Raw genomic sequence first — 72,089 nt, 5'->3', positions numbered from 1 at the left:
GATACAGGATACAGGATGCTTGGGGGCTGGTGCATGGAGATGATCCAGAGAGATGATATGGGGTGGGAGGTGGGAGGGGCATTCAGGATTGGGAGCTTGTATACACCCGTGGTGGATTCATGTCAATGTATGGCAAAACCAATACAGTATTGTAAAGTAAAATAAAGTAAAAATTAAAAAAAAAAAAAAACAAAACCTGTCACTGTATTTTTTCATCATTTGCCATTAAGTTATGGGAGCAGATGACATGATTTTAGTTTTTTTGAATTTTGAGTTTTTTGTTTAATTTTTATTTTTTTTAGTTTTTTATTTTTTTAATTTTAAAATCTTTAATTCTTACATGCATTCCCAAACATGAACCCCCCTCCCACCTCCCTCCCCATAACATCTCTGTGGGTCATCCCCATGCACCAGCCCCAAGCATGCTGTATCCTGTGTCAGACATAGACTGGCAATCCAGTTTAAGCCAGCTTTTTCACTCTTCTTTTTCACCTTCTTCAAGAGGCTCTTTAGTTCCACTTCACTTTCTGACATTAGGATGCTGTCATCTGCATATCTGAGGTTATTGATATTTCTCTCAACAATCTTGATTCCAGCTTGTGATTCATCCAGCCTGGCATTTTGCATGATGTACTCTGCATGTCTTTCCAGGTGGTCCTAGTGGTAAAAGTAAAAGTGTAGTCGTGTCTGATTCTTTAAGACCCCATGTACTGTAGCCCTCCAGGCTCCTCTGTCCATGGAATTCTCCAAGCAACAATATTGGAGTGGGTTGCCATTTCCTTATTCAGGGGATTTTTCTGACCCAGGGATTGAATTTGGGTCTCCCACATTGTGAGCAAGATTCTTTACTGTCTGAGCCACAGCTCTAGAACCCAGATACCACGGGAGGTAGATGTTAAGAGATGAAGGTTCCATCTTACATGGAATTCTCTAGGCAAGAATACTGGCTATATGTAAATTTGTGTAATGTGTTTACTGAGTGTTGTATGCCTGTAATTGCTATCTCAAATAAATAACTGACTCTCAATTAAGACAATAAGAAACATAAAAATAACATCTTAAAAACTTTGAAAATATTGACTTAGACTCTTGACTAACATACATAAAAACAGAAACAAAGTAATAAAATAAAAGGAAGATAAATCAGACTGAGCTAACGTAGAAGAAGATAATTTGTAAAATTATTAAAATAAACATTAAAAAAACACTAAATTTTTTAAAAAGTATCTTCAAAGTTGTTCTTTTCTTCTTTTTGGATAATTCCATGTCAGCTATGCAGTGTTGGAGCAGCTGTGAGGAGATATCCCACATCCAAGGGCAGAGAAGACACAGCAGGATGGGAGGAGGGGTAAAATCGTATTTAGAATCCAACCCCATTTCCACCAGAGACACTCAGAGGGCTCAAACTAACCTTGTGCACACCAGGACCCAGAGACCCCACAGAGACTGAGATAAAACTGTGTTGGGTGTCTCCTGAGGTGGTACAGGTCAGCAGTGGCCTGCCGCAGGGGCAGGGGCTCTGGGTACAGCATACCTGGGTATGGCATAAGCCTTCTTGGAGGAGGTCACCATGAACCCCACCATAGAGCTGCCAGAACTTACACAGAACTAGGGAAACAGACCCTTGGAGGGCACAAACAGAAACTTGTGTACACCAGGGCCTAGTAGAAAGGAGCAGTGACCCCACAAGAGACTGACCCAGACTTACCTGTGAGTGTCCAGGAGTATCCAGTGGAGGCATGGGTCTTCAGTGGCCTGCTACAGGGTTGAGGGCATTGAGTGTAGCAGTGCATGCATGGGACATTTTGAAGGAGGTTGCCATAAACTTCTTTACTTCCATGGTTTGGGCCCAGGTAAATAAGAAAGAGGAAACACAGCCCCTTCCATCAACAGAAAATTGGATTAAAGGCTTACTGACCGTAGCCCCAAACACTCTCTTCCAACACAAGAGAAGACTCTACGCATGGACATCACCAGATGATCAATACTGAAATCAGATTGATTATATTCTTTGCAGCCAAAGATGGAGAAGCTCTATACAGTCAGCAAAAAGAAGACCAGGAGCTGACTGTGGCTCAGATCATGAACTCCATATTGCCAAATTCAGACTGAAATTGACAAAAGTGGGGAAAACCACTAGACCATTCAAGTATGACCTAAATCAAATCCCTTATGATTATACAGTGAAAGTGAGAAATAAATTTAAGGGACTAGATCTGATAGACAGTACCTTATGAACTATGGATGGAGGTTCATGACATTGTACAGGAGACAGGGATCAAGATCATCCCCATGGAAAAGAAATGAAAAAAGCAAAATGGCTGTCTGGGGAGGCCTTACAAATAACTGTCCAAAGAAGAGAAGCAAAAAGTAAAGGAGAAAAGAAAAGATATAAGCATCTGAATATAGATTTCCAAAGAATAGCAAGAAGAGATAAGCAAATTTCCTCAGGGATCAATGCAAAGAAATATAAGAAAACAACAGAATGGGAAAGACTAGAGATCTCTTCAAGAAAGTTAGAGGTACGAAGGGAACATTTCATGCAAAAATGGGCTCCGTAAAGGACAGAAATGGTATGGACCTAACAGAAGCAGAAGATATTAAGAAGAGGTGGCAAGAATACACGGAAGAACTGTACAAAAAAGAGCTTCAGGACCCAGATAATCAATATGGTATGATCACTCCCCTAGAGCCAGATATCCTGGAATGTGAAGTCAAGTGGGCCTTAGAAAGTATCACTACAAACAAAGCTAGCGGAGGTGATGGAATTCCAGCTGAGCTATTTTAAATCCTGAAAGATGATGCTATGAAAATGGTGGACTCCTTATGCCACCAAATTTGAAAAACTCAGCAGTGGCCACAGGACTGGAAAAGGTCAGTGTTCATTCCAGTCCCAAAGAAAGGCAATGCCAAAGAATGCTCAAACTATGGCACAATTGCACTCATCTCACTTGCTAGTAAAGAAATGCTCAAAATTCTCCAAGCCAGGCTTCAGCAATACACGAACTGTGAACTTCCAGATGTTCAAGCTGGTTTTAGAAAAGGCAGAGGAACCAGAGATCAAATTGCCAACATCTGCTGGATCATCAAAAAAGCAAGAGAGTTCCAGAAATACATCTATTTCTGCTTTATTGACTATGCCAAACCTTTGACTGTGTGGACCACAATAAACTGTGGAAAATTCTGAAAGAGATGGGAATACCAGACCACCTGACCTGCCTCTTGAGAAACCTATTTGCAGATCAGGATGCAACAGTTAGAACTGGACATGGAACAACAGACTGGTTCCAAATAGGAAAAGGAGTATGTCAAGGCTGTATATTGTCACCCTGCTTATTTAACTTCTATGCAGAGTATATCATGAGAAACGCTGTGCTGGAAGAAGCACAAGCTGGAATCAAGATTGCCAAGGGAAATATCAATAACCTCAGATATGCAGATGACACCACCCTTGTGGCAGAAAGTGAAGAGGAGAGTGAAACAGTTGGCTTAAAGCTCCACATTCAGAAAACTAAGACCGTGGCATCCGGTCCTATCACTTCATGGCAGATAGATGGGGAAACAGTGGAAACAGTGTCAGACTTTATTTTTGGGGGCTCCAAAATCACTGCAGATGGTGATTGCAGACATAAAATTAAAAGACATTTACTCCTTGGAAGGAAAGTTATGACCAACCTAGATAGCATATTGAAAAGCAGAGACATTACTTCGCCGACTAAGGTCCGTCTAGCCAAGGCTATGGTTTTTCCTGTGGTCATGTATGGATGTGAGAGTTGGACTGTGAAGAAAGCTGAGTGCTGAAGAATTGATGCTTTTGAACTGTGGTGTTGGAGAATACTCTTGAGAGTCCCTTGGACTGCAAGGAGATCCAACCAGTCCATCCTAAAGGAGATCAGTCCTGGGTGTTCATTGGAGGGACTGAGGCGAAGCTGAAACTCCAATACTTTGGCCACCTTATGTGAAGTTTTGACTCATTGGAAAAGACCCTGATGCTGGGAGGGATTGGGGGCAGGTGGAGAGGGGGACAACAGAGGATGAGATGGCTGGATGGCATCACCGACTCGATGGAGGTGAGTTTGAGTGAACTCCAGGGTTGGTGATGGACAGGGAGGCCTGGTGTGCTGTGATTCATGGGGTCACAAATTGTCGGGCACAACTGACTGACTGAACTGAACTGAACTGAACAAACCATAGCTCCGATCATGAGAACAAGACCCAGTTTCCCCTCAATCAGTCTCTCCCTTCAGGAAGCTTCCATAGGCCTTTTATCCTTTTCCAACAGATGGCAGACAGACTGAAACCACAATCACAGAAAATGAACCAATCTGATCACAGGGACCACAGCCTTGTCTAACTCAATGAAACTATGAGCCATGCCATGTAGTGCCACCCAAAATGGACAGGTCATGGTGGAGAGTTCTGACAAAATGTCATCTACTGGAGAAGTGAATGGCAAACCATTTCATTATTCTTGCCTTGAGAACCCCATGAACAGTACAAAAAGGCAAAAAGATAGGACACTGAAAGATAAACTCCCCAGGTCGGTAGGTGCCCAATATGCTACTGGAGATCAATGAAGAAATGACTCTAGATACAGTGAAGAGACAAAGGCAAAGCAAAAATAACACTCAGCTGTGAATGTTACTGGTGACGGAAGCAAGGTCTGATGCTGTAAAGAGGAATATTGTATAGGATCCTAGAATGTTAGATCCATGAATCAAGGCAAATTGGAAGTGGTCAAACAGGAGATGGCAAGAGTGAACATTGACAATCTAGGAATCAGCGAACTAAAATGGACTGGAATGGGTGAATTTAACTCCGATGACGATTATATCTACTGCTGTGTGTGAGAATCCTTTAGAAGAAAACGAGTAGCTATCATAGTCAACCAAAGAGTCTGAAATGCAGTACTAGGATACAATCTCAAAAATGACAAAATTACCTCTGTCATTTCCAAGGCAAACCATTCAATATCACGGTAATCCAAGCCTATGTCCCAACCGTAACACTGAAGAGGCTGAAGTTGAATGGTTCTATGAAGACCTAAAAGACCTTCTAGAACTAACACCCCAAAAAGATGTCCTTTTCATTATAGGAGACTGGAATGCAAAAGCAGGAATTCAACCCCATGCACCAGCTCCAAGCATGCTGTATCCTGCATCAGACATGGGGATGACCCAGAGAGATGTTATGGGGAGGGAGGTGGGAGGGGGGTTCATGTTTGGGAATGCATGTAAGAATTAAAGATTTTAAAATTTAAAAAATAAATAAATAAATAAAATTAAAAAAAAAAAAAGTAGGAATTCAAGAAACACCAGGAGTAACAGGCAAATTTGGCCTCGGAGTACAAAATGAAGCAGGGCAAAGGCTAATAGATTTTTACCAAAAGAACACACTGGTCATAGCAAACACCCTCTTCCAACAAGGCAAGAGATGACTCTTCACATGGACATCACCAGATGGTCAATACCGAAATCAAATTGATATATTCTTTGAAGCTAAAGATGAAGAAGCTCTATACAGTCAGCAAAAACAAGATTGGGAGATGATTGTGGCTCAGATCATGAACTCCTTAAGCCAAATTCAGACTAAATTGAAGAAATTAGGGAAAACCACTAGACCATTCAGGTATGACCTAAATCAAATCCCTTATGATTATACATTGGGAGTGAGAAATAGATTCAAGGGATTAGATCTGATAGATACACTCCCTGAATAGCTATGGATGGAGATAAGTGACATTGAACAGGAGGCAGGGATCAAGATCATCCTCAAATAAAAGAAGTGCAAAAAGGCAAAATGGTTGTCTGAGGAGGCCTTACAAAGAGCTGAGAAAAGAAAAGTGAAAAACAAAGGATAAAAAGAAAGATATAAAAGTTGAAAGCAAAGTTCCAAAGAATATCAAGGAAAGAAAAAAAGCATTCCTCAGTGATTAGTGCAAATTAATAGAGGAAAACAATAGAATGGGAAAGACTAGAGATCACTTCCAGAAAATAAGAGATACCAAGGGAATATTTCATGCTAAGATGGGCTCTATAAATGACAGAAATGGTATGGACCTAACAGAAGCAGAAGATATTAAGAAGATGTGGCAAGAATATGCAGAATAACTATATAAAAAAGATCTTCGTGACCCAGATAATCATGATGGTGTGATCACTCACCTAGAGCCAGACATCCTGGAATGCAAAGTCAAGTGGGCCTCAGGAAGCATCACTATGAACAAAGCTAGTGGAGGTGATGGAATTCCAGTTGAGCTATTTCAAATCCTAAAAGATTATGCTGTGATAGTGCTGCATTCAGTATTCCAGCAAATTTGGAAAACTTGACAGAGGCCAAAGGACTGGAAAATGTCAATTTTCATTCAAACTCCAAAGAAAGGCAATGCCAAAGAATGCTCAGACTACCACACAATTGTACTGATCTCACACGCTAGTAAATAATGCTCACAATTCTCCAAGTCAGGCTTCAATGTTATTTGATCTGTGAACTTCCAGATGTTCAAGCTAGATTTAGAAAAGGTAGAGAAACTAGAGATTAAATTGCAAAACATCTGTTGCATCATAGGAAAAGGAAGAGAGTTCCAGAAAAACATCTACTTCTGCTTTATTGACTATGCCAAAGCTGTTGAGTGAGGAGATCACAACAACCTGCGGAAAATTCTTCTAGAGATGGAAATACCAAACCACCTGACATGCCTCTTGAGAAATCTTTATTCAGGTCAACAAGCAACAGTGAGAACTGTATTCAGAACAACAGACTGGTCCAAATGGAAAAGAGTACATCAAGGCTGTATATTGTCACTTTGTTTATTTAACTTATATATCAAGTAAGTAAGAAAAATGCTGGGCTGGATTAAGCACAATCTGAATCAAGACTGTCAGGAGAAATATCAATAACCTCCAATATGCAGATGACTCCACCCTTATGGCAGAAAGTGAGAAGAACTAAAAAACCTCTTGATGAAAGTGAAAGAGGATAGTGAAAAAATTGGCTTAAAGCTCAACATTCAGAAAATGAAGATCATGGCATCTGGTCCCATCACTTCATGGCAAATAGTTGGGGAAACAGTGAAAACTGTGACAGATTTTATTTTGAGGGGCTCCAAAATCACTGCAGATGGTGACTGCAAGCCATGAAGTTAAAAGACACTTACTCCTTTAAAGAAAAGTTATGACAAACCTAGACAGCATCTTAAAAAGCAGAGACCTTACTTTGCCAACAAAGGTCCATCTAGTCAAAGCTATGGTTTTTCCAATAGTCATGTATAGATGTGAGAGTTGGACTATAAAGAAAGCTGAGTGCCAAAGAATTGATGCTTGAATTGATGCTTCTCTGTTGGAGAAGATTCTTGTGAGTCCTTTGGACAGCAAGGAGATCCAATAAATCCATCCTAAAGGAAATAAATCCTGAATATTGTTTGGAAGAACTGATGCTGAAACTGAAACTCCAATACTTTGGCCACATGATGAGAAGAACTGATTCATTGGAAAAGACCCTGATGCTGGAAAAAATTGAAGGTGGGAAGCAAAAGGGATGACAGAAGATGAAATGGTAGGATGGCCTCACTGACTCGATGGATGTTAGCTTGAGTAATCTCCAGGAGTTGCTGATGGACAGGGAGGTCTGGCATGCTGAAGTCCATGGTGTCACAAAGAGTCAGACACGACTGAGTGACTAAACTGAACTCAACAGGTGAATTCACATGATTATCCAAAGAAATTTATAGCAAGATGTTTATTGTAGTATTTATATATAACACAAAAGTTAAAATGTTAAACATTCAGTTGTGTCCAACTCTTGGACCCCATGGACTGTCGCCCACCAGGTTGCTCTGTCCATGGGATTTTCCACACAAGAATACTGGAATGGGTAGCCATTCCATTCTCCAGGGGATCTTCCCAACTCAGGGATGGAACCCAGGTCTCCTGCATTGCAAGCAGATTCTTTACCATCTGAGCCACCAGGTGACACAAAACTAGGTTTATGTAAAGCTCTATTTATGAAAACATTTAAACCAATTACTATATATCCATAGAGTACAATAACATACTGCATATGAAAACAATTATATGTAAATATAATTTTTAGTCTAAATATACATATATACATTGAAATCTATTTTTAGTGGTTGTTACCTATGGGGGTGGACATGGTTAAGTACTGTGAGTATTGCAAATTGATAAATTGAATATTGCTTTTCTTTTATTGCACATCTATACTCTTTCAATTTCTTTTACATATATGCTGCTACTGCTACTGCTGCTAAGTCGCTTCAGTCGTGTCCGACTCTGTGTGACCCCATAGACGGCATTCCACCAGGCTCCGCCGTCCCTGGGATTCTCCAGGCAAGAACACTGGACTGGGTTGCCATTTCCTTCTCCAACGCATGAAAGTGAAAAGTGAAAGTGAAGTCACTCAGTCGTGCCCGACTCTTTGTGACCCCATGGACTATGGCCTACCAGGCTCCTCCATCCATAGGATTTTCCAGGCAAGAGTACTGGTGTGGGGTGCCATTGCCTTCTCCGTTTACATATATACTTCCATTAAATAAATTGATCTATTTTAAACTAATGAAATATGACAATTATATATCAGCCTTTTCTGTGTAATTAGGGTCTTATGTATCTGGGTTTGTATGCATCAGCTCCATAAGGATTTGGTTTCAATTTTTCTGTGTGCATGACAACAACAAAAAAACCCATATTTATAGAGAAGTTTGTTAGACAGAGAGCATTTAAATAGGAATGCTTGACTACATAATGAATGTGATTTTAAATTGACAATGCAAACAGTGAAACAGGTGGAATGCACCATATCATTTTCAATAGATTTTTTAAAAAAACTATATAGTTACTTTTAATCAGAGGACCTAAATAGGATGCCTGTGTGACTGATTGTCTCATTAATCACTAGGATATTACCTGTGATATTTATTAGGGACTTTTTCTACTGCTCTATCATCTTGAATATAGCATGTTTATTTATTTCTGAAGACAATTATTTAAATAAAAAGAGACAACTGTGTTTAAGACAATGAAAATTCCCCCACGTATTTGAAGCACTATATCCAATATGGTTAAGCAGATTTGTATCATTAAATCATTCTTAGTGATCATACCATGATGTGGCAATTTCTTAATTTAATAAGATGAATTGATTACTTATTAATCTTCATTTGCTGTCATCTACTAAAACCGCTTCAATATTCTCAACTGTAAGCCATATTGATATGGGTTATCATTATTTTAGAATAAAATGATGCTTCAAATTATATTATTCCCCTGTTTCATGTCTACTCTTATTTTCTTTATGATAGCATGTTTTTCTATACCTGCTTTGTTCACTTTATTGTTTAATCTTTTCTCTTTCATGGATTCATTTTAAAGACCCTGACTTATGTGTGTATAGTTAATCTCCAAACCATCTTTAGTAATTTTCTATGAGACATCTTTGCAATAAAATATACTTGCCATATGTTATTATATTGTGCTCATATTTTTCTGAAAAATTTTTCTTGCTATTGTACATTTGTTAACATTTGACAGTAAATTACATAGACATTGCTTCTTTATTTTATAACTTTATCATTCTAGTAGAAGATAGTATAATTGAATATTGAGAGTTCCTTAGGGATGGAAACACATGCCCTTTTATTCTGCCTTTCTTCCTAAGAGATTGTATTATTTCAAAATCATAGTATTTTCAGTAATTTTGATGTAGATTCAGAAGTCATTAAACTGTCTTCTTGTTTTGGTACTCAGGCTGAAAGTATAATAAAAATTAAAAACATTGCTTATGTCTATAAAAACTCCATTTATGTACACATTGACAAAAGGCTTTAATCTATATTAAAATATACTCAACTAATCTGTCCATTTGTCCGCTCTTTGCCCATATGGCTAGTCATTTAATTTAGGGACTGGTAAATTATGTTTTGGAAACAATGACAGACTTTATTTTCTTGGACTCAAAAATCAATGCAGATGGTGACTGCATCCATGAAATTAACTGATGTTTACTCCTTGAAAGAAAAGCTATGACCAACATAGACAGCATATTAAAAAGCAGACATTACTTTACCAACAAAGGGCCTTATGGTCAAAGCTATGGTTTTTTTCAGTAGTCAGGTATGGATATGAGAGATGGACCATAAAGAAAGCTGTTCACTGAAGAACTGACACTTTTGAACTGTGGTGTTGACAAAGACTGCTGAGAGTCCCTTGGGCTGCAAGATCAAACCAGTCAATTGAATCAGTCCTGAATATTCATTGGAAGAACTGATGCTGAAGCTGAAGCTCCAAATGTCTGGCTATCTGATGAGAAGAACCGGCTCATTGGAAAAGACCCTGATGCTGGGAAAGACTGAAGGCAAGAGGAGAAGGGAACGACAGAGGATGAGGTGGTTGATGACATCACTGACTCGATGGACATGAGTTTGAGCAAGTTTCAGGAGTTGGTGATGGACAGGGAAGCCTGGTGTGCTGCCATACATGGGGTCCCAAAGAGTCAGACATGACTGACTGACTGAACTGAACTGAAAATCATGACTAAAAGAAGACATCTGTGTTTTACTATACTATTCTGAGAATCCATGGGAGAATTCCTTAAAGAAATGTAAAACTATAAACTATGTTGTATGTGCTTAATTAAAATGATTGTTATAGGTTTTATCTATACAAATCTATGCCAAATTATGTTTATTGTCATTTTCTATTAATAAGTGATATTCTGAATATCTTATGCTCCCATTCACTATAATGTACTATAATGTCATGTACTTGCATGTCACTAGTTAAAACAATTCTGAAAAATTTGAATATTGTTTTATTTATTTATGTAAATATGTTTACTGTAAAAACTTAGAAACAGTAGAAAAATAAAGTAGGACAATTTTATAGCTAAATCCTATTAATCAAAATCAACCACTGTTTTCACTGTTATAATTTTTCATTTTCTGTGTTTTCAAAATACTATTTGTATAGTTTATATTCAGAAAACATCAGATTCAACCCATGACCTTAAGACAAGTATGAACTCTAAACAGTTTAGTTGCTACATTGTGTCCGACTTTTGCAGCCCCATGGAGTGTAGTCTACTCGGCTCCTCTGTGCATGGGATTTCCCAGGCAAGAATACTGGAGTAGATCACCATAATCTCCAGGGCTCTTCATGGCCCAAGGATCAAACCTGCATCTCTTGCTTTGCAGGAGATTTCCTGCATTGCAGGTGAATTCTTTATGACTGAGCCATCAGGGAAGCCCTGGGAATTCTAGTAACTACTTAGTATTCTTTTAAATATTAGCAATCTATTAATTAAGTAAATATGAGATAATTACTTGGATAACACAATTATGCATATTTTTTCACTATTTTCCTGTCACATATAATTACACAATGAAAGTAAATTTGCACATATCTTTGCTGCTGAGTTATTTTATTAGAATTTACAACTTGAAGTAAAATTCTTAGGAAAATATTATATAAATCATTATAAAGTTATTGATATATGTTAACACAATACTGCAAAGAAGACTTTTACAAGGTCCATATAGTGAAATTTATCGATAATTTTCTTTGTGATTTTCTCCAGACATTAATTTAAAAATATTTCCCTGTCATAAACCACTTCACCTCAGATTTGGTTTAATATTTCATGGGTATCTATTTATGAATGGGAACAATTCAAAATAATGTTAATCTCAAGTTTAAAAAATCAGTTACCCAGGCATATAAGTCAGTTTTCCCTTTTGTTCAGGAATTTAATATTTTAAATATTAAAGTTATTTTTTGATTAATAGCTTTAAAGGAAGATAATTCACATCCCTTCCAAACACAAATCAATGAATTTGAGTATATTTACATTGTTGCGCAACTAACACCACAGTGAATAAAACATTTTCACTATCACAAGAAACCTCACACCCGTCAACAGTCACTCATCATTTCCCCAGACTCAGCTAGCTCTTAGCAGCCACTAATCCATTTTCTATCTCAAAAGCCTGACTTATTCTATACGTGTCATAAAAATGGAATCATACACTATGTTGTGACTGTCTTCTTTCACTTAGAATGTCTTGAAGGTTCATCCATGTTGTAACATGTATCAGTATCACATTACTTTTTATTACCAAATAATCTTCTTTTTTAGAGATATGCTATATTTATTTATGCATTCATGACGTGATGAACATTTGGAAGTTCTCTATTTTTGACTAATAGTATAATGCTTCTTATAGATAATCTTGTACAATTTTGGGGGTGGAAATATGCTTTCATTTTCCTTGGGCTATTCCTAAGAGCAGGATTTTATGGTTACTCTGTGTGTAACCTTTTAAGGAGGTATTAGTTTTTCAAAGTGACTGCATCATTTTATGTTCCCACCAGCAGCATATGGGGGTTCCTATTTCTTTACATCTTTGTCAATGCTCATTTTCATATTTGTTTTTTGTCATAGCCATCCTTCATGGTGTCAAGTAGTATCTCATTTGTGGTTTGATTTGCATTTCCCTGATGGGTAAAAAGTTGTATTTAAAGTCCTTTTTCTATTTCTGAGATATGTATCTTTCCTGCACCTTATATATCTTTTTATTATTATGGTTCTATAATATGCTTTAACATTTGTCTTCAGTTTTCAGTGTAATCCTTCTTTTATACATGTTTCTTGTGCATATTCCTCATTTCTTAATTGTTCTAGATTAAGAACAATTTCTATTTCTTATGGTTTAAAAACACAATTGCCACTTCTACATCTTAGTATTTATACAATAAATTAAATTAAATCAGAAACTTGGGTATTTCTACACCTATGTCAGTACAACCAGTCTTCACAATATACAAAGTGTGGAAGCAACCCAAATATCTATCAATCGATGAGTGGATAAAAAAGGGGGTATACATGTACAATGAAACATTATTCAGCTCTTAAAAATAAGGAAATTTTCACAAATACTGCAACATGGGTGAGGCTGGAAGACATGATGGTAGGTGAAATAAACCAATTAAAAAAAGACTGTATGATTCCACTTATATGAGGTACCTAGAGTAGTTAAATTCATAAAGACAGAAAGTAGAATGATGGTTTCCAGGGACTATGGTATAGATTTTCAGTTGAGAAAAGTGTATAAGTTCTGGAAATGAATTATGGTAATGGTTGCAAAACAATGTGAAAGACTAAATGCCACAGAGCTGTACACATAAGAATGATTAGAGTGATAAAAATTCTGTTATGTATAACTTACCACAATAAAATAATAAAAGATACAATTATAAATTTCAATAGAGCTTCATAAAATAAATTAAGAAGAAGAGTTGACATGTTGCAAAATCAGTTTTCACACTAAGGTAAATTTTAATCTCATTTGACATTAAATTTTACTTTAGTTTCACTAGTTTTGCAGTAGTTTTATAGTAGATCTCCCAATATGTCTTTTATTAATTCTATTCTGACCTTTTATATTTATATTAATAACATGAATAATATATTAAAATATAGCTTCCAGTGATATATTAGTATTGAGTATAATTAAAATATGGTTCTTAACTGACTATTCATTGTCTTATATTTTAGAATTCTGTATTTTAAATTTTCCTGAGGCATTTTTTTATTGTTGATTTGTTTATTTAAATATAAAAGCCAGAAATAATATAAATTTACACAGATATTTTACAATTTCTCTACTCCCCATTGCTTTTTTTTTTTACTTTATTTTATTTTACAGTACTGTATTGGTTTTGCCATACATTGACATGAATCCACCAAATTCAAGAAAATTCTCAATGTCATATGGTCATCAACTGAAAACTTTAGTTAAAACAAGAGATCTTAAAAAAAAAAGAGAGATCTTAAAAATAATGAACCTATATTTAAACATTTAAAATAAACATTGTAATAATACAAAATAAATAATATTTAGAACATTTAAGTACACAAAGGCATTTACTCGCCACTCCTTGTAGACAAGCTAATGCATATTAAGAGGAAGTGGCAAGAATACACAGAAGAACTGTACAAAAAAAGTCTTAATGACCCAGATAAACATGATGATGTGATCACTCACCTAGAGCCAGACATCCTGGAATGTGAAGTTAAGTGGGCTTTAGGAAAAGGAGTACGTCAAGGCTGTATATTGTCACCCTATTTATTTAACTTTTATGCGAAGTACATCATGAGAAACGCTGGGCTGGTGGGAGAGCAAGCTGGAATCAAGATTGCTGGGAGAAATATCAATAACCTCAGATATGCAGATGACACCACCCTTATGGCAGAAAGTGAAGAAGAACTAAAGAGCCTCTTGATGAAGGTGAAAGTGGAGAGTGAAAAAGTTGGCTTAAAGCTCAACATTCAGAAAACTGAGATTATGGCATCTGGTCCCATCTCTTCATGGCAAATAGATGGGGAAACAGTGGAAACAGTGCCTGACTTTGTTTTTCTGGGCTCCAAAATCACTGCAGACGGTGACTGCAGCCATGAAATTAAAAGATACTTGCTTCTTGAAAGAAAAGCTATGATGAACCTAGATATCATGTTAAAAAGTAGAGACATCACTTTGCCAACAAAGGTCTGTCTACTCAAAGCTATGGTTTTTCCAGTAGTCATGTATGGATGTGAGAGTTGGACCATAAAGAAGGCTGAGCGCTGAAAAGTTGATGTTTTCAAATTGTGGCATTAGAGAAGAATCTTGAGTGTCCTTAGGACTGCTAGGAGATCAAGCCAGTCAATCCTTAAGGAAATGAACCGTGAATGTTCATTGGAAGGACTGATGCTGAAGCTCCAATCCTTTGACCACCTGATGGGAAGAACTACTCATTGGAAAAGACCTGGATGCTGGGACAGATTGAGGGCAGGAGTAGAAGGTGGTGACACAGGATGAGATGGTTGGATGGCATCATTGAGTCAATGGACATGAGTTTGAGCAAACTCTGGGAGATATTGAAGGACAGGGAAACCTGATATGCTTCAGTCCATGGGGTCACAAAGAGTCAGACATGACTGAAGACTAAACAATAACAATAAATATTTCTGAGTATGGATCTGCTTAAGAGTTGCCTTTCTTACCTAAATTGTAATCCATCTTTTTTTTTTTTTTTTTTGAGTGTGGGAGTTGAAAACCGTCCAATCCTAATGACTAGAATCATTGTAAATTCAGAATCATTAAGCTCAAGTCAGTTATTTATTTATTTATTTACTTTACAATATTGTATAGGTCTTTGCCATACTTCAACATGAATCTGCCATGGGCGTACACGTGTTCCCAATCCTGAATGCCCTTCCCACCTCCCTCCCCATACTGCCTTAGAATCCTATAACATTGTCTGGTTTAATACTTTGCCACTCTCTCAAATAACTTCTCTTTTCCAACATTCAGTATTTCCTTCTCATCCATACTCCCAACTGACAACTGAACTAAATTTTTTTTTTCACTGAAAGAAAGAAAGTACAGAAATGATTTGTGTTTCCATTGCCACACCTAAAAATTTCTTTCCACAGAATTCTCATCTTAGTGTGAAAACTAAATTTTACAAGATGTCAACTCTTTTTCTCAAATCAGTTGTTTTCATGAAATTATACTGTCATTTGTAATTGTATTTTTTTTTATTCTAGAAAAGTAGACATGAAAATGTACCCTCATATTTTTTCTGTACCTATAGAATGGATGATCTCTTCATTTTAAAATCTAACTCCAAACTTTTCACATGTACACCAGATCTTTCTTGCTTATTCAAGAACATATCTTCAGCAGCTTTCCCTACTCTAATCTGAGTCATCCACTTTTTATTTCCATTATGATCATTCATAAGAGCATATGAACCATTTGTTATATCTTTCATCTTACAGAGATCTTCTTTTAACTTCATGTTCTTTGTGACTACCAGCACATTTTGTCTTTTTGGTTTCTGTTTAGAGAAAACAAACAAAACAGAATAAACCTTGAATGGGTTGTATAAGCCAGTTTCTAATCCAGGGGCTACCTGTTGTCCTTGACTTTTATGTCTGATAAATCCCTTTTTAATTAACATCAAGGTTTGTAGAATGTAAATAATTATTGAAAAGACAAAGCTAATTTTTCAGCAAAAATATACATTGTTTTAAATTTCTAAAATTTAGTCATGGAAAGGTGAACATACAACTAAGTTACTTCTTTGATCAAATGAGCAAATCTTCATTATTTTATCCCTAAAATTAAACTCTACTTCAAATTTAAAAATTCTTTTGATGTATGTGGGTCTTATATTTTTTGTTCTCACAGTCAGGGGGCAACTTCCATGGGACAGGAGAGGATGATGATAAAGGAAAACATTGAAAACTTTGCTAGGCATATATCAACAGATCAACAAATATTTTGTCTTAGCCATCAAGATATTTATTCTTTACAAAGTGCGTTTTTCAATTGTGTGAAAAATAAGAAACTTTTTTTTTTCTTTCCAGCATAATAGTCAGGTACAATTATTTTGTTAATTCTGTGGTTTTTGTCCTCTTAACCTAGTTAGTATACAGGGAATAACATGTAGACCTTTCAGAACTAAAGCCCAAAAGACACATGTGGTCATTGGAAGGAAATACAGTATGCCAATAGCAAATAGTCACACTTACACGATACCATCTGTTTTAGCAGAACTAATGGAGCAGTGAAAAGAGCTAATTTGAAGCAAATGACACATAAGTGGGTTGCTGATCCAAATAGTGAGGTATGCCACACTCCCGTATTCATTTCAGTTTAAAGTGTGATCAGTGACTTTGATGATCTGAATGGTATGCCACTCAAGTTCAAGAAACTCCAAATGATAAATATCTCAGGATGAATCTAATCTTTGGAAGAAACATTATGCCTCTTAGTAGGAGTAAAAGACTTGGGATTTTAGAATAGTGAATTTATCTAGATTTTGAATAAGTCAATCATCTAGTCAAATAATCCTTAGAAAATAATTAGTAATTTTCCCACTATGATGATGCTCATCGCCATCAGAAATACTATCCATTTTCTCTGTGAAGTATGTGAAAAGTTTTCAGAATTTTTCTGATAAATGCAGATTTTCTGGGCTCATGGAATTATTTTTTTTCTGAAAATTGGGTGTTGACCCAGCCCAATTTTCACTCAGTCTAGTTGTTTCAATATCTGAAAGTGAGAGAGAATATGTGAAATTTGATGTGGGTTAGCAGAAGCTCCTATGTGACTAAAAAAAGGGATGGATCATTGAGTATCTTGGATGGAAAATGAAGGTTCAAGCATTGCCCTCCTGAACATTCTATTGCCAGTTTCTCCAGCGATCAATTTTATTTGGAGCTTAAAAACCAAAAGGTCAGCTAAAGCAAGCTGCTTCTGTAACAGTAACATTTAGGCCTCAATCTTCTTAGAGCTATAAGAGTCAGTGAAAGTGTCAAAGGATTGCACAGATTTTTTTGAGTCCAGCAAAAGATATTGACCCTCTGGCTTTGTAACAGTGGTATCTGACATTCTTTCAGCACTGGCTGCAGCTTCTTATATGTATCCAATCATATATGTTATCAACTCATAAAACTATACTAGAAATCTAGTATTAAGGCTCTGACAATAAGGAGATTGGATATGTTCATTTTTCCCTTCTAATAGCAATTAGAATTGGTGGTGGACAAGGAAGCCTGGCATGCTGCAGTCCATGGGGTCGCAAAGAGTCAGACACGACTGAATGACTGAAATGAACTGAATAGCAATTAAATATTCACTCTTTGTCTTCTTGCTTTATACCATGAAACTGCTTCTGGATATTATTCTATTAATGAATACTAAAATATGATAATCTTGCAATTAAGACAGCCATGCTAAATGCGTATCTTATGCCATGATCCAGAAGTGAACCTCGCTAAATCGTGCTCGACTCTTTGCAACCCCACAGACTTTACAGTCCATGGAATTCTCCAGGCCAGACTACTGGAGTGGATAGCCATTCCCTTCACCAGGGGATATTTCCACCAAGGGATCAAACCCAGGCTTCCAGCACTGCAGGCAGATACTTTACCAGCTGAGGCACCAGGGAAGCCCAAGTCACACTAGCTAAAAAGAACCCATAGCCATTTAATCCCTAAGACATTATAGCCTCACCTTATTTTTAGGGAATGGCAACCTACTCCAGTATCCTTGCCTGGAAAATCTCATGGACAGAGGAGCCTGGTGGGCTGCAGTCCAAGGGTCACAAAGAGTCGGGCAGGACTGAACAACTAACACTTACACACACTTATTTTTAGGGAACATACTTATATGTAGGGATTCCCCGGTGACTCAGCAATAAAAAATATGCCTGCCATCAGGAGACACAGGTTCATTCCATCCCTGGTTTGGGAAGATCCTATGGAGAAGGAAATGACAACCCACTCCTATATTCTTGGAATACAGGGAAATCCCACAGACAGAGGACTCTGGAGAGCTACAGTCCATGGGTTCAAGAAAAGAATTGGACATGATATAGTGACTTAACAACAACAATTGATATGTCAGCATCATGGCCTTTGTCTTAAAATATCAATGATATTTTTCTTTCTTTTGCATTTCTCTGTAGAACTCAGTGTATTGCCTGGCCCAGGGTTGGCACATTTTGAATATGTGTACTTTGTATTTTGGTCTTCTTTTTTGTTTGTTTGTTTAATATAATGTCATTGAAAAGTGTTATTCATTTGGCTTTTCTTGAGCTAGTGTGTTGGGAATAATTTTCTCAATACCTATTTTAATAGGGTTTACATTATTCACAGGTGGGGGAATATCATGTCTTTGAAACAATGTATGATTCAATGGATCTATAATGCTGTAATGGCAGTCTCTGTGATATATGTATTTAAATTCAGTGAATGTATGTAGAAACACATGAAACCACTGCAATAGCATGCAGGCAGATGCTAGAAAACGCTCACTCTTGCATGAGAGGACAAGAAGAATTAATTTATAACATTTTTGAACTTTGAGAATGCTTTTGGAGATAGGTCCCAATTTTAAACGTGTATATAGGCAACTTTGAAGGGCAACTTTTCAAAGTAGTCATTTTGTATGTTTTTCCCTATTATTGGTGTGTCTGGCAACAATTTTTCCCTAGTTTTTTTTTTTTCACAGTTTCTAAAAATATATCTTGAGATTCTCAAAATACATGAAAGCAAATTCCCAGCCAGTTTGTCACATGAGTATATTTGCAGTGGTGGTATGCTTCTAAAAATAATGTTTATATTTAATGTATCCTGCATTGAGATTTGTATAAGAGATGTTATAGCTTTGCGAGTTGTTAGCATATATGATTATATAAATTTAAAAGCTGCAGCCAATGCTAAATAAATGTCAGTAAGGTTGTGAGGGAAAATGTAATCATTTACATCAGCTACCAAGTCTAAACATTGTATAAATATGGTAAAACCTTTAAGAACTGCTCCTGAGTTTATTTTTGTGTACGGTGTTAGAAAGTGATCTAGTTTCATTCTTTTACAAGTGGTTGAGCAGTTTTCCCAGCACCACTTGTTAAAGAGATTGTCTTTACTCCATTGTATATTCTTGCCTCCTTTGTCAAAGATAAGGTGTCCATATGTGTGTGGATTTATCTCTGGGCTTTCTATTTTGTTCCATTGATCTATATGTCTGTCTTTGTGCCAGTACCATACTGTCTTGATGACTGTGGCTTTGTAGTAGAGCCTGAAGTCAGGCAAGTTGATTCCTCCAGTTCCATTCTTCTTTCTCAAGATTGCTTTGGCTATTCGAGGTTTTTTGTGTTTCCATACAAATCTTGAAATTATTTGTTCTAGTTCTGTGAAAAATGTGGCTGGTAGCTTGACAGGGATTGCATTAAATTTGTAAATTGCTTTGGGTAGTATACTCATTTTCACTATATTGATTCTTCCGATCCATGAACATGGTATATTTCTCCATCTATAAACTCAAAATGGATTAAAGATCTAAATGTAAGATCAGAAACTATAAAACTCCTAGAGGAGAACATAGGCAAAACACTCTCAGACATAAATCACAGCAGGATCCTCTATGATCCACCTCCCAGATTATTGGAAATAAAAGCAAAAATAAACAAATGGGATCTAATTAAAATTAAAAGCTTCTGTACAACAAAGGAAAATATAAGCAAGGTGAAAAGACAGCCTTCTGAATGGGAGAAAATAATAGCAAATGAAACAACTGACAAACAACTAATCTCAAAAATATACAAGCAACTTCTGCAGCTCAATTCCAGAAAAATAAACGACCCAATCAAAAAATGGGCCAAAGAACTAAGTAGACATTTCTCCAAAGAAGACATACGGATGGCTAACAAACACATAAAAAGATGCTCAACATCACTCATTATTAGAGAAATGCAAATCAAAACCACAATGAGGTACCACTTCACACCAGTCAGAATGGCTGCGATCCAAAAATCTGCAAGCAATAAATGCTGGAGAGGGTGTGGAGAAAAGGGAACCCTCCTACACTGTTGGTGGGAATGCAAACTAGTACAGCCACTATGGAGAACAGTGTGGAGATTCCTTAAAAAATTGCAAATAGAACTACCTTATGACCCAGCAATCCCACTTCTGGGCATACACACGGAGGAAACCAGAATTGAAAGAGACACATGTACCCCAATGTTCATCGCAGCACTGTTTATAATAGCCAGGACATGGAAACAACCTAGATGTCCATCAGCAGATGAATGGATAAGAAAGCTGTGGTACATATACACAGTGGAGTATTACTCAGCCGTTAAAAAGAATTCATTTGAATCAGTTCTGATGAGATGGATGAAACTGGAGCCAATTATACAGAGTGAAGTAAGCCAGAAAGAAAAACACCAATACAGTATACTAACACATATATATGGAATTTAGGAAGATGGCAATGACGACCCTGTATGCAAGACAGGAAAAAAGACACAGATGTGTATAACGGACTTTTGGACTCAGAGGGAGAGGGAGAGGGTGGGACGATTTGGGAGAATGGGAATTCTAACATGTATACTGTCATGTAAGAATTGAATCGCCAGTCCATGTCTGACGTAGGGTGCAGCTTGCTTGGGGCAGGTGCATGGGGATGACCCAGAGAGATGTTGTGGGGAGGGAGGTGGGAGGGGGGTTCATGTTTGGGAACGCATGTAAGAAAAAATAAATAAATAAATAAACATAAAATAAACGTAAAAAAAAAAAAAAAAAAAAAAAAAGAACTGCTCCTGATAAAGAAGACAGGATTTTGGAGCTATAGATTCTGCAGAGGATAAAATAAAGGATGAAACTGATTTTCCCTGATTTAAGAAGCTTTGGCAATCACAAGATGTCAACTTGTAAATTTAGAGAAAATTTAAACCCAAATGAAGCTTGAAAAATAAAGCATTGGTTTCATACATTTAGCAAAGAGCAAAGTACATCACAGATTCTTTTGATATCACACATTTTCATGAGTAGCACTATTGTGGCCATTTTTCATTCTCCTCATTTCTTTCATTACTTTTGATGGTAAGAATTTCTTCTTCAGTATCAAATATTGATAATAAGGAAGTAGAACTCACTGCCATTCCTAAAATATAGGACAACTTAATTATTGTTTAACTTAAAAATTGACCTGTTCATTCTATGTTGTTTGTTTATTCACTCAGTGGTGTCCAACTCTTTGTGATCCCATGGACTGTAGCCCAAGAGGCTCCTCTGCCCATTGGATTCCCAGGCAAGACTACTGGAATGTGTGGCCATTTTCTTAAATTCATTCTATTCTCCATGTCAAAAGTAGATAGCATTTGTTGTTCTTGATATTTGCTATTTCATTTTTACTTGTTACTCTGCAGCTGAATTTCTCAAGCTGGGACTGTTGATATTTGGAATCAATACTTACTTATTGTGGCAGGCAGTCTTATGTGTTAAAAGATATTCAACAGCATCCTTGATCTTTACTCAATAGATACCAGTCCCACAGATGTGGCAATCAAAACAATATCCCTGGACATTGCCAAAGTTCACCCAAAAGGCGCTGAGAACCAATGATCTACAGGATAGTTTGGGACATTGGAGGCTTTAAATATTAGAGAGAAATATAAAAGGGATAAAACACAACATTTTATTTTACAATAGAAAAGATCAAAAAAAATTAAAATTAAAAAAAATGCAAAAAAGATCAAAAAAAAAAGAAAAGAAAAGATCATTTCTAAAAGTCGGAAAATTAGTATAGCAATTGTCACATGTACGTATATATACAATATCTGTGTGTTCCAAAAAAATAATTGTAAAGATAACTTACTGAGCAGAGTAGTACTTATCAGGACAATGAGACACGTGAAGTGTAGATTCTCCTAGCGTGACAAATGTGTTAGGCTTTGCTTTCTACCTCTGGAAAGAGTGAAAGAGTGGTGGGGTACTTTATGATCTTTTGGTCCATTTATGGTTTGTTACTGCCTCACCTTAGCTACTCAATACTCTATTTTTATAATATATATGCAATGTAGTTCCAAATAGGAAAATGAGTATGTCAAGGCTGTATATTGTCACCTTGCTGATTTAACTTATATGCAGAGTACATCATGAGAAACGCTGGTCTGGAAGAAGCACAAACTGGAATCAAGATCACCGGGAGAAATATTGATAACACTGGATATGCAGATGACACCACCCTTATGGCAGAAAGTGGAAAGGAACTAAAAAGACTCTTGATGAAAGTGAAAGTGGAGAGTGAAACAGTTGGCTTAAAGCTCAACATTCAGAAAATGAAGATCATGGCATCTGGTCCCATCACTTCATGGGAAATAGATGGGGAAACAGTGGAAACCGTGTCATACTTTATTTCTTTTTGAGCTCCAAAATCACTGCATATGGTGACTGGAGCCATGAAATTAAAAGACGCTTACTCCTTGGAAGAAAAGTTATGACCAACCTAGATAGCATATTGAAAAGCAGAGACATTACTTTGCCAACAAAGGTCCGTCTAGTCAAGTCTATGATTTTTCCTGTGGTCATGTATGGATGTGAGAGTTGGACTGTGAAGAAGGCTGAGCACTGAAGAACTGATGCATTTGAACTGTGGTGTTGGAGAAGACTCTTGAGAGTCCCTTGGACTGCAAGGAGATCCAACCACTCCCTTCTAAAGGAGATCAGCTCTGGGTGTTCTTTGCAAGGAATGATGCTAAAGCTGAAACTCCAGTACTTTGGCCACTTCATGTGAAGAGTTGACTCATTGGAAAAACTATGATGCTGGGAAACATTGGGGGCAGGAGGAGAATGGGACGACAGAGGATGAGATGGCTGGATGGCATCACTGACTCAATGGACGTGAGTCTGAGTGAACTCCAGGAGTTGGTGATGGACAGGGAGGCATGGCGTGCTGCGATTCATGGGGTCGCAAAGAGTTGGACACGACTGATCGACTGGACTGAACTGAACTGAACTGATGGTATTTTAGAAGGCTACTGATACAAAATCATCAGGAAATAAGCTCACCTTTGCATCTCAAACTCAATTATTAGCTTCAAGGTATTTTTTTAAATGTAAAACAGTTTATACTCTGTGCTAATATTGTTAAAAATATTAAATAATGTAAAAAACTATATTTTTATGTTGACAATTACAGAGCATTAGTTGATTTTGTCTGTTGAAAGACATGAATTATTAAAACCATGTTTCCATGACAACAATGAATCCCTTTGCCCTAACAGCTGCAGTTTTAATTATAGCTTGCATTCTCCTAGTAATAACTGTTCACTCTTTCCTCACTATCTTCTATACTGAATGTTTTCTCTTGGTGCCTTAGCCATCACAGCACCAGTTTACAAAGGCTGAATGTCAGGTTAATACACATTAAAGCTGAATACTACACCTTGACCGTCAACACTAGAAAGAGTGATATGACATTAAACCACATGAATAGTTTCTAATGTAGAGTTCTCTATGTGTATAGCATTATTATTGAGATTTAAATATTTATTTGTTGATTCCATTGAGCAGTCATAAAATAAAAATTAAGTGAATTATAATATGATTTTAATAGTGTGTATTTCAGACTATCAAGAAAATCTTTACAACAGTATTTACAGAAACTTTTGTTTTAAGTTAAAAAAAAATTCTATATTGGGGTAGAATGTTTCTTTTGGATGACTTCTTAGAAGAAAGAATGTCACTGCCATATCAGTAAACAAAGAATGCTGTAGCCATCAAGCTGTCAGCCAGGGCACCCCTGTTGCCCCATCCCCACCCCACCCCACATTACACTTCAAGGGGATTTAGGATGGAGAAAACAGCATGTACTCAGTTGTTCAGTCTTGTCCTGCTTTTTGTGACCCCATGGACTGTAGTCCACCAGGCTCCTCTGTCTATGGGATTTTCCAGGCAAGAATATTGGATTGACTTGCCATTTCCTCTTCCAAGGGTTCTTCCAGACTCAGGGATTGAACCTGTTTCTCTTCCATCTCCTGCATTGGCAGGAGGATTATTTACCCCTGTGCCACCTGGGAGGCCCCCAAAAAGGATAAGGGCCCCAGACAGTTAAGGCACATATCAAAGGAGTTATTTCAATGAGTTCAGACACTTGCATCCCCCCATACCTAAAAAAGTGTTAAATGCATTAACTTGAGGTATCTTGTTTTTCTTTAATTAATAGTAATCTTTTGATGTTCTCACCACCTGTATTTGTTTTTCTTTCAAATACTCCTATATATCTTGGCTCCTCTCTAGTCCCTTTGGAATAATCCATTCTCAGAGCTATCTGAGAAGCTGTCTCCTGGGCTTAAATCCTCGGTATTTCTGCTGAATAAAATAAATCTCAACTTTTAGGTTGTGCATTATTTTTCAGTTGACACTACTTAGTCTATGTATTTATTATGTTGTTACTAGGCCTCCTCCACTATCTCACAAGTCACCTCATCACCCAGGGCATCTCTGCTTTGTACAGGTGCTTTTTTGCTGTCCCAATGTCAAGAGTTTGAACCCATGAGCACCGTCTAAGGTTGCATTCATTTCCCCTGCATCCAGCGCCTCACTATTAGTGTACCTACACAAGGTTTAAGATTTAGGATTCACAATACTAAGTCCCAAGTACTGTGAAATGCTTTCTCAGGTCATCTCACCTCATCACAGTCAATGAAGCTGAGGCTTCAAGTATTTTGAATCACCTACTCATGGGTTTTCCTCCGTGCCTTTCAAAGTTTGACTCATCCATCTAATAAGTTCATCTCTGCTAATGTGGCTACTAAAGAACATTTTTGGTAGGAATATTTTTTTCAGAGAATCTTTAACAATACAGTGACTTAGATTTTGTTTAACCAAAAGGAAAATAATGGTGCCAATCTCAGGTCAGATGAGGACTCTGTGGCTGTGAGAGGCAAAGAAAAGATATTGTATATCACAAACCTTCTCTGGGTTTTGAGAAAAGTTATATGTTGTATTGTTAATGACAGTTTAATACATAGAGATGATTGCAATGTTTTAAATCAAAATACATGGAATTACAATTAGAATGTCACGTTCTAAGAAAAGCACTTGCAATTTTTTTAGTACTTGTTAAGTCATAGCTATGAACTATGTATGAGGCATATTTAATAATTAAGGGCCCATTTTGTCCTTGACTTTTTTTCTGGCGAACTCAGCCCTTGGAGGTACATTATAAAGTATAAATAGATATGAAAAATGTAATTTTAAAGTAGAAATGAAGGCTTCTGCCTAGAAGGTGGCCTGTCTACTTTTATTATTCAGATAGTTAAAAAAACATTTTATTGAGAATAAAAAGAGATAAACCCTGATTTTTAAGTCTCCTTCTTAAAAAATGAATAAAAGATTGATATCTCTGCAAGAGGATAATAGTGGAAATATTCATCTTATACATTATTAATTTTAGGAAATCAATGTTGCTATTTTGGGGAATTATACATTTTTATGGAATATCTCTTATTATATTTACAAAATTTAAGGAGTCACAATACATATTATGGAATTAGGAGGCTTGTTCAAAAATAAATTCTGTTCCTCTTAAGGAAATGAAAGCCCAAAGCATAGGATAAGAGTAAAAAAATATTCTATTATGCAAGGGTATAACTATCATATCAATTATAATCATTTGTGGATAAAAAATATTTAAAGATATCTGAATGGTCTTTAATTGATTTCAGTTTTTCTACATATATTAGTGACCTTAAGGACAGATTGCTGAAATAGACACCAGAACATTCTTTATGGGTGATAAATACTATAAAGAAAATAAATTAACTATATTAAAATAAATTATATTAGACAAGTTTGATAATTACCATAATATTTAGGTAAACTACTGCAAGTCACAATCTCTCAGAAGACCTTGCAGAGAAGTACAAAATAGGAAAATAAAATATCACTTTATAAACTTAGTTTACTGAAAAATTCTACAATGCATAAAGAGTGTAGGTGATAAGAAGGCAGCCTAAAAAGTTAAACATAAATCTAATGAATTCCATTCTGGGGAGGCTTGGACATTAGGTACAAAAATTTATCAAAGAACTCAAAAACTTCTGTACAATGATACATTCCAAGTACTAGCCAAACTACTGGCACTTGTTCTCAATCTGAAAATTTTTTTGTCCCCCCAAAAATGATGCTTTTATAAAGTCTATTTTCCATAAAAGTGCATTGAAATAAATGCAGAAATGGACACTTGGAATAATAATAGTATGAAGTAGAGAACTTTAACCTAGCTTTAGAAAACCCACTGTGTGTGTGAGAGAGATAGTAGGTAGATGCATAGGCATTTTCAGTGCTACTGAAAAATAAGAGTTTATATTTTGATACTATATGATTGCATAAATCAATTACAGAGAAAAAGTTAAATATCTTTTAAAAATGAAGTTGAAAGAGTGATTTAATAGCAAAAATAATTTGCAACTGATATTAGAACTCATGCTATAATTTCTCTCCTCATGTACCTCCCTGCCCTCCAAGGGGCAGGCATCCACTGATCTGCTTTCTTTTGCTAACAGATTAGTTTGCATTTTCTGTAATTTGACAGAAATGTCATATCATTTTAAAGAATTATTTTGTATAGGCTAGAGTGGGATGTAGACAATGAGAACATAGATTTGTGCATGATGTCAAGACAGATTGCAAGAAAGAAGATTTAATGAAGAACAAGACAAAGATGTAAAGATATTACCTGGATTAAAATTTCCACAACTCTTTGTAAAGGAGCAATTAGAATTTAATATCATAAAAATATTTTTACCTTGTTTATAAATATTCATACTTGAGCTATGTATTTAAATATATGTATTTTTATCCTTACGGCTGCAACGGCACGCAGAGCATGGCTGAGAGGAGCTACCCCACGTCCGACGTCAAAGGCAGAAGCTGGGAGGACCCCATGCCCGAAGGGCAGCAGCCCAGAGGATCTAATCGCATCCATGGTCAGGGTCGGTGGCAGAGAGTGCCAGGCTGCAACAGCGCAGGAGCAGCTGAGAGGAGATACCCCTGTCTGAGGCCAGGGGCTGCAGCTGGGAGGAGCAACCCCACATCCAAGAAGCAGTGGCTGCGCAGGCGCCAGAGGGCCTAGAGGAGCTATTCCATGTCCAAGGTTGGGAGGGGCAGCTGTGAGGAGATACACCTCGTCCAAGGTAAGGAGCAGAGGCTGCACTTTGCTGGAGCGCTGTGAAGAGATACCCCACACCCAAGGTAAGAGAAACCCAAGTAAGAAGGTAGGTGTTTCAAGAGGGCATCAGAGGGCAGACACACTGAAACCATAATCACAGAAAACTAGTCAATCTAAAAACACTCGGACCACAGCCTTGTCTAACTCAATGAAACTAAGCCATGCCCTGTGGGGCAACCCAAGATGGGTGGGCATGGTGGAGAGATCTGACAAAATGTGGTCGTCTGGAGAAGGGAATGGCAAACCACTTCAGTATTCTTGCCTTGAGAACCCCATGAACAGTATGAAAAGGCAAAATGATAGGATACTGAGAGAGGAACTCCCCAGCTCAGTAGGTGCCCAATATGCTACTGGAGATCAGTGGAGAAATAACTCAGAAAGAATGAAGGGATGCAGCCAAAGCAAAAACAATGCACAGTTGTGGATGTGACTGGTGATAGAAGCAAGGTCCGATGCTGTAAAGAGCAATATTGCTGGAATTCATGGACCTGGAAGGTAAAGTCCATGAATCAAGGCAAACTGGAAGTTGTCAAACAAGAGATGGCAAGAGTGAACGTTGACATTCCAGGAATCAGTGAACTAAAATGGACTGGAATGGGTGAATGAGTGAATTTAACTCAGATTACCATTATATCTACTGTGGGCAGCAATCTCTTAGAAGAAATGGAGTAGCCATCATGGTCAACAAAAGAGTCCGAAATGCAGTACTTGGATGCAATCTCAAAAACGACAGAATAATCTCTGTTCGTTTCCAAGGCAAACCATTCAATATCACAGTAATCCAAGTCTATGCCCCAACCAGCAACGCTGCAGAATCTGAAGTTGAACGGTTCTATGAAGATTTAGAACTAACAGCCAAAAAGATGTCCTTTTCATTATAGGGGACTGGAAAGCAAAAGTAGGAAGTCAAGAAACAACTGGAGTAACAGGCAAATTTGGCCTTGGAATATGGAATGAAGCAGGGCAAAGACTAATAGAGTTTTGCCAAGAAAATGCACTGGTCATAGCAAACACCCTCTCCCAACAACACAAAAGAAGACTCTACACATGGACATCACCAGATGGTCAACACCGAAATCAGATTGATTATATCCTTTGCAGCCAAAGATGGAGAAGCTCTATATAGTCAACAAAATCAAGACCAGGCACTGACTGTGGCTCAGATCATGAACTCCTTATTGCCAAATTCAGACTCAAATTGAAGAAAGTAGGGAAAACCACTAGGCCATTCAGGTATGACCTAAATCAAATCCCTTATGATTATACAGTGGAAGTGAGAAATAGATTTAAGGGACTAGATCTGATAGAGTGCCTGATGAACTATGGATGGAGGTTTGTGACATTGTACAGGAGACAGGGATCAAGACCATCCCCATGGAAAAGAAATGCAAAAAAGCAAAATGGCTCTCTGAGGAGGCCTTACAAATAGCTGGAAAAGAAGAGAAGTGACAAGCAAAGGAGAAAAGGAAAGATATAAGCATCTGAATGCAGAGTTCCAAAGAATAGCAAGAAGAGATAAGAAAGCCTTCCTCAGTGATCAATGAAAAGAAATAGAGAAAAACAACAGAATGGGAAAGACAAGACATCTCTTCAAGAAAATCAGAGATACCAAGGGAATATTTCATGCAAAGATGGGCTCAATAAATGACAGAAATGGTATGGACCTAACAGAGGCAGAAGAATATTAAGAAGAGGTGGCAAGAATACACAGAGGAACTGTACAAAGAAAGCTTCATGACCAAGATAATCATGATGGTGTGATCACTCACCTAGTGCCAGACATCCTGGAATGTGAAGTCAAGTGGGACTTAGAAAGCATCACTATGAACAAAGCTAGTGGAGGTGATGGAATTCCAGTTGAGCTATTTCAAATCCTGAAAGACGATGCTGTTAAAGTGCTGTACTCCATATGCCAGAAAATTTGGAAAACTCAGCAGTGGCCACAGGACTGGAAAAGGTCAGTTTTCATTCCAATCCCAAAGAAAGGCAATGCCAAAGAATGCTCAAACTACCACACAATTGCACTCATCTCACATGCTAGTAAAGTAATGCTAAAAAATCTCCAAGCCAAGCTTTAGCAGTACTTGAACTGTGAACTTTAAATATTCAAGCTAGTTTTTGAAAAGGCAGAGGAACCAGAGATCAAATTGCTAACATCCACTGAATCATTGAAAAAGCAAGAGAGATCCAAAAAAAAACATCTATTTCTGCTTTATCGACTATGCCAAAGCCTTTGACTATGTGGACCACAATAAACTGTAGAAAATTCTTCAAGAGATGGGAATACCAGAGCACCTCACCTGCCTCTTGAGAAACCTATATGCAGGTCAGGAAGCAACAGTAAGAACTGGACATGGAACTACAGACTGGTTCCAAATAGGAAAAGGAGTACGTCAAGGCTGTATATTGTCACCCGGCATATTTAACTTCTATGCAGAGTACCTCATGAAAAACCCTGGACTGGAAGAAACACAAGCTGGAATCAAGATTGCCAGGAGAAATATCTATATCCTCAGATATGCAGATGACACCATCCTTATGGCAGAAAGTGAAGAGGAACTAAAAAATGCCTCTTGATGAAAGTGAAAGTGGAGAGTGAAAAAGTTGGCTTAAAGCTCAACATTCAGAAAACGAAGATCATGGCATTCAGTCCCATCACTTCATTGGAAAAAGATGGGGAAACAGTGGAAACAGTATTAGACTTTATTTTGGGGGGTTCCAAAATCACTGTAGATGGTAACTGCAGCCATGAAATTAAAAGACGCTTACTCCTTGGAAGAAAAGTTATGACCAACTTAGACAGCATATTGAAAAGCAGAGACATTACTTTGCCAACAAAGATCCGTCTAGTCAAGGCTGTGATTTTTCCTGTGGTCATGTATGGATGTGAGAGTTGGATTGTGAAGAGAGCTGAGCACTGAAGAATTGATGCTTTTGAACTGTGGTGTTGGAGAAGACTCTTGAGAGTCCCTTGGACTGCAAGAAGATCCAACCAGTCCATTCTGAATGAGATCAGCCCTGAGATTTCTTTGCAGGTAATGATGCTGAAACAAACTCCAGTACTTTGGCCACCTCATGCAAAGATTTGACTCATTGGAAAAGAGTCTGATACTGAGAGGGATTGGGGGCTGGTGGAGAAGGGGACGACAGAGGATGAGATGGCTGGATGGCATCACTGACTCGATGGAGATGAGTCTGAGTTAACTCTGGGAGATGGTGATGGACAGGGAGGCTTGGCATGCTGCGATTCATGGTGTCGCAAAGAGTCAGACACGACTGAGCGACTGAACTGAACTGAGTGTAGGCTCACAGATCCTTGCACTAGTTTGGTATAGTGGCATATCAAAATACCACAGAATGAGTGCCTTAAATGAAAAAAATTTATTTTCTGATGCCAGAAATCTGAGATCAAAATGTCAGCAGTTTTGGTATCCTCAGAGGCCTCTCTTTCTGACTTGCAGATAACCGCTTTCTCTCTGTGTCATCATAATGGCTTCCCTCTGTGCGTGTCTGTAATCTATTCTCTTCTTAAAGGACATCAGTCATACTGAATTAGTGCCCACTATATCTCAAAAATATAGTTATATTCTGAAGTACTGGGAGTTAAGATTTCAGCATAAGAATTTTAGATCATTAAAGTCCTCGATTATCTTTTTCTTACCTTTACAAAACCCTAAATTAATAAAATAGATAGCCAGTGAAAATTTGCTGTATGATGCAAAGAGCTCATATGGGTGCTCTGTGACCACCTACAGTAGTGGGTGGAGAGAGGGAGGTTCACAAGGGAGGGGATACATGTATACCTATGGTTGATTCATGTTGATGCATGGCAGAAACCAATACAATATTGTAAAGCAATTATCTTCCAATTAAAATAAATAAAGTTTTAAAATACTAAATGAAAGGAATCTAAACCTAGACTAGGGTTTTCCAGTAGCACTCGTGGTAAAGAACCAACCAGCCAGTGCAGGAGACATAAGAGATATAGTTTCGATCCCTGGGTCAGGAAGATCCCTGGAGAAGGGCTTGACAACCCACTCCAGTACTCTTGCCTGGAGAATCCCATGGATAGAGAGGCCTGGCAGGTTACAATTCCATAGGGTTACAAATTCAACTGAAAATCTTCAGAGATTTCAGAAGGATGATGCTAAGATTTGGATGTGATAATTATTACAATGAATGATTTTTACTGCAGAAACTATTAAATTATATGTGTGCCATTTTCATTTAAGCCATAATTAGATTCCTCTGTGTTGTAGTGAGTGCTATATATAAAATGTGTTGCTCTGTCTCATCTTTGTTCTGCAAAATATTTTTACAAGTGGTTCATATAGAGAACATAGTTTTATTACTAATTCTGTAAGTTATTTTTTCATCTCTAATTTCTCACAATTTTTTCAGGTAATTTCATTTTTCTAACTTTTTATTTCCTTTAAAACCCATACATGCTATATTTTTATCTTATTTTGGAGGTAGCTTTAAAAAATTCACCAGAATTAAAAGTATGTCAAGTTTTTAAATTTCAAATTTTAAGTCTGAAAATTATGATCTCTCTCCAAAAGATATACTTAGTTGTCTTTTTAAGATAGTAAAAATTTTTTTCTTAAAAAGGATATATTTTAAGTTGTTTGGGCTTCCCTGATAGCTCAGTTGGTAAAAAATCCACCTGCAGTGCCAGACATCCTGGTTCGATTTCTGGGTCGGGACCATAGTCTTTTATAATGAATGCCAAAAATATTTATTTTCTATATATACAGTATTTTAAGTGGGTAAATAAGGCACTTTCCCCTTTTGCATTGTATCAGATATTTTACATGTTTAAAGAATATACAATGGGTTTACTTAAATCATCCATTATTCTAGTCACTGTGCTTCAATATCTCTAATGTTTATATATTATATATATACAAATATATTAAAATAGTAAACTAAAAATTTCCAGAAAATTTAAACACAAGTAGTTTTAGAAGTCCAATTCTTAAACTTTACTTTGTTTGCCTTAATTTTAATTAATAGTTGATCTTCTTGTTTTGGACCCTGTGAAAAGAATGGTTGCTATTTATTGTGAAACCAATAAACAAAAGCAATCACTTTGTATAGTATTCATTATTAAGTTTAATCTACAAAACTTCAGACACGAGTACTGTAGTGAAATGATATGTGCTTAACAGCCACGTGAATCACAACTGCATACTGCACAGAGATTGCACTTTGTGATAGATTTTGTTAATGTATGAATTGTGTCCCTCTCCAAATTAAGATGATTAATATATTGACTCGGTAAAGAATCCACCTGCAATGCAGGAGACCTGAGTTCAATTGCTGGGTCAGGAAGATCTCCTGGAGAAGGAAACGGCTACCCACTCCAGTTTTCTTGCCTGGGAAATCTCATGGACAGAGGAGCCTGATGGGCTACAATCCATAGGTCACAGAGTTAGACACGACTTAGTTTCTAAACCACCACCAACATTAATCCCCAGTACCTCAGAAAGAAACTGTATTTGGATCACATTTTTGTGTGTGTGAAAAAAAAAAAAAAACAAGCAAAAAAAAGCGTAAAGAGCAGCTTTCTGTAGCAGTGCATATATGCGCAAATTGATTTGACTTAATCCAGTAAATAAACAAATTACCTGTGTACTTTAACCGTTTCAGCTGATTTCTTCATCTCTCTGATGGCCAATTTTTGAGAGGTTATGTGGGAAATCTAATTAGAATGTGTGAAGACCAATATACAATAAAGGCTTTCCTTGCTAAAGCCGACAGGATTGTGCTTTCCTAGTGAATAACGCTAGATGGGATCTTGTGACAGGACTGAGCGACTGACTAACATTGTTAGATGGAGAGTCTGCTGTTGCCGACCCCTCACCTCTCTGACTCTGGTGGTCCTGAACCTTTCTTTGAGTGTCGAAGCTCTCTGCTCTGATGGTGCCTGCAGGGCTGCCTGTCTGTTCTCGGCATCTGCAGGCAGTCTACACACAGGAGACTGCTTGCACGCAAGACACTGCGCCTTTCAAAGTGAGCAGAGATGTCCTATACCATCCGACCTTCTGTTTGTTCTGGTTTGTTCTTTTCATTGATTTCTTACATAAGTTGGTTACTTATTCACAGTGATAGGGGAAAAAAAAATACTCTGGGCCACATCCTACGCTTGAAATGTTTGTGATTTTTACATGATAGTTTACAATAGATGATTGATTTTAAAATACGTCTTACTTATACTTTCATTGATTTCACTGACAATTTCATTTTCAAATCTTCTGTATGGCAAAATTAGAAATTAAATTTAAAATTAACATTTGCATCCTTATAAAGATCTGATATGTGAGTCTAGATTACTCTCAGGAAGCTAGGGAGACTCAGAGCAATCCTTTAGCAAAGGACTACAAAATGCATATATATCTTCCATGTTTTTTGACAACTAGGAAATAACATATTTGTCAAATCAAGCCATGACTTTAATTTGAGACTTCTGGTTATGTTCGTAATTTATCTTGTTAAATAATGATATGGGTAAACTAGTCTTGGGAAACTATTAGAAAGACCTTAAGTGTTTTATATCGTTTGTATGTAAAAAAAAAATTACATAATTAAATATTGCTTTTATTGTTTTAAGATTCTAATGCTGAGTTTCTTAACAGCAATGCATTTGTTAATTTGGGCTGGGTAATATTTTGTAGTGGAAGATGTACTGTGTATTGTAGGATGAATACCAGGATCCTTATACCATATTCAAAAGATGCCTCAGCCCACTCCCCCCAACACACTATGCGTTAAAAACCAAAAGTGTCCCCTGCCCTTGCCAGTGGCCCCTGGGGAGATAAACTAGATGCAGTTAAGAACGACTGCTCTAAGGAATTTATTGAAACACCATAGCATAGTAGAAAAAAGAGTTTTTAGTCTGTATACCAGAATTTATCCCAACTTTGCTACTTACTGTCTTTGACTTTTAATGTGTTATTTTATTCTTTGGGATTTTATTTTCTTATTTAAAAATTGAGGGCTATCTTCATCCACTGCTTAAAAAAGCTTACAATCAAATGCTGACTCCTTAACATGGCCTGTGAAGGAAAACACAGTCTACAATTAGGGAAAATAGCCCATGGAAATTAATTTAATTTGGTTGGTCAAAAAAAAGAAAAAACCTCACAAAAGTGACAAGCAAAATGAAGCATGAAAGAATAAAAATGCAAGTCTTGGGATGAAGTGTGGTCTGTTGAAAAAAAAAAGCAAGCACAAAGACCTCAAGGTCTGTCTCAAAAATACATGTGCTTTTTCTCCCTCTTTGTAGTGATATTGTATGTTTGTTGAAGGAGATCAGAATGTTACACTAAGATCTGTTACTTTGGGACATGAAGTACTTTGAGCTGATGCAACTGTGACACAAGAGGAGCTCTAAAGCAGGACACAAATCCCCTTGTGAAGAAGTCCTCCATGCTCCCATAATAGGAAGAGGGAGGTGGGCAGCATGGAGATGAGTCTGCCTAAAGTAACCATACCAAATAACCCTTAATTATGTTGGGGTGGGTTAGTTGTTGTGGTTTAGTCAAGAAGTCATGTTCAACTCTTTGGCTAACCCATGGTCTGTAGCTTATCAGGCTCCTCTGTCCATGGAATTCTGCAGACAACAATACTGGAGTGGATTGCTATTTCCTTCCTCAGAGTATTTTCCCAACTCAGGGATCAAATCCATGTCTCCTGCACTGGCAGGCCGATTCTTTACCTCTCAGCCTCCAGAGAAGCTATTTACCATCAGTTCCCCTCATAGTCTACCTTCCTGCAATTTATCTTCCCTGGTGGCTCAGATGGTAAAGCATCTGCCTACAATGCGGGAGACCAGGGTTCAATCCCTGGGTCGGGAAGATCTCCTGGAGAAGGAAATGGCAACCCACTCCAGTATCTTGCGTGGAAAATCCCAGGGACGGAGGAGTCTGGTGGGCTACAGTCCATGGGGCTGCAAAGAGTCGGACACGACTGAGCGACTTCCCTTTCCCTTTCCTTTTACAGTTTATCACCCTGAGAGGCACAAACCCCCTTTCCTTTTTCTGGTCACTTGTCCACAATTTATCATACTTGGTTAAAAAGATATATAAGCTTTTGAGTTAAACCATTTCTTAAAGTTCTTCACTTTTATATAACCCCTGTGTACATAAAAAATTCATTAACATAAATAAAATTGGCATTTTTTCTTCTTTCTGTTTTTTTATTAATAAGAGTCAAAAGCCACATTTACAGAATCTAATGAGTAGGAAAAAAAAAATCTCTTCTTCCTTTAAGATATGATATGTCTACTTACTACCAGAGATTCTGGCATATATTACGGTCACACTAATTACTTGTTGAATAGATAAATGTATGATAATAATATTGATATTTATTTTTAGGCCTTATATCAAAGGAGACACTGTATATGAATGAACTACAAAAATTACTACTATCACATATAGTTTTTGATTACTTTTATCATTTTTGTTTTCATAGTTATTATATTGATATTATAAAGCCAGTATAATAAATAGTGAAGAAACTTTTATTTCATTAAGTTTACATTGGCATAATTTTGAATTTAGGATTACAAATTGAATCTTACCCCTCCATGTAACTTGGTTGCAGCCACATTCCAGCCACATTCATTTTTGGTTTCTAAATGAATAACCCATCAAAGTTTATGCTTGTGGATATGATTTCCATATTCTAGAACAGGCATGTTATATTCACTATAATTTTAATAAGTGTAAGCTTGCTCCTTGGAACAAAAGCTATGACCAACCTCAGTCAGTCAGTCAGTCAGTTCAGTCGCTCAGTCGTGTTCGACTCTTTGCGATCCCATGAATTGCAGCACACCAGGCCTCCCTGTCTATCACCAACTCCCGGAGTTCACTCAAACTCACGTCCACTGGAGTCGGTGATGCCATCCAGCCATCTCATCCTCTGTCGTCCCCTTCTCCTCCTGCCCCCAATTCCTCCCAGCATCAGAGTCTTTTCCAATAAGTCAACTCTTCGCATGAGGTGGCCAAAGTACTGGAGTTTCAGCTTTAGCATCATTCCTTCCAAAAAACACCCAGGACCGATCTCCTTTAGAATGGACTGGTCTAGACAGCATATTAAAAAGCAGAGACAAAAAAAAAGCAGAGACATTATTTTACCAACAAAGATCTGTCTAGTCAAAGCTATGGTTTTTCCAGTAGTCACGTGTGGATGTATAAAGGAAATCAGTCCTTAATATTCATTGGAAGGATGGATGCTAAGGCTGAAGATCCAATACTTAGGCCACCTGATGTGGTGAACTGACTCATTGGAAAAGACATTGATGCTGGGAAGGATTGAAGGCAAGAGAAGGGGACAACAGAGGATGAGATGGTTGAATGGCATCACCAACTCAATGGACATGAGTTTAAAGCAAGCCCCAGGAATTGGTGATGGACAGGGAAACGTGGCGTGTTGCAAAGAGTTGGACATGACTGAGTGACTGATCTGAACTGAACTGAAGATACTATATGCCTTAAAAAGCACAAGCTGAGTCAAAACCCAATTTTTGTTCTTAAATATCATGTTTTGTTAAAGAATTCCAGACTTTTCACAAACATTTCTTTTATTTAACATATTTAGAAATTACTCTTATGGGCTATGTGGCATTTACCAACTTACTAATGCTGCTACTGCTGCTGATACTGAGCAACAAATATAACTCTATGAAAATTTCATTTTTCTTTTTTTTTTTTTTTTACTTTATTTCACTTTACAATACTGTATTGGTTTTGCCATACATTGACCTGAGTCCACCATGGGTGCACATGTGCTCCCAAATATGAACCCCCCTCCCACATCCCTCCCCACAACATCTCTCTGGGTCATCCCCGTGCACCAGCCCCAAGCATCCTGTATCATGCATTGGACATAAATTGGCGATTCATTTCTTACATGATAGTATACATGTTTCAATGTCATCCTCCCAGATCATCCCACCCTCTCCCTCTCCCCCAGAGTCCAAAAGTCTGCTCAACACATCTGTCTCTCTTCTGCTGTCTCGCATACAGGGTCATCATTGCCATCTTTCTAAATTCCATATATATGTGTTAGTATACTGTATTGGTGTTTTTCTTTCTGGCTTACTTCACTCTGTATAATCGACTCCAGTTTCATCCATCTCATTAGAACTGATTCAAATGTATTTTTTCATGGCTGAGTAATACTCCATTGTGTATATGTACCACAGCTTGCTTATCCATTCATCTGCTGATGGACATCTAGGTTGTTTCCATGTCCTGGCTATTATAAACAGTGCTGCGATGAACATTGGGGTACATGTGTCTCTTTCAATTCTGATTTCCTTGGTGTGTATGCCCAGCAGTGGGATTGCTGGATCATAAGGCAGTTTTATTTGCAATTTTTTGAGGAATCTCCACACTGTTCTCCATAGTGGCTGTACTAGTTTGCATTCCCACCAACAGGGTAAGAGGGTTCCCTTTTCTCCATACCCTCTCCAGCATTTATTGCTTGTAGACTTTTGGATCACAGCCATGCTGACTGGTGTGAAGTGGTACCTCATTGTGGTTTTGATTTGCATTTCTCTGATAATGAGTGATGTTGAGCATCTTTTCATGTGTGTGTTAGGCATCTGTATGTCTTCTTTGGAGAAATGTCTATTCAGTTCTTTGGCCTATTTTTTGATTGGGTCATTTATTTTTCTGGAATTGAGCTGCATAAGTTGCTTGTATATTTTTGAGATTAGTTGTTTGTCAGTTGCTTCATTTGCTATTACTTTCTCCCATTCAGAAGGCTGTTTTTTCACCTTGCTTATATTTTCCTTTGTTGTGCAGAAGCTTTTAAGTTTAATTAGATCCCATTTGTTTATTTTTGCTTTTATTTCCAGAATTCTGGGGGTGGATCATAGAGGATCCTGCTGTGATTTATGTCGGAGAGTGTTTTGCCTATGTTCTCCTCTAGTTTTATAGTTTCTGGTCTTACATTTAGATCTTTAATCCATTGCGAGTTTATTTTTGTGTGTGGTGTTAGAAAGTGATCTAGTTCCATTCTTTTACAAGTGGTTGACCAGTTTTCTCAGCACCACTTGTTAAAGAGATTGTCTTTACTCCATTGTATATTCTTGCCTCCTTTGTCAAAGATAAGGTGTCCATATGTGTGTGGATTTATCTCTGGGCTTTCTATTTTGTTCCATTGATCTATATTTCTCTCTTTGTGCCAGTACCCTACTGTCTTGATGACTGTGGCTTTGTAGTAGAGCCTGAAGTCAGGCAGGTTGATTCCTCCAGTTCCATTCTTCTTTCTCAAGATTGCTTTGGCTTTTAGAGTTTTTTTTGTATTTCCATGCAAATCTTGAAATTATTTGTTCTAGTTCTGTGAAAAATACCACTAGTAGCTTGATAGGGATTGCATTGAATCTGTAGATTGCTTTGGGTAGTGTACTAAAGTTCACTATATTGATTCTTCTGATCCATAAACATGGTATGTTTCTCCATCTATTAGTGTCCTCTTTGATTTCTTTCATCAGTGTTTTATAGTTTTCTATATATAGGTCTTTAGTTTCTTTAGGTAGATATATTCCTAAGTATTTTATTCTTTTCATTGCATGGTGAATGGAATTGTTTCCTCAATTTCTTTTTCCACTTTCTTGTTATTAGTGTATAGGAATGCAAAGGATTTCTCTGTGTTAATTTTATATCCTGCAACTTTACTATATTCATTGATTAGCGCTAGTAATTTTCTGGTGGAGTCTTTAGGGTTTTCTATGTAGAGAATCATGTCATCTGCAAACAGTGAGAGTTTTATTTCTTCTTTTCCAATTTGGATTCCTTTTATTTCTTTTTCTGCTCTGATTGCTGTGGCCAAAACTTCCAGAACTATGTTGAATAGTAGCAGTGAAAGTGGGCACCCTTGTCTTGTTCCTGACTTTAGGGGAAATGCTTTCAATTTTTCACCATTGAGGATAATATTTGCTGTGGGTTTGTCATATATAGCTTTTATTATGTTGAGGTATGTTCCTTCTATTTCTGCTTTCTGGAGGGGTTTTGTCATAAATGGATGTTGAATTTTGTCAAAGGCCTTCTCTGCATCTATTGAGGTAATCATATGGCTTTTATTTTTCAATTTGTTAATGTGGTGAATTACACTGATTAATTTGTGGATATTGAAGAATCCTTGCATCCCTGGGATAAAGTCCACTTGGTCATGGTGTATGATCTTTTTAATGTGTTGTTGGATTCTGATTGCTAGAATTTTGTTGAGGATTTTTGCATCTATGTTCATCAGTGATATTGGCCTGTAGTTTTCTTTTTTGTAGCATCTTTGTCAGGTTTTGGTATTAGGGTGATGATGGCCTCCTCGAATGAGTTTGGAAGTTTACCTTCCTCTGCAATTTTCTGGAAGAGTTTGAGTAGGATAGGTGATAGCTCCTCTCTAACTTTTTGGTAGAATTCAGCTGTGAAGCCGTCTGGACCTGGGCTTTTGTTTGCTGGAAGATTTCTGATTACAGTTTCAATTTCCGTGCTTGTGATGGGTCTGTGAAGATTTTCTATTTCTTCCTGGTTTAGTTTTGGAAAATTGTACTTTTCTAAGAATTTGTCCATTTCTTCCACGTTGTCCATTTTATTGGCATATAATTGCTGGTAGTAGTCTCTTATGATCCTTTGTATTTCTGTGTTGTCTGTTGTGATCTCTCCATTTTCGTTTCTAATTTTATTGATTTGATTTTTCTCTCTTTGTTTCTTAATGAGTCTGGCTAATGGTTTGTCAGTTTTATTTATCAGTTGAAAGAACCAGCTTTTGGCTTTGTTGATTTTTGCTATGGTCTCTTTTGTTTCTTTTGCATTTATTTCTGCCCTAATTTTTAAGATGTATTTCCTTCTACTAACCCTGGAGTTCTCCATTTCTTCCTTTTCTAGTTGCTTTAGGTGTAGACTTAGGTTATTCATTTGTCTTTTTTCTTGTTTCTTGAGGTATGCCTGTATTGCTATGAACTTTCCTCTTAGCACTGCTTTTATAGTGTCCCACAGGTTTTGGGTTGTTGTGTTTTCATTTTCATTTGTTTCTATGCATATTTTGATTTCTTTTTTCATTTCTTCTGTGGTTTGTTGGTTATTCAGAAGCGTGTTGTTCAGCCTCCATATGTTTGCATATTTTAATACTTCTTCTTCTGTAATTGAGAGCTAATCTTAATGCATTATGGTCAGAAAAGATGCTTGGACTGATTTCTATTTTTTTGAATTTATCAAAGTTAGATTTATGGCCCAGGATGTGATCTATCCTGGAGAAGGTTCCATGAGCACTTGAGAAAAAGGTGAAATTCAATGTTTTGGGGTGAAATGTCCTATAGATATCAGTTAGGTCTAACTGGTCTATTGTATCATTTAAAGTTTGCATTTCTTTGTTAATTTTCTGTTTAGTTGATCTGTCCATAGGTGTGAGTGGGGTATTAAAGTCTCCCACTATTACTGTGTTATTGTTAATTTCCCCTTCATACTTGTTAGCATTTGTCTTACATATTGTGATGCTCCTATGTTGGGTGCATGTATATTTATAATTATTATCTCTTCTTCTTGGATTGATCCTTTGATCATTATGTAGTGGCCTTCTTTGTCTCTTTTCACAGCCTTTGTTTTAAAGTCTATTTTATTGGATATGAGTAGTGCCACTCCTGCTTTCATTTGGTCTCTATTTGCGTGATATAACTTTTTCCAGCCCTTCACTTTCAGTCTGTATGTGTCCCTTGTTTTGAGGTGGGTCTCTTGTAAACAGCATATAGAGGGGTTTTGTTTTTGTATCCATTCAGCCAGTCTTTGCCTTTTGGTTGTGGCATTCAACCCATTTACGTTTAACGTAATTATTGATAAGTATGATCCCATTACCATTTACTTTATTGTTTTGGGTTCCGGTTTATACACCCTTTTTGTGTTTCCTGTCTGGAGAATATCCTTTAGCATTTGTTGGAGAGCTAGTTTGGTGGTGCTGAATTCTCTCAGCTTTTGCTTGTCTGGAAAGCTTTTGATTTCTCCTTCATATTTGAATGAGATCCTTGCTGGGTACAGTAATCTGGGCTGTAGGTTATTTTCTTTCATCACTTTAAGTATGTCTTGCCATTCCCTCCTGGCCTGAAGAGTTTCTATTGAGAGATCAGCTGTTATCCTTATGGGAATGCCCTTGTGTGTTATTTGTTGTTTTTCCCTTGCTGCTTTTAATATTTGTTCTTTGTGTTTTATATTTGTTAATTTGATTAATATGTGTCTTGGGATGTTTTGCCTTGGGTTTATCCTATTTGGAACTCTCTGGGTTTCTTGGATTAGATGATTATTTCCTTCCCCATTTTAGGGAAGTTTTCAACTATTATCTCCTCAAGGATTTTCTCATGGTCTTTCTTTTTGTCTTCTTCTGGGACTCCTATAATTCGAATGTTGGAGCATTTCATATTGTCCTGGAGGTCTCTGAGATTGTCCTCATTTCTTTTAATTCATTTTTCTTGTTTCCTCTCTGATTCATTTATTTCTACCATTCTATCTTCTATTTCACTAATCCTATCTTCTGCCTCCGATATTCTACTATTTGTTGCCTCCATCTGATCTCATTTATTGCATTATTCATTATATATTGACTCTTTTGTATTTCTTCTAAGTCCTTGATAAACCTTTCTTGCATCTTCTCAATCCTTGTCTCCAGGCTATTTATCTGTGATTCCATTTTTATTTCAAGATTTTGGATCATTTTCACTATCAACATTCAGAATTCTTTCTCAGGTAGATTCCCTATCTCATCCTCTTTTGTTTGGTTTGGTGGGCATTTCTCCTGTTCCTTTACCTGCTGAGTATTCCTCTCTTTCTTCATCTTGATTATATTGCTGCATTTGGGGTGGCCTTTCTATATTCTGGGAATTTGTGGAGTTCTCTTTATTATGGAGCTTCCTCACTGTGGGTGGGGTTGTATCAGTGGCTTGTCAAGGTTTCTTGGCTAGCGAGGCTTGTGTTGGAGTTCTGGTGGGTGGAGCTGGGTTTCTTCTCTCTGGAGTGCAGTGGAGTGACCAGTCATGGGTTATGAGACGTCAATGGTTTTGGAGTAACTTTGAGCTGCCTGTATATTGAAGCTCAGGGGTGTGTTCCTGTGTTGCTGGAGAATTTGCGTGGTATGTCTTGCTCTGGAACTTGTTGGCCCTTGGGTGGAGCTTGGTTTCAGTGTAGGTATGGAGGTGTTTGATGAGCTCCTATTGATTAATGTTCCCTGGATTCAGGAGTTCTCTGATGTTCTCAGGATTTGGACTTAAGCCTCCTGCTTCTGGTTTTCAGTTTTATTTTTACAGTAGCCTCAAAACTTCTCCATCTATACAGCACTGATGATTAAACATCTAGTTTAAAGATGAAAAGTTTCTCCACATTGAGGGACACCCAGAGAGGTTCACTGAGCTACATGGAGAAGAGAAGAAGGAAGGGGTAGTTAGAGGTAACTGGAATGAGATGAGGTGGGATCAAAAGAGGAGAGAACAAGCTAGCCAGTAATCACTTCCTTATGTGTGTTCCACAGTCTGGACCACTCAGTTATTCACGGAGTTATACAGGGAAAAGGAGAGGGAGGAAGTAGACAGAGGTGTCCTTGAGGGTAAAAGAGGGAAATGAAAAGGAGAGAGACAAATCCAGCCAGTAACCAGTTCCTTATGTGTTCTCCACCATCTGGAACACACAGAGATTCACAGAGTTGGATAGAGAGGAGAAGGGGGAGGGAAGAGACAGAGGTCACCTGGTGGAGAAAAAGGAGAGTCCAAAGGAGGAGAGACTGGTCAAGCCAGTAATCTCGCTCTCAGGTAAACTTGGGTAGTGAAGTTTGGGTTTTTAAATGTACAAAATTGACAACAAAAACCTAAAAGCAGAGATTAAAAATCTAGAGTAGAGGTTGGATTTTCAAAAATACAATATTAAAGAAAAGAAGAAGGAAAAAAATATCCACAAGAATTATTTAAAAACACCAACAAAAGCCGCACAAAGACTATATATGGTGTTTGCTTTAAAAAATAGGGTGTTTTTTTTTTTTAAGTAATAGTAGGGTATAGAAATAAAAATTAGACGAGAAATAGAGGACTTAACAATTTTAAAAAGTTAGAAAAAAAAAAAAGAAGAAGAAGAAGAAGAAAAGAAGAAAAAACAACCCCACAACAGCATCACCAAAAAACAAAAAAAAAAAAAAAAAGAAAAAGAAAAGAAAAGAAAAAAAAAAGAATGTAAAAATAGTAAAGATATATCTGGCCCTTTCTCTGGTGTTGTGGGCAGTGTCAGGCCACTTCCAAGGCGTTTCCCTCTGTTTAACTTCTGTTTTCTGGTCTCTTCAGTGTCTGATTTCCATCCTGACACAGGGAGGGGGCGGTGTTGGACACTTTTTTTTTTTTTTTTTTTTAGGCTCACTTGTTCAGTCACGCTGCGGGGAGGGAGGGATGCAGCAAACAAATAATACTGTCGTGTGCACGCAGTGTCTCAGCCCTGCTGTGCCTGCCCCTGCTCATGGTGCACAAACCTCTCAGGCTCTAAGTTGCTCCACCGGGAACCGTCTGAGGCCGGCCCTAGGCTGCATGCACCTCTCCGGTCCAAGCCACTCAGGTTCGGTGCTCAGGTAGCCCTCAGAGGCACAGATTCAGTTGCGACTGCATTTTGTGCCCTTCCCAGGTCTGAGTAGCTCAGGAGTTTGGCGAGCGCGGTCGCTGTGACTTGTCGCCTTTCCCGTCTCTGCTGCTCAGTTCTCTGGGTGTACCACTGGCGCCCCTTGTGAGGCAGATGGTGACTGTCCAGCACCCCCAGAAGTCTTAGCAAAGAAGCCTGCTTACAGTTTGGTAGGTAAAGTCTCTCCGGGGCTGTGATTGCCCCCTTCCAGCCCTTTTGGCTCTGGCTGCCTGTCACCGGCGGGGGATTGTCTGCAGCCGGCTTTTAGCATTCCATCCTTTGTTCTGTGCGCAGTCCTGGCGGTGTCTTATGTTCGAGCTTTTTGTGTGGTAGCTATCCAACAGTCTGGTTTGCTAGCCCAAATTAGTTCGTTCTGGTTACATGCAGGGCGTTCCCGCCCGATTCTTACAAAACACTGCAGCCCACGCTTCCCGTGCCTCCCTGCCCTGCCCCCACGTGTTAATGGCGGATGCAGGCATCTGTGCTGCTTTTCCGCTGGGGGAGTTACTGTTGGGCTTGTAATCTGTTGGTTTTAATTATTTATTTATTTTTCCCTTCCTGTTATGTTGCCCTCTGTGTTTCCAAGGCTCGCCACAGACTCGGCAGGGAGAGTGTTTCCTGGTGTTTGGAAACCTCTCTTCTTAAAATTCCCTTCCCAGGACGGGCTTCCCTTCCTGGGATGGGCTTCCCTTCCTGGGATGGGCTTCCCTTCCCGGGACGGAGCTCCCTCCCCACCTCCTTTGTCTCTTTTTTTCGTCTTTTATTTTTTCCTACCTGTTTTTGAAGACAATCATCTGCTTTTCTGGGTGACTGTTGTCCTCTGCCAGCATTCAGAAGTTGTTTTGTGGAGTTTGCTCAGCATTTAAATGTTCTTTTGAGGAATTTGTGAGGGAGAAAGTAGTCTCCCCGTCCTATTCCTCCACCATCTTAGGACCGCCCCCTCTCCATATTAAGTTGTTTTTGACCATCTCTTTGATAATGTCTGACTGAAGTGTTTTTGTGTTTTCTTTTTTTTAACTCTTGATTTTTGTCTCCACCTTTCTCTTCAAGTTTAGTATTTCCTATGAGCCTTTTCTTCTACTGATAATTTTCTATAAATATTGAAATTAAAGGATTAATTATGTAACAATTGACATTAAAATATCTATCACCTTTAAATCTTAACAATAATAATTAAGGCTATTTCTAAGTCTATTTCTCTATATGGCATGATAAAACCTTTCATATTTCCCAGGATAATCGTATGAAAGAGAAGATAAAACATATATTTAAACATTCAAAGATAAAGAATTATAATTTTACTCATTGTAATTATCTGACAGTTATGCTACATTAACACTGACAAGAGGAGGCTAATATATTCCCAAATATAGATAGTGATATTCTATTTTATCTATATCTCAAAGTAAGTAAGAGAATGGACCCTTACTACTGACTTGACTCCAGAAAGAGTTAAGATAAATTAAAAGGCATGCTTCCCAAACAAATACATTTGTTCAATAGTATACCTAAATGTCCTGGGCCCAAATGGAAATTTCATAAATAAACATATTTTTTAGTCACAAATTAAATATGGATGGAAGTTGCAAATTATTTTTCTATTGCCAAATATTGAGTCAGGATTTAAGGTGGTTTCTGATTCTGATACTTCATCTTTTTAGTCACTATAATTGAAAGTGCCTGATCTTCATCAAGTTATAGGATTTAAAATTGATCTCCATAAAAGAAAATGAGATTGTTATGATATTACTAAACTTAACTCTATCTTAAATTCTATATCTACATGAGAAGAAAAAATCATGAAATCTAGCTTGTTTCCATAGTCACAAAAGATTTCCTAATTTCTTTGCCTAAAATTATCTTCAAGTTACATGTTTTTTTTATTTCTATGTTGGAAAAGTTTTATTGTATTATGATACTTATTTTTTTTGTCTGTGGTAAGCAGAATTCTAAGGTGACTCAAATTTTCTGCCCTTGTGTAATCATCTTTTCTTGAATTTGTGAAGAATGCCAAATCACTTTGGTTATTATATTTGGTCATATGGAATTTAACAGATGTAACTAAGGTCCCAAGTCAGTTGACTTTCCATTAATGAAGAGGAAGATTATTCGGGTAACCTAGTCTACTGAAATCAGCCTTTAGAAGTGATGAGAGAGATCCGAAGTGAGATTCCCTGCTGGCCTTATAAGAGTAAACTGCCATATTGTGGAGAAGGCTACACAGCTAGGACCTGAGAATGTCCCCTAGTTGATGTCCCACAAGAAAACAGAGGCATCAGCCTTACAACCACAAGGAACTAAATTTTGCCAATAACCAATGAACTTCAAAATTAACCCTTAGCTCCAGTTGAAAATATAGCTGGACTGACAGCTTGAAAAGAGAGCCCTGAAAAGAAAACTTCACAAGAGAGCCCAGTTTATAAATGCTGGACTTTTGACCCACAGAGAAATATGAGACAACAAATGGGTGTTGTTTTAAACCACTCCTTTGGAGTAACTTGTCTAAAGTCACTAGGTTTGAGGTAGCTTGTTACACAGCAATGGAAAACTAATATATCTTTTCCCTCACAATTCCCAATTCGAAAGCGTAACAGAAACTCAGTGAAACTTGGCATGTCAAAGAATTGTTATTCTTGTCAGTTCCCAGTTTAATGTTCAATCTTGAATGTATATTTAAATACAGTAAAGGAGAGGATACAGGCCTGGGTCTAACCTGCTTAGAAGTATGTAACGTCCTAGTAATTTAGAGGGGTTAACTTCTATTGGGTCAAACCCTCACTTCACAAGGGAAAAACCAAAGATGTTAATTTATTTTGTAATCAACCCTTCAAAGCATGGGATAAAAATGTAATGTAAGATAAAAGATAATGCAAATAACCTAGTAATTAAAGTTTTTTCAAACACATTTGAATTCTATTATGATGTACTTAAATCAGTGAATTATTCAGATCCATTTGTTTCATATTCTTGTACTACTTCTTATTTCTTTCTTCCCGATTTCTCATTATATCATTGCCTATGAGCAGAAGTGAGCACTGCTAGAGAAGATTATCTATGAATGTCTTTTTAACTTTATTACAGTCTGTGATCAAAGATTTAGTGAAGGACAGAATGAAGTTAATGTCTCAAAATTAAGTTGTAGTAAACAAAAAAATCATAAAAATTTTAACTTTGAAACATGGTACTGCAAGTCCTTTTTATAAAACTGCAAAATGAGAATTTTTAGCTAATGAGTGTGACTTGGCAGGACATAAATGGAAATATGTTTTATTGGCCAACATGTTCTGGAGGCATATGAGTGTCTAAATAGATGATGCTCAAAAGAGTATTTTTGGCATCAAAGTGTCTCCAAACATTTTGATCAGGAATTTGATTGCCATATGTCCATATCCTCCAACTTAAATGATGAACATACTTTAGGTCTCTTGGGATATTTTTAGTTCCTGAAAGTACTGATTCTGTTACCATTAAGCATTTTGTCTTGCAAAATGATTTCTTTTCCTCACTTTTATAATTTTCCACATACATTGATCATTTCAATATAGATTGTCTGGAATTAAAGCTAAGGTAATGATTTATTGAAGCTCGGTATTGAGAGAAGCAGCCATGGTTAGTGTTTGCTTTTGAATAGTGCTTATGAATTCCATTGTAATAATATTCAACCATTAAAGAGTCCACAAACTGATTCATCTTTAGTCTTAGATGTTCATTTATAATCTAAAATCCTAGGTAACAAACATATAACCTGCATAATATGTCATTTCCATCTTTGTTTCCCTACAGAAACTTTCAAAAGGAAGTTATTCAAAACTATTTGCAAATATATTCAGTTCAGTTCAGTTGCACTGTCGTGTCTGATTATTGTGACCCCATGAATCGCAGCACGCCAGGCCTCACTGTCCAATACCATCTCCCGGAGTACACTCAAACTCATGTCCATTGAGTCCGTGATGCCATCCAACCATCTCATCCTCTGTCATACACTTTTCCTCCTTCCCCCAATCCCTCCCAGCATCAGAGTCTTTTCCAATGAGTCAACTCTTTGCATGAGGTGGCCAAAGTACTGGAGTTTCACCTTTAGCATCATTCCTTCCAAAGAAATCCATGGCTGATCTCCTTCAGAACGGACTGGTTGGATCTCCTTGCAGTCCAAGGGACCCTCAAGAGGCTTCTCAAACACCACAGTGCAAAAAGCATCAATTCTTCGGTGCTCAGCTTTCTTCACAGTCCAACTCTCACATCCATACATGACTACTGGAAAAACCATTGCCTTGGCTAGATGGACCTTTATTGGCGAAGTAATGTCTCTGCTTTTGAATACGCTATCTAGGTTGGTCATAACTTTTCTTCCAAGGAGTAAGCATCTTTTAATTTCATGGCTGCAGTCAACATCTGCAGTGATTCTGGAGCCCCTAAAAAATAGTCTGACACTGTTTCCATGGTGTCCCCATCTATTTGCCATGAAGTGATGGGACCAGATGCCATGATCTTCATTTTCTGAATGTTGAGCTTTAAGCCAAATTTTTCACTCTTCTCTTTCACTTTCATCAAGAGGCTTCTTAGTTCCTCTTCCCTTTCTGTCATAAGAGTGGTGTCATCTGCATATCTGAGTTTATTGATATATCTCCCGGTGATCTTGATTCCAGCTTGTGCTTCTTCCAGCCCAGAGTTTCTCCTGATGTACTCTACATAGAAGTTAAAGAAGCAGGGTGACAATATACAGCAGTGACATACTCCTTTTCTTATTTGGAACCAGTCTGTTGTTCCATCTAGTTCTAAATGTTGCTTCCTGACCTCCTGCCTGGAGAATCCCAGGGGCAGGGGAGCCTCTAGGGCTGCCATCTTTGGGGTTGCACAAAGTCGCAAATGACTGAAGCGACTTAGCAGCAGCAGCAGACCTGCATACAGATATTTCAAGAGGCCACTCAGGTGGTCTGGTATTCCCATCTCTTGAAGAATTTTCACAGTTTCTTGTGATCCACACAGTCAAAGGCTTTGGCATAGTCAATAAATCAGAAATAGATTTTATTTTTTTTTGGAACTCTCTTGCTTTTTCGATGATACATTATTGAAGACCATATTCAGTTAATGCTACATATTTCTTTTGTTTCAAAAGATCACATTATTTTAATAAACATGCAAAAGTCATCAAAGGTAGAAACCTGAGTTCAGGGGGAAGATAATTGGACCTGAATATGTTCTTTTGCATTCAGTTCAGTTCAGTAGCTCAGTCTTGTCTGACTCTTTGCGACCCCATGAATCACAGCACGCCAGGCCTCCCTGTCCATCACTGACTCCTAGAGTTCAGTCAGACTCACGTCCATCGAGTCAGTGATGCCATCCAGCCATCTCATCCTCTGTCGTCCCCTTCTCCTCCTGGCCCCAATGCCTCCCAGCATCAGAGTCTTTTCCAATGAGTCAACTCTTCGCATGAGGTGGCCAAAGTACTGTAGTTTCAGCTTCAGTATCATTCCTTCCAAAGAAATCACAGGGCTGATCTCCTTCAGAATGGATTGTTTGGATCTCCTTGCAGTCCAAGGGACTCTCAGGAGTCTTCTCCAACACACTAAGTGGGCCTTAGAAAGCATCACTACAAACAAAGCTAGTGGAGGTGATGGAATTCCACTGAGCTCTTTCAAATCCTGAAAGATGATGCTATGAAATTGCTGCACTCAATATGCCAGAAAATTTGGAAAACTCACCAGTGGCCATATGACTGGAAAAGGTCGGTTTTCATTCCAGTCCCAAAGAAAGGCAATGCCAAAGAATGCTCAAACTACCCCACAATTGCACTCATTTCACACGCTAGTAAAGTAATGCTCAAAATTCTCAAAGCCAGGCTTTAGCAATATGTAAACCATGAACTTCCAGATGGTCAAGCTGGTTTTAGAAAAGGCAGAGAAACCAGAGATCAAATTGCCAACATCCACTGGATCATAGAAAAAGCAAGAGAGTTCCAGAAAAACATATATTTCTCCCTTATTGACTATGCCAAAGCCTTTGACTGCATGGATCACAATAAACTGTGGAAAATTCTGAAAGAGATGGGAATACCAAACCACCTGACCTGCCTTTTGAGAAATCTGTAATCAGGTCAGGAAGCAACAGTTAGAACTGGACATGGAAAAACAGACTGGTTCCAAATAGGAAAAAGAGTGCATCAAGGCTGTATATTGTCACCCTGCTTTTTTGACTTATATGCAGAGTACATCATGAGAAAAACTGGACTGGATGAATCAAGATTGCCAGGAGAAATATCAATAACCTCAGATATGCAGATGACACCACCCTTATGGCAGAAAGTGAAGAAGAACTAAAGAGCCTTTTGGTGAAAGTGAAAGAGGAGAGTGAAAAATTTGGCTTAAAGCTCAACATTCAGAAAACTAAGATCATGGGACCTGGTCCCATCATTTCTTGGCAAATAGATGGGAAAATAGTAGAAACAGTGTCAAACTTTTTATTTTGTGGGGCCCCCAAAACCACTGCAGATCGTGACTGCAGCCGTGAAACTAAAAGACACCACTTCTTGGAAGGAAAGTTATAATAAACCTAGACAACATATTAAAAAGCAGAGACATTATTTTGCCAACAAAGGTCCATCTAGTCAAAGCTATGGTTTTTCCATTAGTCATGTATGGATGTGAGAGTTGGACTATAAAGAAAGCTGAGTGCTGAAGAACTGATGCTTTTGAACTGTGGTGTTGGAGAAGACTGTTGACAGTCCCTTGGACTGCAAGAAGATCCAACCAGTCCATCCTAAAGGAGATCAGTCCTTGGTATTCAGTGAAAGGATTGATGTTGAAGCTGACTCATTGGAAAAGACCCTGATGCTGGGAAATATTGATGGCAGGAGAAGAAGGGGACAACCGAGGATGAGATGGCTGGATGGCATCACCAACTCAATGGACACGGGTTTGGGTAATCTCTGGAAGTTGGTGATGAACAGAGGGGCCTGGCGTGCTGTGGTCCACGGGGTTGCAAAGGATCAGACATGAATGAGTGACTGAATGAACTGAACTGAGCAGGAAATTCTGCAATATGGATGTGAAGAGTAGCCAATATAATTTAGGCAACCTTCTAGATCTGACTGTTCTAGGTATACATGGTAACCAATTGATGGCTGCATGTTTTGTAAATGAAAAGGCTTTATTTTTAAGATAAGTTTAAGGTTTTTAGAAAAATAAAAGTATTGGAAAATAGTGGTTACATTTTATTATAAATACTTATTTCAATTTTTAGGTCTTGTGGACCATATTTTTGTAATTTCTATCCTCCATTTCATTTTACCTTTTAAATCAGAATTTTTGTCTTGCCTTTTTTATAATGTTCACATTTTGAATATAGGAGTTTGTAATGTGAGTATCTTGTTAAGGAACCCCAAGTCTCATGAATTAAAAAGCATCAAGATTAAATATAATTGCCTGATTTATATCACAGGCAAAGTTGGCATGCCTCCTACGCAGCATTAGAATGGGTTCAATCAGGAGCTTAACTGCCATAATTGAAAATAAAAGTTTTTATATCTAATACCTCACCTGCTGAAAAGGGAGAATTTCTTTTTTGGCAGTAGATAATAGCTTGAGGCCTCAATCTCATATCTGATGGTGTCTGGGGCCATTTAAGTTATATATCAAGTTAAATAGTGCCCTGACTGGCAGACATTTATGAGCAGAATTTGAATGATTTCAATCTTTCAATTCAATAAAAAAGATAGTATAACTTAATGGTTTCTGTGTATTCAAAGGACTTAATAGAGTTCAGTGATGACTGAATACAAAGCGCTTAGAAGACAAGAATGATTGACTGAATGAGAGAAGCATTAAGTTGTCTGGTCACAACCTGTGTACCACATCCTGGTGATGGTGAACAAAATGACCTCATTTCCCCCTGTGGCAAATTGCCATGCTTGACATCTGGGGAAATTGTCACACACCTGAATCTCTGAGACACTCTTCTGCAACTTCCATCTTTCCACAGGGTTTCCTCCCCCTAAGTCAAGGGCTGAGGGTGCAGCAAGGAAGAAACATAATGTTTGGAAAGTGGTCTGACTGCTTAGACATCACTCACCATGAAAATAGCATTTGGAAAACAGAATAACCCTATTAATAAAGTGAGGACAATGCACTTGTGATAGTTATCTATTTATACTCAAACAAAGATGCATGTGGAAATCTAGAATTTATACTGCTTTGGTAAGTATTGTTCAGATTCTAGCCACGTTGTGAGTGCACACGATGTTAATTAAGCCTACTGTTCTCTCAATAAGAGTGTCTGCAGGTTATACGCTATAGCCTTCCACCCTATGATTTATCTATCTCCTATCAATCATCTATTAAATATTTACCTGAATCTATTTTCCTTAGAACTATTTCCTATAAAACCTGTCTTTCAGTGTCTCTCCATTTATATTTACCAGCTACCAGTTTATCTTTAAAGACTTCTAAATATTTCACAGCATAGTACTAAAAGAAATGCCACTTTTTCCAAAACAGGCTTGCCATTTTCTCAAATCTGATTTCATTTCCATGTCTCTGTATGGCTCCTCCATTATATCACATACTAGACTATCTGCCTAGTGTTTTTGCCTAGTTTCCTGACTCTAAATAGATGGTAAGATTCTTTATATCAGAGACTGTTTATTATTCATTTTTGTATCCTTCACTTTTCCTCACCTGGTACCTTGTGAATAGTGAATAGTTAAATAAATATGTATTGTATTAGTGATAAAGAGTATCATTTACATTATAATGCTGACTTTCTCTAGAATGTTGAAGAAGGGAATGGCAATCTACTAGAGTATTCTTGCATGGACAGACAAGCCTGGCAGTTACAGGCAGGAGTCGAATATGACTTAGCAACTAAACCACCACCACCACCACTTTCAGTTCAATTCAGTTCAGTTCGGTTGCTCAGTCGTGTCCGACTCAGCAACCCCATGATCCCAGCACACCAGACCTCCTGTCCATCACTAACTCCCAGAGTTTACCCAAACTCATGTCCATTGAGTCGGTGATACCATACAGCCATCTCATCCTCTGGCATCCCCTTCTCTTCCTGCCCCCAATCCCTCCCAGCATCAGGGTCTTTTTCAATGGGTCAACTCTTTGCATGAGGTGACCAAAGTATTGGAGTTTCAGCTTCAACATCAGTCCTTCCAATGTATATTCAGGCCTGATTTCCTTTAGGATGGACTGGTTGGATCTCCTTGCTGTCCAAGGGACTCTCAAGAGTCTTCCCCAACATCACAGTTCAAAAGCATCAATTCTTCAGTGCTCAGGTTTCTTCACAGTCCAACTCTCACATCTATACATGACCACTGGAAATACCATAGCCTTGAATAGACAGACCTTTGTTGGCAAAGTAATGTCTCTGCTTTTTAATATGATGTCTAGGTTGGTCATACTTTCCTTCCAAGGAGCAAGCGTCTTTTAATTTCATGGCTGCAGTCACCATCTGCAGTGATTTTGGAGCCCCCAAAAATAAAGTCTGACACTGTTTCTACTGTTTCCCCATTTATTTACCATGAAGTGATGGGACTGGATGCCATGATCTTCATTTTCTGAATGTTGAGCTTTAAGCCAATTTTTTCACTCTCCTCTTTCACTCTCATCAAGAGGCTTTTTAGTTCCTCTTCACTTTCTGCCATAAGCGTGGTGTCATCTGCATATCTAAGGTTATTGATATTTCTGCTAGCAATCATGATTCCAGATTGCACTTTCTCCAGCCCAGCATTTCTCATGATGTACTCTGCATAGAAGTTAAATAAGCAGAGTGACAATATACAGACTTGACATACTCCTTTTTCTATTTGGAACCAGTCTGTTGTTCCATGTCCAGTTCTAACTGTTGCTTCCTGACCTGCATATAGGTTTCTCAAGAGGTGAGTGAGGTGCTCTGGTATTCCCATCTCTTTCAGAATTTTCCACAGTTTATTGTGATCCACACAGTCAAAGGCTTTGACATAGTCAAGAAAGCCACCACCACTTTAGGATATAAATATTTTGATGCATCTGTTATAATTCATAGTTATGAATAAGACTAATTATCATGATTTCATACTACATGTCAGGCACTGTGCAGCATTCTTTATATACCTTTTCGTATTGGTTTCTGACTTTGGAGATGCAAAGGCATAAGGAAGCTAAGGCTTATGGAAGTTAAGAGACTTGTCCCGATTCAAAGAGTGATAAAGCTAAAATCAATTTCTGAGTTTTGAGACTCCCCCCCCCCATAGGGTCTGTAACTGTTATACTTTGTTGTAACTTCTTGAGTCTGGCATGTGAGATAGTCATCGAAATATTCATTATTCTAGCCATCTTCTGTGTGGACACATGATCCAATTGGATTTTCCCACCCCACTTGATTTTAGTATGGCTGTATGATTTCTTCTGACATAAAATATAAGTAGAAGTGCTGGTGCCCTTTCTTACAGAAACTTTAAGTGCTGGTTTGTGATCTGTCCTTTTCTCTTACCACTGCTGACAAGAATTTGAAAAAGTCTATCTGTCTGAGTCTTTGAGTGACTACAAGCATAGCCCTAATGTTGTTCTCTGTTGTGCCTATTCCATGAATCAGGAAAAAAAAAATATTGTAAGTCACTGACATATTGAGGGTTTGTATTACTGTGAGTTAATCAAGTCCATCCTGATATAACCAGAAACTCTTCTTCTGGTACAATAACTTTCAGTTACCTGCTTCTTTGTGCATGGATACTTGACTGGGATGCTTTATTCACTGATATGCCACAATAGCTGGAAGGCCAATTCTTAGAGAGAATTGAGAGACTTTAAGGCCCTTTTGCCAGAATCAGATGAGAACTTTACAAAAAATATAGAGTCTGCCATCCACCCTAAATCTACCAGATACAAATCTCTGAGAATGCGCCATTGAATCTGGATATTCACTGATACCTTAAAGGAGTGTAACATGCATAACTGAGAATTAATACCATGGATAGTAAGAGGCAACATTTATTTCCACAGCTAAGTCCTGAGCTCAGTTTTCTCCTTGAGGCATGGCAGAGTTTAATCCTGGGTGTTACCTTAATAACATTCTGGTGACATCCATAAGCACCAACAAAAAATTAACTTGCAATGCAAATTAGAAGTTTAAGAACATTTCAGCTTTCAAGATAAAATGAGCAGGATGTAATGAAAAAGCATATTCAGAGAAATGAAATCCTCAGAATGCAATTACTTTCAGATCATGTTCCTTGAGTAAGAATCCAAGTAATATGCTTTCATTATGGAAAATAGATAGATACAAGCTACAGATAAGAAAAACATGATGAAAGAAATAAAAGTAAGCTATAATTTGGTATGTCTTTCCAGACCTCTCTTTTACTTCTTTGGCTATAATATCTTTATTGGATATATGATGGCATCCATTTAGCATAAGCAACATCTTATATTATAGTAATTTTATTAAGTATTCTGTAGGATATTGTTTCCTTTTATTATTTGATTGTTTTTAATAAAATTGTCATGCTTACAACAGTGAATGCTATCTAATGAATTTCTAAAATATTCATGATATATAATCTACTATTGCAATATATAATATCTCAGTTTGAAGGCACCTGGAAGACATGACTTTGAAGACAGCTCTGCCAGTAATACATGTGACTCTAACTGAGTTATTTAAATCCTCTGAGCTCCACTTTTCAGTCTGTACATTCCTGATACCACACAACCCTTAATTATTCTCTTTAGTCCTTGCCACACCCCTCTAAGACAAGTAATTTTATCTTGTTTCATAGAGAGGGACAGAGTACTCTAGAGATGCCATATAGTCAGTAATTAAAGTCAGTGATTTCTACTTCAAACTCCAGATTTCCACCCATAGCTTCAGCATGAGGCTAGTTGTCTTGATAGTGGGGTTTCTTTGTTTGTTTGTTTTAGTAAATTCTTCCTTCAAACATGAGGAACACATCACAGTAAAAAATAAAAATTTCTTTTTTCTTCTTTGGATGGTATCATCAAAAAGATACTGTCTTTGGAACAAGAAGCTCCCAGGATTCAAATTTCCCCTATAGCACCTACTATAGCTCTATAGCCAAGGTCAAGTTCCTTTTCCTGCACAAAGGATCATAAAGCTTTTTAAAATTTTCAAGTTTACACAAAATGATTGCTGAGTGTCTAGAGCAGTACTTAATGTACAGTAAATATGCAATGAATATTTCTGTTCTGTTTATTGTTGCTGAAGCTTTAAGTAGCTCTTCACTAAGCTATGTACTTTAAAAGCATGTTCTTTAAATATAGGGGATATTTGTATAAATACAAATATTATTTACTTCTATTAAATGGCATGGTTTTCTACTTCTTTATCATTTTTTTAGACTATTCCAGCCATATTTAACAAGAGTCTGAGGACTTTACTGAGCATTTATGAGTAGGTCTTCTTTGTTTACTATATCATTGTACAAAGTTCAGATCATATCTCAGTTCAGTTCGGTAGCTCAGTCATGTCCGACTCTTTGTGACCCTATGAATTGCAGCACACCAGGCCTCCCTGTCCATCACCAACTCCGGAGTTCACTTAAACTCATGTCAATTGAGCTGGTGATGCCATCCAGCCACCTCATCCCCTGTCATCCCCTTCTCCTCCTGCCCCCAATCCCTCTCAATATCAGACTCTTTTTCAATGAGTCAACACTTCGCATGAGGTGGCCAAAGTATTGGAGTCTCAGCTTTAGCATCAATCCTTAAAATGAACACCCAGGACTGATCTCCTTTCGAATGGACTGGTTGGATCTCCTTGCAGTCCAAGGGACTCTCAAGAGTCTTCTCCAACACCACAGTTCGAAGGCATCAATTCTTCAGCACTCAGCTTTCACAGTCCAACGTTCACATCCATACATGACCACGGAAAAATCATAGCCTTGACTAGATGGACCTTTGTTGCCAAAGTAATGTCTCTGCTTTTGAATATACTATCAAGGTTGGTCAGAACTTTTCTTCAAAGGAGTATGCGTCTTTTAATTTCATGGCTGCAGTCACCATCTGCAGTGATTTTGGAGCCTAGAAAAATAAAGTCTGACACTGTTTCCACTGTTTCCCCATATATTTCCCATGAAGTAATGGGACCAGGTGCCATGATCCTAGTTTTCTGAATGTTGAGCTTTAAGCCAACTTTTGCAGTCTCCTCTTTCACTTTCGTCAAGAGGCTTTTTAGTTCCTCTTCACTTTCTGCCATAAGGATGGTGTCATTTGCATATCTGAGGTTATTAATATTTCTCCTGGCAATCTTGATTCCAGCTTGTGCTTCTTCCAGACCAGCATTTCTCATGATGTACTCTGCATAGAAGTTAAATAAGCAGGGTGACAATATACAGCCTTGACCCACTCCTTTTCCTATTTGGAACCAGTCAGTTGTTCCATGTCCAGTTCTAACTGTTGCTTCCTGACCTTCATATAGGTTTCTCGAGAGGCAGGTCAGGTGGTCTGGTATTCCCATCTCTTTCAGAATTTTCCACAGTTTATTGTGATCCACACAGTCAAAGGCTTAGTCAATAATGCAGAAGTAGATGTTTTTCTGGAACTCTCTTGCTCTTTCACTGATCCAGCAGATGTTGGCAATTTGATCTCTAGTTCCTCTGCCTTTTCTAAAACCAGCTTGAACATCTGGAAGTTCACGGTACACATATTCCTGAAACCTGGCTTGGAGAATTTGAGCATTACTTTAGTAGCATGTGAGATGAGTGCAATTGTGCAGTAGTTTGAGCATTTTTTGGCATTGCCTTTCTTTGAGATTGGAATGAAAACTAATATTTTCCAGTCCTGTGGCCACTGCTGAGTTTTCCAAATTTTCTGGCATATGGAGTGCAACACTTTCATAGCATGATCTTTTTTTTTTTTAACTTTATTTTACTTTACAATGCTGTATTGGTTTTGCCATACATTGACATGAATCAGCTATGGGTGTACATGAGTTCCCAATAAATAGCTCAACTGAATTCCATCACCTCCACTACCTTTGTTCATAGTGATGCTTTCTAAGGTCCACTTGACTTCACATTCCAAGATGTCTGGCTCTAGATTAGTGATCACATCATAATGATTATCTGGGTCGTGAAGATATTTTTTGTACAGTTCTTCTGTGTATTCTTGCCACCTCTTCTTAATATATTCTGCTTCTGTTAGGTCCATACCATTTCTGTCCTTTATCGAGCCCATCTTTGCATGAAATGTTCCATTGGTATCTCTAATTTTCTTGAAAAGATCTCTAGTCTTTCCTAGTCTGTTGTTTTCCTCTATTTCTTTGCATTGATCTCTGAGAAAGGCTTTCTTATCTCTCCTTGCTATTCTTTGGAATTCTGCATTCCCATCCTTATATCTTTCCTTTTCTCCTTTGCTTTTTGCTTCTCTTCTTTTCACAGCTATTTGTGAGGCCTCCCCAGACAGCCATTTTGCTTTTTTGCATTTCTTTTCTACCAGGATGGTCTTGATCCCTGTCTCCTGTACAATGTCACGAACCTCTGTCCATTGTTCATCAGGCACTCTATCTGTCAGATCTAGTCCCTTAAATCTATTTCTCACTTCCACTGTGTAATCATAAGGAATTTGATTTAGGTCATACCTGAATGGTCTAGTGGTTTTCCCTACTTTCTTCAATTTCAGTCTGAATTTGGCAATAAGGAGTTCATGATCTGGGCCACAGTCAGCTCCCCATCTTGGTTTTGCTGATTATATAGAGCTTCTCCATCTTTGGCTGCAAAGAATATAATCAATCTGATTTCAGTGTTCACCATCTTGTGATATCCATATGTAGAGTCTTCTCTTGTGTTGTTGGAAGAGGTTGTTTTCTATGACCAGTGTATTCTCTTGGCAAAACTCTATTAGCCTTTGACCTGCTTCATTCCATACTCCAAGGCCAAATTTGCCTGTTACTCCAGGTGTTTCTTGACTTCCTACTTTTGCATTCCAGTCCCCTAGAATGAAAAGGACATCTTTTTTCGGTGTTAGTTCTAAATCTTGTACGTCTTCATAGAACCATTCAACTTCAGCTTCTTCAGCATTACTGGCAGGGGCATAGACTTGGATTACTGTGATATTGAATGGTTTACCTTGGAAACGAACAGAGATTATTCTCTCATTTTTGAGACGACATCCAAGTCACACCTAGGGACTCTTAAATATTGGGTTAATAATGAATCACTAAAGGTAGTTGTACATGTGCAAAATAATTACAGATAAGTGGGGACTAGGTCTAATAGGTTTAGGTTTTTCACATAGAACACTAATATCTATAAAATAATACAAACCTTTCCTCTCCTCACAATAAAGATCAAAGAACAAGCATCAGCCTTCTAAGAATGTAGCTATGTTTAAGTATGGAAGAATGGCTTGATTATAAATAAGGAGCATATTCTTTGCATTAAATAGTGTTGGCTAAGTGAGCTGGATTCATTTGACTTTCCAGACAGCCAGAGTTGGATTCAGAAGCAGCCAAATTGCCTTGGGGACCTTCCTTTGGCATCTTGCCCAATGGTGCTCTTCGTGGGAGGAGCAGCTTCACACACAGTGCTTAAAAGCATCCGAGTCGCTGTTGTTCTGAATACTACTGCTGACAGATTTACCATCTGCCTTTGAGAAAGACAACAGTCTGGGGAACTTTGATACTAAACATTCACATGATAGCCTTTGACAGTCAAAAGCCCTCATTAAATAAGAGACCAAAATATATTCCATCTAAACTAAACAAACAATAAAACACCAAATTTATTTTGGTTTTCATTCTTTACAAATGTAACATGAAAATACATTGATGGCAGTGCATTTATTTTGCTGCTCTGTTAAGTGTCTCACAATTTCATGTTTAATTTACTTAGTCTTAAATGTATGTGGGTCAAAATGTTATCTTTGTTTTGAAAATAAGGAAACTAATATTTAAAGAATAAAATTTGTGTTCAAACTTAATTTAGAGAGTGTCAGAGCAGGAATGTGAATCCTGGTAGTCAAATTCAGTTTACCATAAGCTTCACCTCTGCATATACTACATTCTTAACCATTTTCTCCTGGAAGTTGATATTCTAGGTTGCCTTACCATAGGGTGATTATTTAAATCAATGAGGCAGGTACCAAAGTTTGCTCAAACTCATGTCCATTGTGTTGGTGATGTTATCTAGTCATCTCGTCCTCTGACGCCCCCTTATCCTCTTCCCCTCAATCTTTCCCAGCATCAGAGGCTTTTCTAATGTTTGCTCTTGGCAACAGGTGACCAATCTATTGGAGCTTTCACTTCAATATTTCTATTAAAATAGATTATACAGTCAGGACAGTTTACTCAAAATGTGGTTATCTTGAGATGAGAGTTACATTTGATCTTTTCTTGCCTCATTAGCTTCTCCAGAGGAAATGTTATGCAAGGAGATACTATATCCCTAATCCTTAAAGATGCATGTCAAAGGTCAGACCAGAAACTATGGACAAAAGTGAACTTCACCTTTAAAACAAACAGAGTACTTGTCACAGTGACCTGAAAGTATTTTAAAAAGTAAAAACTGGGAATTCTCTCATGATCCAGTGATTAGGACTCAGTGTTCTCACTACAATGGCCCCGGATTCTGTCCCTGGTTGAGGAAATAAGATTCTGCGAGCTGTGAGTCATGACCAAAAAAGCAGTAAAAGCCCTATGTAATTTTAAGTTATTTCATATCTGAAAGGTGGCACATTTGGTTTGCCTAATGTTTATTAACACATGTAATTTATAGAATTGGTTTTAATTGTCATTATGTCTTACTTTCATAGACAATTGAAAAAATATGTACTCTTAGCAAGTGAGATGTGATAGCCATGTATAATCATATTTGCACACAACTGCAATTATATACACTGCTTCTTTACTTAAACATTCTTGGCCTGCTTTTTAAACACTCAAAAGCTGACAGCCTCAATGCCATTAATAAGATATCTATGTTAACTTTAAATGGTAATTTAATTTAAAGTCCCTAGACAGAAATGCATGGATACATTTATAGTTGAATTGCATCTTTTAAAATAGCTCTCTGTGGACATTTACTTCTGTTCCTTAAAAGGCAGGCACATTCCAGCTGTAAGCACTTGCAGTTGGAATGCATGTCATGACCGAGAGTTGCCCTGCTTTCATTTCCCTTGGGCAAACCCACCAACCTGGTTGCAGACTGTCAGTAGGAAGATAGGTAGAAAGATTTATAACCAGCCTGTGACTGTTTATACTAAAGTGCATATAGCCAAATCACACTGGAGGGCAAAATGGAGTGAAAGATATTGATTCATATTTTTTAGCACCAGCTCTAAACCCCATAAGCACAATCAATATTGAGTCTATTAACTCAAAATATGTAGTACACTAATGAATAGTAGGAAAATATATTGAGAGCAGTAAAGTAATCTTAAATGTAGAGGGAATGCAACACATGGGTTGGCCAAAAAGTTCATTGGGGATTTTCTGTAAGATGTTATGGAAAAACCTGAACAATCGTTTTGGCCAACTCAATAGAAAGATGACATGATGTGCATGAGTCTGAAACTCACAATTTATACTGAATACTGAATACTGAAATTCAGTATCAATGAAATATACTTCCCAATTATATGTGAAGAATCTAGATCCTTTTCTGATATCAGGCAACAAAAAAATTTATTTGTTAGATATACAAATTTCCAGTAAGTCAAATCAGAGTTAAAGGAAACAAGAAAATGTATGGATCAATTACATCTAAGGTAAGGCATATTCATTAATCCAAAAGAATGTAATATAGTGGTAAGAACTATGTCATGAGTCCAGTTTCAAAAATGTGGGAAGAATTCTGGGATTGAAGAACAATACATATGAAGACAAACTACTGCTATTTGGCTACTTCTAAATGTGCATCTCTCGGAGAAAGCAATGGCACCCCCCTCCAGTACTCTTGCCTGGAAAATCATACGGGCAGAGGAGTCTGGTAGGTTGCAGTCCATGGGGTCGCGAAGGGTCGGACACAACTGAGAGACTTCACTTTCACTTTTCACTTTCATACATTGGAGAAGGAAATGGCAACCCACTCCAGTGTTCTTGCCTGGAGAATCCAAAGGACAGGAGAGCCTGGCGGGCTGCCATCTATGGGGTCCCACAAAGTCGGACATGACTGAAGCAACTTAGCAGCAGCAGCAGCAAATGTGCGTCTCTAGTGGAAACAGTGTCAGACTTTATTTTGGGGGGCTCCAAAATCACTGCAGATGGTGACTGCAGCCATGAAATTAAAAGACGCTTACTCCTTGGAAGAAAAGTTATGACCAACCTAGATAGCATATTGAAAAGCAGAGACATTATTTTGCCAACGAAAGTCCATCTAGTCAAGGCTATGGTTTTTCCAGTGGTCATGTATGGGTGTGAGAGTTGGACTGTGAAGAAAGCTGAGCACTGAAGAATTGATGCTTTTGAACTGTGGTGTTGGAGAAGACTTATGAGTCCCTTGGACTGCAAGGAAATCCATCCAGTCCATTCTGAAGGAGATCAGCCGTGGGATTTCTTTGGAAGGAATGATGCTGAAGCTGAAATTCTAGTACTTTGGCCACCTAATGCGAAGAGTTGACTCATTGGAAAAGACTCTGATCCTGGGAGGCATTGGGGGCAGGAGGAGAAGGGGACGACAGAGGATGAGATGGCTGGATGTCATCACGGACTCAATGGACGTGAGTTTGAGTGAACTCCGGGAGTTGGTGATGGAAAGGCAGGCCTGGCGTGCTGTGATTCATGGGATTGCAAAGAGTCGGACACGACTGAGCAACTGAACTGACCTAACTGAAATAAGTTGCTTAACTTTTCTTTCCCTCTGATTTTGTTGTTTCAAAATGGTATAAAAGCATACATTTCATAATTTGCTTGTGAGATTTACGTAAGAGGAAATGCAGTGGTTGCCACAGTGAAAGCAGTAAATTAATTGGTGCTAGTTGTTGTCTTTGCTACATATTTCATTGCCTACTGAAAATGTTTTAGCTTGATGTTCAAGGCCTTTGCTAACCTGCTTTTACCCATTCCTCCAGCTTGATGTCTGGTAATATCCCTTTCAAAAGTGGTACTTTCACTAAGTTTGTTGATAAATAGTCCTTGACTTCCCTACTGCTGCTGCTAAGTCACTTCAGTGGTGTCCGACTCTGTGCGACCCCATAGATAGCAGCCCACCAGGCTATCCCGTCCCTGGGATTCTCCAGGCAAGAACACTGGAGTGGGTTGCCATTTCCTTCTCCAATGCATCAAAGTGAAAGTGAAGCCGCTCAGTCGTGTCCCACCCTCAGCAACCCCATGGACTGCAGCCTTCCAGGCTCCTCCGTTCATGGGATTTTCCAGGCAAGAGTACTGGAGTGGGGTGCCATTGCCTTCTCCGTTGACTTCCCTACATTTGTACAATTCCTACTAATTAACATTAAAAATGAAAAGGTACTTAAATCTTTGTGAAGTTAAAACCAGTCTTTCTGTAAGTCAGATGACTAATAACCATTTTTGAGTTGTTTAGAGGATATTGCTTAACGGTCAGTTTCTGGTGGTCAGGCTGACTTGTTTCTCAGTTTTTTTCCCTCCTTTATTAAAAAAACAGCTCTGTAGTATTTGGTAAACTAGATCTTCAAAATAATTTTAAGACCATAATAAAATAAAGATTTTCCTCTTGTTCACACCATATTCCAGTGTTCTTTCCTGAAGGCATAGGAACATATTTATGTAGCAGGCATATCAGGCCTCTGTGTAAGGTTTCCCTCGTGTGTGTGTGTGTGTGTGTGTGTGTGTGTGTGTGTGTGTGTGCATGTGCACCCACTCAGTCATGTCCGACTCTTTGCAACCCTATGAGCTGTAGCCCTCCAGGCTTTTCTGTCTGTGGGATTCTCCAGGCAAGAATACTGGAGTGGGTTGCCATTTCCTCCTCCAGGGGATCTCCCAACCCAAGAATCTAACACAATCTCTTGTGTCTCCTGCACTGGCAAGTGGATTCTTTACCACTAGTCCACCTTGGGAAGACCCTAAGGCTTCCCTTACTGAAGGAAATTAAAACAAACAAACAAACAAAAAACCCAAAAAACTGTGCCTTAAAGGAGGTTTCATATAGTGGTCCAGAAATTCATGTAAACAAACTAATTAGACAGGTTCAAACCTCGGGAATTTTTAACCTTATATTAAAACTATTTAGATCAATGGTCCCAAACACCAGTGTTTTCAAGAGTAAGAATAATATAATGAAGGTCAATAGACCAGTATGTATAACGTGGAGTATCAGCAACAAAGGCATATTGGAAAGTGCAGGCTCCATCTACATGTACCGCTCTGTGTCTCAAAATTTCTTCTTCTTTACCTCTGTATCTATGTATCTGTCTAGCCATCCCTCCATATAATTGTTTGTACCAATTCAAACTTTATCTATGAGACAAATTCTTCCAGAATTCAACCAATTTGTGAACTTTGTGCTCCTTCAGATAAAGAAGCTACGCTACAACAAACATACATATGCACACTCATAAATTTACTTGTAATTATTGAATTTTAAAGAGAAAATATTGTGCCTTGATATGACATGAAACATTAAATCAGAATTGGAAATCATATTGAAGAAGGAATTCATAGGGCTTGGACTCCATCTTAGGCCTGTTCATGCTGATCATGCTTGGCCACCTCTCCAACGGACTCTGGACTCTGTGCTTAGTGCCTATGGAAACTACAATAGGAGGATAAGACTGCCTCTGGACAAGGGAATCTTGAAGATCACATCCAGGTTACTCATCGCCTAAGAGAAAACATACTCTAATCACCCCTGCCTCTGGACAGGTCATAAATTCCTTCTGTATCTATTGGGATGTAACCACAGGCTTATGGATTATTAACTGTTTGAACACCTAACACTTGATAACACTTGAATAATGGGATTATTGTGATTGTATTTACCCTCCATTTTATGTAAGTCTCAAGAAAATTGGGGTGGTGGGTTCGGGTACGTACACATGGGGTATTTTCACAACTGCTGGTCAGGGTCCTTGGATAAGAGGAGACTCTACCTTAGGCCCACCGGTGAAATAAACTGCATTCCACTAATCTGCATTGTCCTTCTGAGTGAGTTTGTTTCTTGGAATGTGTGGCTATAACATTTGGTGCATTGGCCGGGAAACTCCTCACTTTGAGGAGACAGGTCTCATCTGAGGCCACCCCAAGGCTTTGTGTCATAAATCTCCTAGAGTGGGGAAGGCACCTGGCCCCTCTGGAAGAATTCAGCCTCTCAACTCCGGGTTTCTTCATTTTGGCAGGTAGTGAACAAGGCAGCAAGGGAACTGAGCGCTCAGGTGGGGAGAAGCCCACCCAGCAGGGTGGTAGAGGGGGCCTGGTCACCCCCCTGGGAGGGACCAGAAGGAAGACGCATAGGAAACTGGTTTAGGTTGGCGACAATGGCTCCTCAGCACTCAGGTCAGTGGCCGCGCCAGGGATAAAGAAAGGGAACTTAGGGTTTAAGAAAGCCAGTCAGGAGGTGTGTACACGCCATCTTAGGGAACGTGCCGAACTGGCACCACAGGGTTTTAGAAAAAGAATATCGATTTCCGCATGCTCGTATTCTGCCCTCCCTCAAGAGGTACCCATCTGCTGTGTGACCCATCATCTCCCCTGCCAGTGGAAACACGTAGATTGGCTTCTTGGGAAGGCCCTGGGACTGGGAATAAAGAGGTAAGAAAATGAGAGGAAGCGGATCTAAGGCCACTGTTTTGGAGAATATGATTAAGAATTTTAAGAAAGGATTTGATGGAGACTGTGGGAGGCCGGCTCTGTACGCTTTGTGAAGTCAAATGGCCTTCAATGAGAGCTGGCTGGCCAACAGAGGGAACTATGGACTTAAATCTCATAAAGTCTGTCTATGCTATAGTTACGGGAAAGCCCAAACACCCCAACCAATTCTCGTATATAGACTCTTGGCTGGGAAGAGCCCAAAACCCACCCCCCACCCCCACCCCCCACCCCCTCAAATTGGCCCGTTTTTACACTTATGACAGGGAAGGAAAAATCTTGATGGCCCATAAGGTAACCAAGAATGAGGAGGAAATTTTACAAGACCCTGACACTCTATCAGATCTAGTCCCTTAAATCTATTTCTCACTTCCACTGTGTAATCATAAGGGATTTGATTTAGGTCATACCTGAATGGTCTAGTGGTTTACCCTACTTTCTTCAATTTCAGTCTGAATTTGGCAATAAGGATTTCATGATCTGAGCCACAGTTAGCTCCCACTCTTGTTTTTATTGCCTGCAAAGAATACAATCAATCTGATTTCCGTGTTGACCATCTTGTGATGTCCATGTGTAGAGTCGTCTCTTGTGTTGTTGGAAGAGAGTGTTTGCTATGAGCAGTGCATTTTCTTTGCAAAACTATTAGCCTTTTCCCTGCTTCATTCTGCATTCCAAGGCCAAATTTGCCTGTTACTCTAGGTGTTTCTTGACTTCCTACTTTTGCATTCCAGTCCCCTGTAATGAAAAGGACATCTTTTGGGGGTGTTAGTTCTAAAAAATCTTGTAGGTCTTCATAGAACCATTCAACTTCAGCTTCTTCAGCATTACTGATTGGGGCATAGACTTGGATTACTGTGATATTAAATGGTTTGCCTTGGAAACAAACAGAGATCATTCTGTCATTTCTGAGAGTGCATCCAAGTACTGCATTTTGGACTCTTTTGTTGACCATGATGGCTACTCCATTTCTTCTAAGAGATTCCTGCCCACAGTAGCAGATAAAATGGTCATCTGAGTTAAATCCACCCATTCATCCATTCCAGTCCATTTTAGTTCACTGATTCCTAGAATGTTGACATTCAGTCTTGCCATCTCCTGTTTGACCACTTCCAATTTGCTTTGATTATACAGTGGAAGTGAGAAATAGAAATAAGGGACTAGATCTGATAGAGTGCCAAATGAATTATGGACGGAGGTTCATGACATTGTACAGGAAACAGGAATCAAGATCATCCCCATGGAAAAGAAATCCAGAAAAGAAAAATGGCTTTCTGAGGAGGCCTTACAAACAGTGGTGAAAACAAGAGAAGCAAAAAGCAAAGGAGAAGAGATAAGATATAAGCATCTGAATGCAGAGTTCCAAAGAATAGCAAGGAGAGATAAGAAAGCCTTCCTCAGTGATCAATGCAAAGAAATAGACGAAAACAACAGAATGGGAGAGACAAGAGATCTCTTCAAGAAAATGAGAAATACCAAGGGAATATTTCTTGCAAAGATGGGCTCAGTAAAGGACAGAAATGGTACGGACCTAACAAAAGCAGAAGATATTAAGAAGAGTTGGCAAGAATACACCAGAAGAACTATACAAACAAGATTTTCACGACCAAGATAATGACAATGCTGTGATCACTCACTTAAAGTCAGACATCCTGGAATGTGAAGTCAAGTGGGCCTTAGAAAGCATCACTACGAACAAAGCTAGTGGAAGTGATGGAATTCCAGTTGAGTTATTTCAAATCTTGGAAGATGACGCTGTGAAAGCACTTTACTCCATATGGCAGCAAATTTGGAAAACTTAGCAGTGGCCACAGGACGGAAAAGGTCAGTTTTCATTCCAATCCCAAAGAAAGGCAATGCCAAAGAATGCTCAAACTACTGCACAATTGCACTCATCTCACACGCTATTAAAGTAATGCTCAAAATTCCCCAAGCCAGGCTTCAGCAATACATGAATCGTGAACTTCCAGATGTTCAAGCTGGTTTTAGAAAAGGCAGAGGAACCAGAGACCAAATTGCCAACATCCGCTGGATCATGGAAAACGCAAGAGAGTTCCAAAAAAATATCTACTTCTGCATTATTGACTATGCCAAAGCCTTTGACTGTGTGGATTACAATAAACTGTGGAAAATTCTGAAAGAGATGGGAATACCAGAGCACCTGACCTGCCTCTTGAGAAATCTGTATGCAGGTCAGGAAGGAACAGTTAGAACTGGACATGGAACAACAGCATGGTTCCAAATAGGAAAAGGAGTACGTGAAGGCTGTATCTTGTTACCGTGCTTATTAAACTTCTATGCAGAGTACATCATGAGAAACGCTGGGCTGGAAGAAGCACAAGCTGGAATCAAGATTGCTGGGAGAAATCTCAATAACCTCAGATATGCAGATGACACCACCCTGATGGCAGAAAGGGAAGAGGAACTTATAAGCCTCTTGATGAAAGTGAAAGTGGAGAGTGAAAAAGTTGGCTTAAAGCTCCACATTCAGAAAACGAAGATCATGGCATCTGGTCTCATCATTTCATGGCAAATAGATGGGGAAACAGTGTCAGACTTTATTTTTGGGGGCTCCAAAATCACTGCAGATGGTGATTGAAGCCATGAAATTAAAAGATGCTTACTCCTTGGAAGAAAAGTTATGAACAACTTAGATAGCATATTCAAAAGCGGAGACATTACTTTTCCAGCAAAGGTCCGTGTAGTCAAGGCTATGGTTTTTCCAGTGGTCACATATGGATGTGAGAGTTAGACTGTGAAGAAAGCTGAGCACCAATGAATTGATGCTTTTGAACTGTGGTGTTGGAGAAGACTCTTGAGAGTCCCTTGGACTGCAAGGAGATCCAACCAGTCCATTCTGAAGGAGATCAGCCCTGGGATGTCTTTGGAAGGAATGATGCTAAAGCTGAAGCTCCAGTACTTTGGCCACCTCATGCGAAGAGTTGACTCATTGGAAAAGCCTCTGATGCTGGGAGGGATTGGAGGCTGGAGGAGAAGGGGACGACTGAGGATGAGATGGCTGGACGGCATCACAGACTCAATGGACATGAGTCTGAGTGAACTCTGGGAGTTGGTGATGGACAGGGAGGCCTGGCGTGCTGCAATTCATGGGGTAGCCCCCAATGGGACCCAGTTGCTCTATGGGTTTAACTTATGGCTGTGGTTACCAGTTGGCTGGGTAGGGCATTACACACTAGGAATTGTTTTCGCCCATGGCAATATTAAGCCTAGCCTACGCCATCCTCCAGTAAACCTGCCCTATCTGCATGCAAGATGGACACGATCCGTGTTCCAATGGTATGACTATCTTACTGCCTTGTTTGTACCTTCTATAGGGACAACGGATATCATGGTTAAGGTTGAGGCCTTAACTAATTTCACCAACAGGCCCTCTTAGACAGTACAAAAGCCTTTCAAGCTTTGAACGAAGAACAAATTCAGATGAGGAGGGCAGTAATTCAAAATAGGATGGAATTAGACATACTCACAGCAGCCCAAGGGGGGTCTTGCACCATAATTAAAGTCGAATGTTGTGTATACATCCCTGACCTGTCTGGAAATGTATCTACTGCCTTGGAGGATATGCAAAATCAGGTGAAAGCCATGTCTAATGAAAATATTCCCTTTTGGACTTCGGTCCTGTCCTGGGTAAAGGGAGACTGGTGGAAAACTATTGTAACTCTTGTTATAGTAATCTTAATCATACTGCTTTGTGGGCCCTGCTTCTTACAATGCTTTGTGAATGTTGTAACCCAGAGGTTGATAGCATTCTCTCATGTGGGTGGCCGGAGGACTAAAGTGCAATATATCTCAATGAATGATGCTTGTTAACGGAAACTAAGAGCATCAAGAGGGGAGAATGAAGAAGGAATTCATAGGGCCTGGACCCCATCTTAGGCCTGTTCATGCTGATCATGCTTGGCCACCTCTCCATTGGACTCTGGACTCTATGCTTAGTGCCTATGGAAACTACAGTAGAAGGATAGGACTCCCTCTGTACAAGGAATCTTGAAGATCACATCCAGGTTACTCATCGCCTAAGAGAAAACAAACTCTAATCACCCCTGCCTCCGGACAGGTCATAAATTCTTTCTGTATCTATTGGCGTGTAACCGCAGGCTTATTGATTATTAACTGTTTGACCACCTAACACTTGATAACACTTGAATAATGGGATTATTGTGATTGTATTTACCCTTTGTTTTATGTAAGTCTCAAGGAAATTGGGGTGGTGGGTTTGGATATGTACACATGGCGTATAAAATATTTTCACAAATGCTGGTCAGGGTCCTTGGCTAAGAGGAGACTCTACCTTGGGCCCGCCGGGGTAATAAACTGCATTCCACTAATCTGCATTGTCCTTCTGAGTGAGTTTGTTTCCTGGAACGTGTGGCTATAACAATATCATTTCCCTTACTCTCCTCTTCCTATCTTCTTCCTTTTTCCTGTTCTTCATCGTATATGTATACATATTTGATGATCTTATGATTTTCTTCCATATTCCATATTTTGGGATCTGACTCATGCAGAGATGCATATCCCATTTCTACGCCAGAGTGAAGAGAGGGAATTAGAATCAGCCTCACTAGAGAAAGAGATTCTCTGGATGTCCAAGCAGTGTAGGTGTCCTGTCAGGAAAGATTGTCCTCCTTTGGGAGTAGTTAACAGAAGCTTCCTATGAGACTAGCCTGTGGGGATGCTTTCTGATCATTGCCCTAACAGCTTCAGCTTGGCAAAGCCGTTTCATATATTGCTGAAACAGAATTATTTCATTAAAATATTACTACTACTAAGCCACTTCAATCGTGTCCGACTCTGTGTGACCCCATAGATGGCAGCCCACCAGGCTACCCCGTCCCTGGGATTCTCCAGACAAGAACACTGGAGTAGGTTGCCATTTCCTTCTCCAATGCATGAAAGTGAAAAGTGAAAGTGAAGTCGCTTAGTCATGTTCGATTCTTAGAGACCCCATGGACTGCAGTCTACCAGGCTCCTCTGCCCATGGGATTTTCCAGGCAAAAGTACTGGAGTGGGGTGCCATTGCCTTCTCTGTTCATTAAAATAGCATGTTAAATTCCATTATATACCTGCATAATATACATATATACATACATATTTGAATTAATTGTATATCAGTCTACTGTTTAACTTTTGTACATTTGGCTTTCAGCCAGAGTTTCAGGGATATGTTGGGTATAAGGGAGATAACTTTTTTTTTTCAAATTTTCCATTTTTAATTTTTAAAAATATAAATTTATTTATTTTAATGGAGGTTAATTAATATTGTATTGGTTTTGCCATACATCCACATGTACCCGCCACAGGTATACACGTGTTCCCCATACTGAACCCCCCTCCCTCCTCCCTCCCCATACCATCCCTCTGGGTCATCCCAGTGCACCAGCCCCAAGCATCCAGTATCATGCATCGAACCTAAACTGGTGATTTGTTTCATATATGATATTATACATGTTTCAGTGCCATTCTCCCAAATCATCCCACCCTCTCCTTCTCCCACAGAGTCCAAAAGACTGTTCTATACACCTGTGTCTCTTTTGCTGTCTCGCATACAGGGTTATAGTTACCACCTTTCTAAATTCTATATATATGCGTTAGTATACTGTATTGGTGTTTTTCTTTATGGCTTACTTCACTCTGTATAATAGACTCCAGTTTCATCCACCTCATTAGAATTGATTCAAATGTATTCTTTTTAATGGCTGAGTAATATTCCATTGTGTATATGTACCACTGCTTTCTTATCCATTCATCTGCTGATCTAGGTTGTTTCCATGTCCTGGCTATTATAAACAGTGCTGCGATGAACATTGGGGTACACGTGTCTCTTTCAATTCTGGTTTCCTCCGTGTGTATGCCCAGCAGTGGGATTGCTGGGTCATAAGGCAGTTCTATTTCCAGTTTTTTAAGGAATCTCCACACTGTTCTCCATAGTGGCTGTACTAGTTTGCATTCCCACCAACAGTGTAAGAGGGTTCCCTTTTCTCCACACCCTCTCCAGCATTTATTGCTTGCAGACTTTTGGATCACAGCCATTCTGGCTGGCGTGAAATGGTACCTCATTGCAGTTTAGATTTGCATTTCTCTGATAATGAGTGATGTTGAGCATCTTTGCATGTGTTTGTTAGCCA

This window comes from Capra hircus, chromosome 5 (genome assembly GCF_001704415.2).
Source record: "Capra hircus breed San Clemente chromosome 5, ASM170441v1, whole genome shotgun sequence".
Lineage (NCBI taxonomy): Eukaryota > Metazoa > Chordata > Mammalia > Artiodactyla > Bovidae > Capra > Capra hircus.
This window is presented reverse-complemented; position numbering follows the sequence as displayed.